The 72,089-nt window shown below is 45.7% G+C and overlaps 2 protein-coding genes and 1 pseudogene across 2 annotated transcripts; 1 reads left to right on the top strand and 2 right to left on the bottom strand.

Annotated features, from left to right (window-relative positions):
• The first annotated feature begins 18,745 nt into the window (after window positions 1–18,745).
• Window positions 18,746–22,104, top strand: LOC143998136 (uncharacterized). Its single transcript, XM_077493877.1, has 2 exons — window positions 18,746–18,764; window positions 20,510–22,104. Exons 1-2 carry the CDS (start codon window positions 18,746–18,748, stop codon window positions 22,102–22,104), a joined length of 1,614 nt encoding a protein of 537 aa, XP_077350003.1.
• Window positions 19,987–20,092, bottom strand: LOC143999767 (U2 spliceosomal RNA; annotated as a pseudogene).
• Window positions 22,105–58,009: 35,905 nt separating the features above from the next.
• Window positions 58,010–60,253, bottom strand: LOC143998420 (uncharacterized). Its single transcript, XM_077493972.1, has one exon. The coding sequence runs from the start codon at window positions 59,522–59,524 to the stop codon at window positions 58,283–58,285; it is 1,242 nt and encodes a 413-aa protein (XP_077350098.1). The 5' UTR covers window positions 59,525–60,253; the 3' UTR covers window positions 58,010–58,282.
• Window positions 60,254–72,089: the final 11,836 nt, after the last annotated feature.

Here is a 72,089-nt window from a genome sequence, read left to right as displayed (position 1 = left end):
CTATGCAGCTGCTGCAGCATTGCCAACATGAGTTCCACCTGGTGTGCATGTCACATATAAGGCGGTTCTTGGGCAGGTTAAATCTTTTTGGAGGTCAGCCAGCCAAGCACTGGCATTATATGACCGGTGGAAATGCAGACAGACTTTTCTGGCCTGCCTCAGGACATCCTGTAAGCCCGGGTACCTGGCCAAGAACAACTGCACCACCAAGTTAAGGACGTGAGCCAAACAGGGGACATGGGTCAGTTGTCCCTGTCAGAGGGCAGGGTTAGGTTGGTGCCATTGTTGCAAACCACCACCTCTCAGCCTGCACTTGCAGAGCTAACAGAATCTCAGCCCCAGTGTGGCTCCTGTACCCCAAACACACCAGCGCAAGCACCACATGGCATCTTTTTGTCTGTGTACTTGCGTAGCCCCTTGAACACCTACAGAGCACCGCTGGTTCCAAGGACAAAGCACAGGAAGAGGCCATGGAGTAAGAAAAAGAGGAGGAGGGGGGGAGAGAGGAATGTCAGAATCACCAGTAGTAGCATTTTGGAGGCGTGGTGGCAGAACAACCTCCAACACTACTGCACCTTGTCCTGCATCCTTCCAAGCTGCCAGCAGAGTCACCAATGCACCATGAAAGATAGGTAATTTCCCTGTCCAAGGCTGCTGGACCATGAGTCAGTGGTAATATACTGACTGCCCTGAATCGTGTTTGGGAACCTGCCACTGAGGAACCGCACATTCCACAAACTCACGGAAGGGAGCAGAATCTACCAATTGAAAAGGCAGCAGTTAAAGTGCTAAAAATTTAGCCAAGCTAGCATTCAACTGCTGGGCATGTGGATGGCTGGGGGTGAACTTCTTTTGGCGGTGCAGCAGCTGGGGCAGGGAAATTTGCCTAGTACAATCTGACTTTGGTGTACCGATAGCAGATTGCCCGCAAAAACTTGGCTGTGACACACCTAATTCTATACCTTCATTCCTCTCAGAGCAGGTTTCAGAGAGGACTGAAGGTCTAGTGGGGTTGGAGATCCCAGCTGATGAGGAGCAAGAAGAGGTCCGCTTTGTTCTTTGGTGTGGGTCTTTTAGGTAAGCTTGCCAATGAACTACATGGCAAGTCGACATATGTCTGGTCAAGCATGTGGTGCCCAAGCAGGTGATGTTTTGGCCATGTGAGATACGCTTGAGACATATGTTGCAAATAGCAGTGGTGCGATCTGATGCACTCATCTCAAAAAAGGGCCACACCAAAGAACTTTTGGAATAATGCACAGAGGCAGTGCCCTGCACAGGCGGAGCTCTGCGGTGTGATTCAGTCGGTGTGCTGCCCTTAAGCTGGCCCCCGGAGGGCAATCTGTCTCATTGGAGATGTGCCTCCTCCTCCTCTCTCATATCAGGCACCCACGTAGAGTCAGTGACCTCATCATCCCCTCCCTCCTCATCACTGTAGAAAATCTGGCAGTATACTGCAGCTGGGGGAACATGACTGCCAGATTGCTGTCCTTCTTGGGCACCTCCTCTCTCTGGGCTCACGTTAATGCCTTCCTCTAGCTGGGTACCATCATCAGAGCCTTCAAAACGCTGGGCATCCTCCTGGAGCATGTACCCAACACTGTGGTCAAACAACTCAGGAGGACATGGTGGGTCTAGGGAAGGAGTGACTGATGCCATTGAGCCGAGGGAAGAGGCCACGTTGGCAGCTGCTTTGCCAGACAAAATACCCTGAGCCTGGGTGAAAGAGAATAAGGACGGCTTGGTCATCCACTCTACCAAGTCTCCGGCATCTTGCGGCTCAACATGGCCAGCTGGCGAAAAAAAGGACAAGTGTGTCCCATGGCCACGTGCTGATGAGGATGCACCGTGTCCACGACCAGCACTGTTGCCTCTAGACACAAAGCCTGTTTGCCCTCTTTTATTGGCCCGTGACTGTCTGCCTCTCCTTGTTGGCCTTCCAGACATACTAATGGCCTGCAGGGAGATGTAGTTGCACAAATCTGGGACGTATATACTGATTATACTGCAGCTAGCAGAATCAACTGTCTCCCTGCAGTATTATTAGTATGAGAACACCAGCAATTGTCTTCAGGTAGCTTTATGTGCACACTGTGCAGAAGACACAGTACACCAACTGTAAATACTACAGCTGCCTGCCTGTGGTATAGGATCAGAAGAACACCAGCAATTGGGGTAGATTTAAGTGCAGAGTACACAGTACACCAAATGTAATTACTGCAGCTGCCTGCCTGTGTTGTAGGATCAGAAGAACACCAGCAATTGGGGCAGCTTTAAGTGCACACTGTGCAGTGTACACAGTACACCAACTGTTAAATACTGCAGCTGCCTGCGGTATAGGATCGGTAGAACATCAGCAATTGGGGTAGCTTTAAGTGCACACTGTCAAGTACACAGTACACCAACTGTAATTACTGCAGCTGCCTACGGTATAGGATCAGAAGAACACCAGCAATTGGAATAGCTTTACGTGCACACTGTTCAGAATACACAATACACCAACTGTAATTACAGCAGCTGCCTGCCTGTGGTATAGGATCAGAAGAACACCAGCAATTGGGGTACCTTTAAGTGCAAAGGACACAGTACACAGGAACAAATCCAGCTAAACTGAATACACATATTATATATATATATATATATATATATATATATATATATATATATATATATACACACACACAACACCTAGGATGCATATGTATATATATATATACACAATACACTCACTGCAGCTAACTGACTCGCCTCCTACCTTCTCTAACTCAACTGAAATTAAATGACACTATCTCTCTCTCTCTCTCTCTCTCTCTATCAGCACGATGGAACACACTACACAAGGCCAACTTCCAGGCGGCCTTATATAGTGTGGGGCGTGTACTCAACCCCCTGAGCCATAATTGGCCAGACGGCGCTGTGATTGGCCAAGCATGCGGGTCATAGTGCATGCTTGGCCAATCATCAGCCAGCCATGCACTACGATGCTGTAGTCAATTATGGGCTGTGACGTGCCACTCAAATTTGGCACGAACAGCCCATAACGTTTGCAATTCGAGGAACGAACGAACAGCCTGTGTTCGAGTCGAACATGGGTTTGACTCGAAACTTGAAGCTCATCCCTACTGTTGGATTACAATTTTTACAACATCAATAGCTAGCAGAAGAAAGAAGACTAATAGACTGTGTCTTTCATCACAAGGCCTTGCATCCTATTAAAGTAGGGGGAGCTCCTTAGTGATTGTGTTGTATTTCGTTATTTACCCTGCATTTCGGTAATAACCAGAGTGTGCTGGAAGTACGAAGGTGGCCAGAGTAAGGCATAGTCTCTCTGAGCACTAGTCCCAATTGGAGACACGCTCTCAGGGATAATCTGAGACAAATTGATATGTACAAATTGTTGTGTATTCCTATCATGCTGTTAAATTATGTTGATGTGACAGTGCAAATGTTGTAATTACTATTTTACACTAACCCTAGTAAAAATAAGTTTCTGGTTAAGTACTATTGGTGTGGGGTGTTGTTCCTTTTCCAGCAGGTGGAACATCGGATACCCAGGTAATAACAAAGGTATATTGTTGTTATATTGCATATTGTGGGGTTATCTTTCACTATTAGCTCCACACCAACTTTGCACCACAGCTGTGTCAAGGGGGATGAGTCAAGTCAGTGGGGGTTTACTAGCCGAGTACAGGCCCAATCAAATTCAGCAGCTCCTTCGGGGGTCAGTGCTACACATATTTGTATACACCTGTCTATGGAAAGTGTGTTTTTTAGAACAACTTGCGGTTTTTAAGAAAATCTCCTCGGTGACACGTTTTCCACTAGTCCAAGTTTTTTATTATGTTATACATGCATTACCGTAAAAGATTTTTAGTCTTTCATGTATTCTTTTAGGTTTGTTTTACATATCCCTTTTATAAGGGTTCATTGTTTTGCGTTCATGGGAAGGTGCTGGTGTGGTGTCAGTGCTCTCTATCTCGGTGCTGGTGTCAGTGCTCTCTATCACGGTGGTGGTGGGGTGTCAGTGCTCTCTATCTCGGTGCTGGTTTAGTCTCAGTGCTCTCTATCACGGTGGTGGTGTGGTGTCAGTGCTCTCTATCACAGTGCTGGTGTCAGTGCTCTCTATCACGGTGCTGGTGTCAGTGCTCTCTATCACGGTGCTGGTGTGGTGTCAGTGCTCTCTATCTCGGTGCTGGTGTGGTCTCAGTGCTCTCTATCACAGTGGTGGTGTGGTGTCAGTGCTCTCTATCTCAGTGCTGGTGTCAGTGCTCTCTCTCTCTATCTCGGTGCTGGCGTCAGTGCTCTCTCTCTCTCTCTATCTCGGTGCTGGTGTTTTGTCAGTGCTCTCTATCACAGTGCTGGTGATCATCTCCTGCACCCTCTTCATAGCCTACCCTGACCTTTCCTCTCCTCCATTGCCTTCATGCGCTCCCGAATTGTCAAAGTTTCACAGATAAAAAAAGAATGCTTGTCGTTGTCGATCCCAGATTCACTTAATACTTTAGTTATGTCAGTGTCCATGTGGTGGGACTATGTGTGCACAGCTAGTAAGTATTTTGTGGCTGAAAATATGACCTGTAGGTTTTTAAGGTTCGCCTGCCATTAAAGTCAATGGGGCCCGCCACAAACTTTGCGGTTCGCAAACTTTTGGCCTCGTTCGCGTTCGCGAAACATCCCGTCGGAAGTTCGTCCATCTCTAAGAAGAGTTTCATTTTTTAAAAGTGATTATGCTGAGGTTTGTGCATGTCTGTTGTAAGTGTGTATATATAAAATCTAATATACATCAATTAACAAATAATAAAAAATGAATGAGTGGATTAGATCTTTATATAATAATTGAGTTGAATATATATATTTATATCTTTTAGGTATGGAAAAAGTGACATTATATAGATTCTTATACTTGTAAAGTTATACATATTGTTATAATTTTCATACACATTCCTATAGAGAATCAAACATATGTCAGTAATTAGTGATCTTGCGTTGATTTCCCTCACCTCCCCATATCATAGATGGAGAAGAAAGGTTTCACATTTCTTAACCACTTCAGCCCCGGAAGGATTTACCCCCTTCCTGACACTGTGTAATTTTAACTGACAATTGCTCGGTCATGCGACATCACACCCAAACAAAATTGGCATCCTTTTTTTCCGACAAATTTTTTTTTTGCGCTATAAACAAAAAAGAGCGTCAATTTTGAAAAAAACGCAATATTTTGTACTTTTTGCTATAATAAATATCCCCAGTTTTTTAAACAAAGCTATTTTTTTCTCAGTTTAGGCCGCGATATATTCTTCTACATATTTTTTGGTAAAAAAAATAGAATAAGCGTACATTAATTAGTTTGTGCAAAAGTTATAGTATCTACAAAATAGGGGATAGATTTAGTACTAGTAATGGCAGCGATCTGCGTTTTTTATCAAGACTGCAACATTATAGCGGACACATCGGACAATTTTGACACATTTTGGGTATCAGCCTTCTCGGAACCAATCAGGGGGTGTGCCGGGCCCCGCTGGGGAGTCTGGGAAGGGATACTTAAGATGTTTAGGTCACGAGTTCAACAGAGGAGTTTGTGAGGCCCGTGTGGTCTGTTCTTGTTTCCAGGACCAGGGCAGCCTTCCGAGGGGTCCTGGTCACGGGGTGTTCGACATCCTGCAACATGCTTCTGTTGGTTACCCCCAATAGGCCCGTCTGGTCTGGGTAGGGATCCATCTGTTCCTGAGTCTCGAACCGGCTAGTCCAAGGCGCAGTAACTGAGGGAGGATTCAAGGTGTCCGGGTGTGCTCTCGGCTTGGAGGGGCACCGTAGCTCGTGAAAGTGACCGGAGGAGGACTCTTCAGAGGAGGGCCGACAAGTGGCATCCTGAGAAGTGCCTGGTTACTGGTTTGGGAAGGACATTGACGAATCCACGCTTTTTCCAGTACTATCAAGGAGACCGAGAACGTTCCGGGTACTGAGGAAAAAGGTTCCTGTTCACTATCAGTTATAACTTGTACACGTTCAGAGAATTTGGCAAGTTCTGAATCAACATGCTAGTTGCTATGATCTCTGGCTAGAGATCTGTTCAGCCTTGAAGTGCCCAGCTGGGTGGTATTAGAGACTTTGTTATGTCTGCAGTTCAAGGTGCCTGAGTTCTTCGCCCTTGCCCTCTGTTCCTATACAAGACTGTGTTATTGGATGTTACCCCTACAAAAAAAAAAACTTTCAAAAGGACTTTATTGGTGTCAGTGTCCAAGTTGTTGGTTATCAACCCTGGGAACCCCTAGACGTGGAAGAACAAGCCAAGCGGTGGTAACCAGTAAGCCCAATAAGTCAAGGCCCCCCTACAAAGGGTTATGGCCGCTACATAAGTATCACAGGCTCCTCCCCTGTACATAAGTATCACAGAATCCTCCCATGTACGCAAGTATCACAGGCTCCTCCCATGTACATAAGTATCACAGCATTTGCCATGACACTCAGAATTGATCTCAGGTTCCTCCCGTTTACACTGATCATCCTTGAGATGTTTCTACAACTTGATTGGATTCCACCTGTGGTAAATTCAGTTAATTGGACATGATTTGGAAAGGCACACACCTGTCTATAGAAGGTCTCACAGATAACAGTGCATGTCAGAGCACAAACCAAGAAGTCCAAGGAATTCTCTGTAGACATCCAAGACAGGATTGTATAGAGGGGCAGATCTGGGGAAGGGAATGGAAACATTTCTGCAGCATTGAAGGTCCCAATGAGCACAGTGGCCTCCATCATCCTTAAATGGAGGAAGTTTGGAACCATCAGAACTCTACCTACAGCGGGTCACACGCCCAAAAATACTGAGATCGGTGGAGAAGAGCCTTAGTCAGGGAGGTGACCAAGAACCTGATGGTCACTCTGACAGAGCTCCAGCATTTCTCTGTGGAGAGAGGAGAACCTTCCAGAAGAACAACATCTCTGCAGCACTCCACCAATCAGGCCTGTATGGTAAAGTGGCCAGACAGAAGCCACTCCTCAGTAAAAGGATCATGAGGGCCCACCTGGAGTTTGCCGAAAAGGCACCTGAAGGACTTTCAGACCACGAGAAACAAAATTCTCTGGTCTGATGAAACAAAGACTCTTTGGCCTGAATGGCAAGTTTCATGTCTGGAGGAAACCAGGCACCGCTCATCACCTGGCCAATACCATCCCTACAGTGAAGAATGGTGGTGGCAGCATCATGCTGCAGGGTTGTTTTTCAGTGACAGGAATTGGGAGACTAGTCAGGATCGGGAAAAATTAATTCAGCAACGTACAGCGAGATCCTTGATGAAAACCTGCTCCAGAGCACTCTGGACCACAGCCTGGGCAAAAGTTCATCTTCCAACAGGACAACGACCCTAAGCACACAACCAAGATAACAAAGAAGTGGCTACGGGACAACTCTGCGAATGTCCTTGAGTGGCCCAGCCAGAGACCAGACTTGAACCTGACTGAACATCTCTGGAGAGATCTGAAAATGGCTGTGCACCGATGCTCCCCATCCAACCTGATGGAGCTTGAGAGGTCCTACAAAGAAGAATGGGAGAAACTGCCCAAAAATAGGTGTGCCGAGCTTGTAGCATTATACTCCAAAAGACTGGAGGATGTAATTGGTGCCAAAGGAGCTTCATCAAAGTATTGAGCAAAGGCTGTGATACTTATGTACATGGGAGGAGCCTGGGATACTTATGTACATGGGAGGAGCCTGTGATACTTGTGTACATGGGAGGAGCCTGTGATACTTGTGTACATGGGAGGAGTCTGTGATACTTGTGTACATGGGAGGAGCCTGTGATACTTGTGTGCATGGGAGGTGCCTGTGATACTTATGTGCATGGGAGGAGCCTGTGATACTTTTGTGCATGGGAGGAGCCTGTGATACTTATGCACATGGGAGGAGCCTGTGATACTTATGTGCATGGGAGGAGCCTGTGATTCTTATGTGCATGGGAGGAGCCTGTGATACTTATGTACATGGGAGGAGCCTGGGATGCTTATGTACATGGGAGGAGCCTGTGATACTTGTGTACATGGGAGGAGCCTGTGATACTTGTGTACATGGGAGGAGTCTGTGATACTTGTGTGCACGGGAGGAGCCTGTGATATTTGTGTGCATGGGAGGTGCCTGTGATACTTATGTGCATGGGAGGAGCCTGTGATACTTATGTGCATGGGAGGAGCCTGTGATACTTATGTGCATGGGAGGAGCCTGTGATACTTATGTGCATGGGAGGAGCCTGTGATACTTATGTACATGGGAGGAGCCTGGGATACTTATGTACATGGGAGGAGCCTGGGATACTTCTGTACATGGGATTCTTTTTGTTTTGTTTTTTTGTTTTAATGAATGTGTAAAGATTTCAAGCAAACTTCTCTCACGTTGTCATTATGGGGGATGGTTTGTAGAATTTTGAGCAAAATAATGAATTGAATCCATTTTGGAATAAGGCTGTGTAGCACTGACCCCCGAAGGAGCGGCTGAATTTATTGGGCTTACCGTTACCTTCTTCACCTCGTATTCATCTAGGGGTTTCCTGAGGTAGATGGGCCAAGAACTGCAGAGACTGACGCCAGATCCACTTAAAGGGATTTGTATTTGCGAAGAGTAGTTAAAACACAGTCTCTCAGCATAGGATTAGAGGGTTTAGGTGGAAAGGTACTCTTATGCCACGTGCACATGACCGGACTTTTCGAGGGACTAGGTGCGACCTTCTTTCTGACGGATTTTCGGCGGAGTTCCGGCTGACTTTCCGAATGAACGGATTTGGCCACACACAATCACACCACAGTCCGATGGATTTGACCGTGATGACATACGACTGGACTAGAATAAGGAAGTTCATAGCCAGTAGCCAATAACTGCCCTAGCGTTGGTTTTTGTCCGTCGGACTAGCATACACACAAACGGATTTCTCGGTCCGGCGGAGTTCCAGTGGAAAAATTTAAAATATGTTCTATTTCTAAAGTCTGCCGGATTTTTGGCAAGCAAAGGTCCGATGGAGCCCACACACGATCGAATTGTCCGACGGACTCGTTCCGTCGGACTTTTGCTGTCAAAAAGTCTGGTCGTGTGTACGCGGCATTAGTGTTAATTTCAGTATGGAAAAAGTCTCTCACTTCAGTAAATCCAGAGAATAGCCAACTGGATCCTCACCCTAGTTGGATTGTCCTTCTCTCACCAGGCCTAGCAGCCAATGGGGTGTTTGAGTCAGGAACAAATCTCTGTCACAGACTTTGCTATAAAACAAGGGACACCGCAGAGGAGAGTATAATACCTCTTCTATTACAGAGAATAGAGGGGAGGTAGGAGACAAGGGACACGGGAGAGGGGGGTATAATACCTCTTCTATTACAGAGAATGGAGGGGAGGTAGGAGACACAGGACACCGGAGAGGGGGGTATAATACCTCTTCTATTACAGGGAATGGAGGGGAGGTAGGAGACATAGGACAATGTAGAGGAAGGTATAATACCTCTTCTATTACAGGGAATGGAGGGGAGGTAGAAGACACAAGACATCAGAGAGGGGGTATAATACCTCTTCTATTACAGAGAATGGAGGAGCGGTAGGAGACACAGGACACTCGTGTGGTACCAGTATCTTGCAGCCAGTCCGGTGATACCACACAAGATTGGATTTGCTTAGGTCCTTCAACTTGTCCAGGCTCTTGTTGAGAAGTCAACCTTTGCGTGGCCTTCTCCCGAAGAGTCCTCCCCTGGATACCTTCACAGTTGCTGGGCCTCTCCACTAACCGAGACGGCACCGGACCACCTCCGAATCCTCCCTTTCAGTTTCCTCGCCTCGGGCTAGTCAGCCCCGAGACGTAAAGTCGGGTGGATTCCGCACCCCAGGCCATGGAAGTCCTGGGGGCTGGTCAGGAGCACCAGGACCATGCAGTCAGAACATGCTTCTGGACCGGAACCTTGAAACACGTGACCTCCGCACCTTAAGTACCCTCTCCCAGAAAGCACAGCAAGAGCGACACTCCCACTGGGCTGGTTCTGAGAGAGTGTAACATTAATGCACCCAACTATGCTGTGTTTCAATGCCTGCCAAAAGTGACAGCGCCCCCTATGGCCAGGCAGAACATCCTGCAGTCCAGTCAGACTGGTGCTGAGGTCAAAATTGAGAACAATTAAACCCAAACCAAACTGTGGTGAAATTAAATTGAAAAAAAAAACATATAGCGCGTGCTCTTCAGGAGCCGGCGCTACAGCTGTAACATAAAATGTGGAAAAAGTGAAGTGCTGTGAATATCTTCTGGTTGCACTGTATATATATATATATATATGTTAGCAGGGCATTTTTCAGCTGGCAGTTGGTGGAACTTATTTCCACCGCCTCTGGCTCAGGCGCTCTGCTCACCACCATCAGTTGTACACACAGACATCAGACATACGGCTTCTGTGTGACAGCTTGTCTCCCATTGGCTCTCACAGATCTGATCTCCTGAGCTGCTCCCACTGAGTGCTGGGTGGGGAAAAGGGAGATGCCCCCCGGATGATCTCCCTGCAAGATGGAGCAATCTACGGTATGCGTAGGGTTGCCACCTTTTCTTCAAGTCAATCCTGGGCACTTTAGCCGCACACAGCGAAATATTTTTTGCTAGTGGGGAACGCTGTGGTCTCTGGTATAAATGGGAACTCTGATGTAAAGGGGTTTCTGCTCACCAAAACCCCCCCTTACATCTGAGTCCCCTTTACCTTAGTGTACTCACTCGCTTGGAGGCAGGAGAGAGAGAGAGAGGGAGGACTTCAGACACAGACTTTGGATGGTGAGCTCACTCATCCAAGGATGGAGGCTTAGGCATCGACACCTTTTATCCACGATGTATCTGCCAGTTGCAGAGCTTCAAACTTCCAGCGCAAACATCCCTGTCCTAAAGGAACAGAATGCCAGGGATTGAAGTGTGGGCAGACAGAGGGATAGGGGTGGGAGGAGGAGGAGGAGATTAAGCCCTCTCTCCTCTCCTGTCTGTGTATGGGGGTGGGGCCCATGTGCACCTATGCACTCTGCGGTTCTGGTACTTGGTTACTTGGGGAGCCACAGTCCATTCTGAATATCGTGTCCGGGTTTCAGATGGTCTGAAACCCGGACACACGATTCAAAACCCGGACTGTCCGGGTGAATCCTGGAGGGGTGGCAACCCTAGGTATGCGGGAAGGTACTAGAGACAGCTGGATTCTTCAGCTTAAAGGGGTTGTAGACATATGTGGGGTTTTTTTTCACCTTAATGCATCCTATGTGTTAGGGTGAACAAGAGGGTGGGACAGGGCTGAGGAGACCGAGTGTCTAAAGAAGGGGACACTTAAAGCTGGAAAACTAATAAAACAGGAGTTATCAACCTTTCTTATCAAGGAATTCTTGGCAAAAAGTTTGATATCTCAGGGAACCCCTGAAATAATGTTCAGTTCTGTAGCTCACCAAACACTGGTATGATCAGCGAGCTGCTGATATAACAATTGTTTTTAGAAATTGGATAAAAAAATTGAATAAATATTAAAACGTTCCGATTTAATGTGAAACTTGTGCTTGCATCATTCTGTGCAGATGCTCAACCCTGGGACCAACCTGAGATAATTAAATACATAGTAGTGCAGCGCTGAAAAAAAAAACCCCACTGACACTTAAAAGTCTCTCAGAAGGTAAAACTGCAAACGACATCAGTGATCCCACCACCAGCCAACCAAACCGCTCACCTCAAAATATAGACCCCTGAATTAACACATAGGTCAAATGCGTATTTCACCACTGACAGTGGTCATACACTGGGGTCTCGGTAAACCAGATGGAAGAACTACGACTTCTTATTATTTGACGCTGCCATCAATAGTCACTCTTGTGTTTTTTGTGAGATACTGTATGATGACGGTCCAAAATGGTGGCACAATCTAAAAGTGGTGGAAAGTTGTGGGCGGTGCTTCCGACGTCACTCAAGGAAGTGACGTTGGCACGGCACTGCTCTGTTCTCTGTGAGAGGATCAGGTAAGGGGCTGCCGCATGGCTACTTACCACTTCTTCATTATTTATTCAGCGCCGCCGCCGGTACCCCCTCCACATCCACAGGGTTACTATTGGTGGTCGGCACTCGCAGCATACCCCAACCCCCCCACCACCCCCCTGCTAATCAAGATTTAAAAAAAAAGTGTTATTATCGGTGGTCGGCAGCATACCGACCACTGATTGTTGGGGTATGCTGCCCACCACCGATGATAACACTTTTTTTAGTGGAATTTACAGGTTGTAGATATGTGGGTTGGAGATACATGCGGTTTGCAGAATGCAGATATGTGCGATTTACAGAATGTGATTAACAGAATGCAGATATGTGCGATTTACATGTGGCAGAATGCAGATATGTGCGATTTACAGAATGCAGATATGTGCGATTTACAGAATGCAGATATGTGCGATTTACAAAATGCAGATATGTGCGATTTACATGTTGCAGATATGTGCGATTTACAGAATGCAGTTATGTGCGATATGCAGAATGCAAATATGTGCAATTTACAGGTTGCAGAATGCAGATATGTGCGATTTACAGGTTATAGATATGTGCGATTTACAGGTTGCAGATATGTGTGATTTACAGAATGCAGATATGTGCAATTTACAGAATGCGATTTACAGAATGCAGACATGTGCTAATTACAGAATACAGATATGTGCGATTCAGAGAATGCAATTTACAGAATGCAGATATGTGCAATTTACAGGTTGCAGAATGCAGATATGTGCGATTTTCAGAATGCAGATATGTGCGATTTACAGAATGCAGTTATGTGCAATTTAAAGGCTGCTGTATGCAGTTATGTGAAATTTACAGTTTCCAGAATGCGATTTACAGGTTGTAGATATGTGTGATTTAAGGGTTGTAGATATGTGCTATTTACAGAATGCGATTTACAGAATTCAGATATGTGCGATTTACAGAATGCGATTTACAGAATGCAGATATGTGGGATTTACAGGCTGCTGTATGCAGTTATGTGCAATTTACAGTTTGCAGAATGCAGTTATGTGCGATTTACAGAATGCAGATATGTGCAATTTACAGGTTGCAGAATGCAGATATGTGCGATTTTCAGAATGCAGATATGTGCAATTTACAGAATGCAGATATGTGCAATTTACAGGCTTCTGTATGCAGTTATGTTTAATTTACAGTTTGCAGAATGCAGATGTGTGCGATTTTCAGAATGCAGATATGTGCAATTTACAGGCTTCTGTATGCAGTTATGTTTAATTTACAGTTTGCAGAATGCAGATATCTGCGATTTACAGAATGCGAGTTACAGGTTGTAGATATGTGCGATTTACAGGTTGTAGATGTGCTATTTACAGAATGCAGATATGTGCGATTTACAGAATGCAGATATGTGCAATTTACAGAATGCGATTTACAGAATGCAGATATGTGCGATTTACAGGCTGCTGTATGCAGTTATGTGCAATTTACAGTTTGCAGAATGCAGTTATGTGCGATTTACAGAATGCAGATATGTGCAATTTACAGGTTGCAGAATGCAGATATGTGTGATTTAAAGGTTGCAGAAAAGGTGCCTGATGTGGTTATACACAAGATAGCCATGATTCATCTGCTTTAGTAAAAGCCCTGTGTATAATGTGCAGCCTGGTATATGATGTGCAGAGCCCCGTGTATAATGTGCATCCTGGTATATGATGTGTAGAGCCCGTGTATAATGTGCAGCCTGGTATATGATGTGCAGAGCCCCGTGTATAATGTGCAGCCTGGTATATGATGTGTAGAGCCCTGTGTATTATGTGCAGCCTGGTATATGATGTGTAGAGCCCAGTGTATAATGTGCAGCCTGGTATATGATGTGTAGAGCCCAGTGTATAATGTGCAGCCTGGTATATGATGTGTAGAGCCCGTGTATAATGTACAGCCTGGTATATGATGTGCAGAGCCCTGTGTATAATGTGCAGCCTGGTATATGATGTGTAGAGCCCAGTGTATAATGTGCAGCCTGGTATATGATGTGTAGAGCCCGGTGTATAATGTACAGCCTGGTATATGATGTGCAGAGCCCGGTGTATAATGTGCAGCCTGGTATATGATGTGCAGAGCCCGGTGCATAATGTGCAGCCTGGTATATGATGTGCAGAGCCCGGTGCATAATGTGCAGCCTGGTATATGATGTGCAGAGCCTGGTGTATAATTTGCAGCCTGGTATATGATGTGCAGAGCCCAGTGTATAATGTGCAGCCTGGTATATGATGTGCAGAGCCCTGTGTATATTATATAGCCTGGTATATGATGTGCAGAGCCCGGTGTATAATGTGCAGCCTGGTATATGATGTGCAGAGCCCGGTGTATAATGCACAGCCTGGTATATGATGTGTAGAGCCCAGTGTATAATGTGCAGCCTGGTATATGATGTGCAGAGCCCTGTGTATAATGTGTAGCCTTGTATATGATGTGTAGAGCCCTGTGTATAATGTGCAGCCTGGTATATGATGTGTAGAGCCCTGTGTATTATGTGCAGCCTGGTATATGATGTATAGAGCCCAGTGTATAATGTGCAGCCTGGTATATGATGTGTAGAGCCCAGTGTATAATGTGCAGCCTGGTATATGATGTGTAGAGCCCGTGTATAATGTGCAGCCTGGTATACGATATGTAGAGCCCGTGTATAATGTACAGCCTGGTATATGATGTGTAGAGCCCGTGTATAATGTACAGCCTGGTATATGATGTGTAGAGCCCAGTGTATAATGTGCAGCCTGGTATATGATGTGTCGAGCCCAGTGTATAATGTGCAGCCTGGTATACGATGTGTAGAGCCCGTGTATAATGTACAGCCTGGTATATGATGTGCAGAGCCCTGTGTATAATGTGCAGCCTGGTATATGATGTGTAGAGCCCAGTGTATAATGTGCAGCCTGGTATATGATGTGTAGAGCCCGGTGTGTAATGTGCAGCCTGGTATATGATGTGCAGAGCCCGGTGTATAATGTGCAGCCTGGTATATGCTGTGCAGAGCCCGGTGCATAATGTGCAGCCTGGTATATGATGTGCAGAGCCTGGTGTATAATGTGCAGCCTGGTATATGATGTGCAGAGCCCAGTGTATAATGTGCAGCCTGGTATATGATGTGCAGAGCCCGGTGTATAATATACAGCCTGGTATATGATGTGCAGAGCCCGGTGTATATTGTGCAGCCTGGTATATGATGTGTAGAGCCCAGTGTATAATGCGCAGCCTGGTATATGATGTGTAGAGCCTGGTGTATAATGTGCAGCGTGGTATATGATGTGCAGAGCCCAGTGTATAATGTGCAGCCTGGTATATGATGTGCAGAGCCCTGTGTATAATATACAGCCTGGTATATGATGTGCAGAGCTCGGTGTATAATGTGCAGCCTGGTATATGATGTGCAGAGCCCGGTGTATAATGCGCAGCCTGGTAAATGATGTGTAGAGCCCAGTGTATAATGTGCAGCCTGGTATATGATGTGTAGAGCCCGTGTATAATGTGCAGCCTGGTATATGATGTGTAGAGCCCTGTGTATAATGTGCAGCCTGGTATATGATGTGTAGAGCCCAGTGTATAATGTGCAGCCTGGTATATGATGTGTCGAGCCCGTGTATAATGTACAGCCTGGTATATGATGTGCAGAGCCCTGTGTATAATGTGCAGCCTGGTATATGATGTGCAGAGCCCGGTGTATAATGTGCAGCCTGGTATATGATGTGTAGAGCCCGGTGTATAATGTGCAGCCTGGTATATGATGTGCAGAGCCCGGTGTATAATGTGCAGCCTGGTATATGATGTGCAGAGCCCGGTGTATAATGTGCAGCCTGGTATATGATGTGCAGAGCCCGGTGTATAATGTGCAGCCTGGTATATGATGTGCAGAGCCCGGTGTATAATGTGCAGCCTGGTATATGATGTGCAGAGCCCGGTGTATAATGTGCAGCCTGGTATATGATGTGTAGAGCCCGGTGTATAATGTGCAACCTGGTATATGATGTGCACAGCCCGGTGTATAATGTACAGCCTAGTATATGATGTGCACAGCCCTGTGCATAATATGCAGCCTGGTATATGATGTGCAGAGCCCGGTGTATAATGTGCAGCCTGGTATATGATGTGCAGAGCCCGGTGTATGATGTGCAGAGCCCGGTTGTGAGAAGTGGGAGGGCCCAAATCTGAAGGGGTGGGGTCTTGCGCCCCCCCATCCTAAAATTTCACCAGCCGCCACTGACTATCAACTATCACTGATGTCATTTGCAGTTTTACCTTCTGAGAGACTTTTAAGTGTCCGTGGTTTTTTTTCAGTGCTGCACTACTATGTATTTAATGTCTGTTTGAGGTTTTTTGTTATAGTTACCTTTAGTGATCAGCTGCTGTGTTACATTTTTAAAGTTATTATTATTTTGCGCTGACTGACTCCATATTTTCTATTCGAACCTGAGATAAGCAGTGCACAGGGGGCAGTAGGTCAGTGGGTGTGTGTGGGGGGGGGGGGCATGGTAGAGTATAGGAGTCAGCAGGTCGGAGCACATGGGGTCAGGAGGGCACGATATGTGTGTGTGTGGGGGGGGGGCAGGAGGACACATTACACAGGGAGAAGCAGGGCACATTATGGGGCACATAGGGCACATTACAGGCTGGGGGGGGGCACAGTAGGACACATTACATGGGGTGGAGCAGGGAACATTATAGAGTACATTACATGGGGGTGGCAGAGGGGCACATTATGGGGCACAGCAGGGCACATTATGGGGGCTATCAGGGCACATTATGAGGCACAGCAGAGAACATTATATGGGGCAGGAGGGCACATTATGGTGTACAGCAGAGCATATTATGGGGAATTTTACATGGGGGCAAGAGGACACATAATGGGACACAGCAGGACAAATTACATGGGGATGAGAGGGCAGATTATGGGTCACAGCAGGGGATATTGCATGGTGCAAGAGGGCACATTTTAGGGCACAGTTTGGTGCTCACAGCAGGGTACATTATGGGGCACAGAATGATGTATCATTCACACAGGGCACATCATGGGGCATACAGTAGGACTCAGGGCACATCACAGGGCACACAGGATGGAACTTGGCGCACAGTGGGGCACATAGTAGGGTATGGGGCACACAGTAGGACACATCATAGGGCACACCGCAGGGAACACAGTAGGGCATAGCACAGGGCAAACAGTGCCCCTCATATGTGTAAATCACCCTGCGTCTATTAGGGGCACAGGGTGACTGAGAACCTCACTATGATCTGTGCTATTTAGACACACTGCACAGCCACACTGGAATGTTGTATATATGTATATATTGTGTGTTTTCTCGTGCTGTTGTGGACTCTTTGCTGTGATTGTTTGGGGTGGGATTGTATTCCAAAGTTCTATTGTATCTATCTGCCTTGGATATTATGGGATGTGTATGTAGATTAGCTGTGAGATTGGTGGGGTGAATTCCTCCAACAGCTCTCACTGCTGATAAGACTGTTTATTGATGATAAATTTGAATACACCTGACCTGTGTGCCTATTGTGATTGGACAGTTTACCCCACCCCGAATCCAAGGGGGGGGGGGGTGTCTCTGAGTTATATATCTGTTGTAACATGTGCTTGAATAAAGGAGTTTGATGTTGTTGTTCACCCTACAGTGAGTTATGGCTGGTGACTGGGTGAGCTAAGGGGTCTTGGATAGTGCTGGTTCTGGACAGAGGAAGCATTTACGGCAGACATAGACCTGTTGAGGACAGGGATTTGTCACAGGGACAAAGGGTACGACTTGGTCCACCTAGCTAGAAGGCCTGGCGGACCCCTCTCCTCATGGCCAGCCCAAAGAGAGACCCCCCCCAGGTTCAGGGGAAGAAGTAACCTAAGGGCCACACATCCTCCCTGTAGACTTCAGAGCAAGACCATGGACTCACACCGTCCCTCCATCCAGTGAGAAAAAAAAAAACACACATACAGAAGGATAAATAAAATAAATAAATACAAAGTGCACCGGTTAGGTCCTGAGGCCTGATAACAAAAATTGCCCCAGACTTAGTCAGAAGGCCTATCTCTATAAGGCACAGTGCAGAAAAAGTTTTTAGTGCTGTGGTGTGACCATGGGCCTTTTCACACTGTGGGGTCCCACACCAAAATGTTACTAAGAGCACCCCTAGGGTGACCACTCCTCAAGAGGCACAGACATGGCAGACTCTCTTCCTTCCCAGCCCATGGCTAGACAAGGTAGAGCCACTCAAACCAGAAGGAACTGAGCCTCTCAAGTCTTGAATTACTACCGTGCCCCAACTGCCAGTTGGCACCCCAGTTTATGTTCCAGTCGGTACTAGCCTTCAGAGCCCCCATCATAGAAGCAGGGATACTATATTTCCAGTGATCCCAGCCCCTCAGGAATGACGGCATAGCACCCCTACTGGAAACGGAAAAGAACAGATACTAAGCAAAACCAAAGAAATCCCCAGCTCAAATTACCAACCAGCCTGCAACCTACCAAATCATCCCATCTAACAGTATGAGTTAAAAATAGGGAGTTAGTTTGCACACATTTACAAATACATGCGTTAGTTACAGAGCCTCGTCAAGGTACTGCAGTATTTTTTGTAGTCCTAACTAAATTTTGAGAGCCTCCATAGTAGACGCACATAATGGATAGGCAGGGGGCAGGTAAACCTGGATGCAGACCACCCCCCCTTAAAAGGTATAGGGGTGCACTGGACACCCAACACATAGCACCATGGCAGCAAAGGTGTCCAGTACTTCAACAGTACACACAATTCGCCAGTTCTCCCACCTATAATTGGCCATCACAGCAAGGGCAAGGCATGCAAGACAAAACCAAAGAACTACAGAAAATTTTGGGGTGCCTTGACGGGGCTTTGTAGCTTACGCATGTATTTGCAAATGTGTGCAAACTAAACCCCTGTATCATACTTGCCAACAGTGCCAATTTTCCCAGGACAACCCCGATTTTTGGACCCTCTTCCCGATCAGAGTCCATCCCGATGAAAATCCCGGGATTTTCCTTTAGTCCTGGGAATTAAGACTGTTTTTGGCAAAGACCGCAGCGAGCTGCCACCGCCACGAGATCTCTTTCTGGCTTTCTCTGTGTATACAATGGAGAGGGTAGGGGACTCCGATCCATGCTGCCAATCAGCTTCTCGCATCAGTGTACATGTAGACAATTCTCTTGTACACTGAAGTCGATTGACTGCACGGATCGGAGGCCCCTCCCCTCTCCACTGAACAAACGGGGAAAGACGGGAAATGGAGCTGCCACCAACCCTCCACCCCGTGTGTCCGACGAGAGGGGGGCACTGATGTAAAGGTGGGCTCCACTGGGGACACCAGATGTAAGGAGGGGCTCTGCTGGGGACACCTGATGACATCTGGTGGCAGGCGATGGTGGCAAGTGACACGCTCAGGGCTCCCATTGATTCCGCATTATGGTGAGTTGAATGACTTAATTTTATATTACAATGTAATAATAGAAATAATGTGCTTCCATCATCCTGACACCATAACAACCATGGTCCCGGGATGATAGAAGCGCCAACACCAGGTGTTTGGAGTATCTTTATCTGCTGATTGTTAAACTTTCTGAAATTTTCTATTGTGTTGTAGGATCTGGGCCTGCTGTCCCTCCACCCACCGTTCTTTCCTTCCTCTTCTCTCCTTCCCTCCCTATTCCTTTCTTTCTCCCTTGTTTATCTCAGACTCAAACCATACCCCTTTGAGCCACGCCCCATTCAAACCACACCCATGTTCCTTTAAACCATGCCCATTTTTCACACTCTGCGTTTCCGTCCTCCTAATTATAATAAGACTCTGCCTACAGACAAAAAAGTGTCCTCATAAATTTTTTGAGAATGTTGGCAACTATGCTGTATTTAGACAGGATAATTTGGTTGGTTAGCAGGCTGGTCGGTAAGTTGAGCTGGGATTTCTTTGGTTTTGTTTTGCATGTGTTGACCTTCCATGTGCTACTTGCTGCAAAAGCCAGTTTTAGGTGAGGGCAGTGGCCATTTGTTGTATTGAAGAACAGATACTACACTTGATCTTAGCCAAAAGGCCGAGAAGTAGCTTGGAAATGTAAGTGCCCTAATATTAAATGTCAGAAGCTACAGTATTTATAGCTGCTGACCTTTAATTAAAGCTCCTCTTTAATTCATAGAGTTCCCTGGGTACCCCCATTGCAACAATACATTTAACAGCAGCCCGGAGTGGGGATACAGTAATGTATTCATTGTTTTTTTTTTTTTAAAGAACATTAAAAAATATGTTGCAACTTTGTTGCTTCTGCTGTCCCGTTGACCTATAGATATTTGTGACAGGAGCTGTTTTTTGCTTATTCGGTAAAACAGTGCATAGAACGTGATAGGGCTTTGCCCACCTCGCCATAACTTGTCTGCTTGTGCCCTTGTATGATATTCAGTGTTTGGTGACTTGTTGTAGTGATCATATAAATATATTAATAACTGTGTGTATGTGGATTTTGTAGGTACTGAACGCGGCCTTTCTACGGTAGAAGATTGTAAAAGGTCTCTACTGGAGAATCTGAAAAAATACATGAGCTGCACAGAGAAGGTTGGATCTCTGACCATTTACAAGAGGAAAATGGAGGATGTAAAGCAGCAGAGTAAAGGGGAATTTAAAACAGTGAAGCTCAATAAGAAAAACAAAGTGATCATGATGGTTGGTGAAACCGGATCCGGTAAAACAACCCTGATTAATGCTATGATCAACTACATCTTTGGTGTGGAGTGGAAGGATGATCAACGGATTCAGATAATTGAAGAGAAAAGTGGGAAGAGTCAAGCCCACAGCCAAACATCGAGTATCACCACGTACCAGATCCACCATGAAGATGGCTTCCGAATCCCGTACTCCATAACCATTATTGACACTCCGGGGTTTGGAGACACCAGAGGGAAACATCATGATGAGCAAATCATGCAGAAGATACAAGAATTTTTTTCTAAATGCGAATTCACGGAAATTGATGCGATTTGTTTTGTGGTTCAGTCATCTTTGGCTCAGTTAACTCCAACAAAGGCGTACATCTATGATAAAATTATATCAATTTTTGGGAAAGACATCAAGGATAATATACTCTTCTTCACCACCTTCTCTGATCTCCAGGAACCGAGCGTTCTCTCTGCAATTACTGAGGCTGACGTTCCCTGTGCAAAATCTAAAGATGGAAAACCTGTGTATTTTATGGTCAATAACGGCATGCTGTACGCTGATAACCATCCTGATCAAGTTGGTAAACATGTCTACAAGACTTGGGAAATGCAGTGGGAAATGGGAATGGAAAGCATTGAGGAATTTTTTTTACAATATTTGCCTGGATTAGCCAGTAAAGATTTAACTTTAACAAAGGAAGTTCTAGTAAAAAGAAATGCTTTGGAGATAACTTTGGATGGACTTGGCCGAAACATTGAGGTGGTGACCGGGAAACAGCATGAATTGGAGCAAACCGAGAGAGCTCTGACTAAAAACAGGGCGGAGGTTAAAAAGAATGAAAATTTTGAGTATGAAGTGACGGAAACTGTAATAAGAAAGGTAGACTCATCCAAATACTCAACCAACTGCAAGGAGTGCAGCTCTACATGTCATCAAGACTGCCCCGTGGCTGCTGACTACCTGGTTTATTTATGTGAAGTTTTTAATTACAGGGGAATTTGTCGTGTGTGTAATCATCGCACCAGAACACACCTTTTAGAAAAGTCTTACTGGGAAACTTTTGTTGAAACCAAAAAGAAGACGTATTTTGATATTAAAGGAAAATATGAAAAAGCTGAGAAGTTCATGGCTCTAGTAGATGTTTTCTTAAAATTGAAGGAAGACATTAAGAAGGCAGAGGATGAGGTACGGGAACTTACTGGGGAGATTGCTGAGATCCTCAAACGTCTCCAGGAGATCGCCTTAAAACCAAACCCGATGTTTGCTGTGGATTACATAAAGCTGCTCATCGAAAAAGAGAAGCGGGAAGGAGAGACTGGATTTTTGGAGAGAATTAAAATAATGGAACAAAACATAAAAAAATTTGAATGTTTTGGTAAAATTCCATCCGACAAATGGCAAAACTGAAAAAAAAACAAGGTGCCATTGTAAATTTGATTGGTCCCAGTTATTTTTTTTTGATTAAGCAGTTCTCCAATGCCTCCCATCTCACTGATTTTTATAAATATTAGAGAACAAAATACCCGTGTGTGCCTCAGGCTATACTCGCCGTTTTCCCTTTTTACCCATCCATACCATATAGAGCATGTGATGATTAGTGAATACATAGACAGACCCATTTGGAATTTCAGTACTTATAGTACTTCCAGCATGTTTTCTGCCATCACAGTGTTGGAGCCAATGAAATTATATCTGATGTTCTTCAAGCACTAATAAACGGTTTTATCCAAGTTTTAAAGTAAGCATTGTTGCGTCTATAAGAGAACTTATCATCATTTGGATAATCCAAGCATTTAGTCTATCATGAATGCTGCTGCCAGACTCATCCACCTTACCAATGACTCAGTGTCCTCCATTCCTCTCCCCCAATCCCTCCACTGGTCTCCGTTCAGTATCTTCCACCGCTCTCCGCCAATTCCTCCACTAATCTCCATTCAGTATCTTCCACCCCTCTCCGCCAATCCCTCCACTGGTCTCCATTCAGTGTCCTCCATTCCTCTCCCCCAATCCCTCCACTGGTCTCTATTCAGTATCTTCCACCCCTCTCCTCCAATCCCTCCACTGGTCTCCATTCAGTATCTTCCACCCCTCTCCTCCAATCCCTCCACTAATCTCCATTCAGTATCTTCCACCCCTCTCCTCCAATCCCTCCACTGGTCTCCATTCAGTGTCCTCCATTCCTCTCCCCCAATCCCTCCACTGGTCTCCATTCAGTATCCTCCACCCCTCTCCTCCAATCCCTCCACTGGTCTCCATTCAGTATCTTCCACCCCTCTCCTCCAATCCCTCCACTGGTCTCCATTCAGTATCCTCCACCCCTCTCCTCCAATCCCTCCACTGGTCTCCATTCAGTACCTTCCACCCCTCTCCTCCAATCCCTCCACTGGTCTCCATTCAGTATCTTCCACCCCTCTCCTCCAATCCCTCCACTGGTCTCCATTCATTTTTTTTTTTTTTCACAATAAAAGGAAGTTTATTGTAGATGATGAACAATAACAAAGAATGGTAAGGACAAGCCAATGTATACAACTTATGAGCTTTCAAATGGTGAGACATAGTTCCAAGTAATTGCATTGTACATAAATATTAAAGTATATGGAGTTCACAATTTGATCAACTCAAAGTATGCAAATAGTATTTCTTATTGTTAAGTAATGAAAGGGGAAAAGGGAAAGAGGGAAAGAGACCACGTCATGGACTACCAGATACCCAAAATTGAAGGTCTATACATTTATTTAAGTTAAAGTTTAGTGAGTCAAGGGGATTTATCCATCCCGAATGTATCATGCCTTCTACGAGACCCAGAATTAATCATTTAGATAGAGTTCTAAAGGGGTCTGAGGTAATAAAAGTATGCCAAGGTTTCCACATCAAATGGAATTGTTCGGTGTTTTCTTGTTTGGTAGCAATAATTTCTTCCATATTGTTAATTAAGCTAATTTTTGAAAGCCAATCTTTAATCGAGGGGATGTTTGGTGAGTTCCAATGTAGGGGAATCAGGCTCTTTGCTGCATTGAGCAGATCCCGAATCAGAAACTTCTTACAGGATTTGTATGAGAGGTGTGTTATGTGGAGAAGACACCAAGCAGCATTTATATCCATTGTGTAGCCTGTAATGTGTTTGATCCAGTGTTTCACCTGGATCCAGAAAGGCTGAATGTTGGGGCAGCTCCACCATAAATGAAAAAATGAATCTGTATCATCTCTGCATCTCCAGCAAATGTCGGACCCCCCGGGAGACCAATGTTTTTTTTTGTTGGTGTGATATACCACTGTGATCGTATTTTATAAGAGGTTTTTTGTAAACGAGAGCTCAAAGAGCATTTGTGTGTGAAGACATTTGCCTTTTCCCATTGAGAGTCCGAGATCTGCATTTGGAGATCCCTTTCCCATAAAGCTTTATACCTGTCAGGGGAATCCGACATTGGCTTGATGAGCCAACTGTACAATAGGGAGGTAGTTTTTTTGATCGGTTCCTTCTTGGCGCAGATTTTTTCGAAATTGGTAAGAGGTCTAAAAAAGGCCTCTTTGTTTTTATTGTTTAAGATGAAATCTTGGATTTGTGTATAGTTCCAAAGGGTCAAGGGATACGATCCAAACTCACATCTCAAATCAACAAACCCCTTCATGTGGTTATTAGAGAGGCAGTGAGAGACCACCATAGGTTCCTTAGGGTAGTTTCTAAACAATTTTTTGTTATTCAGACCTGGAGGAAAATCTGGATTATTAGCTAGTGAGGTAAGAGGGCTTGGTGTTGATGAGATTCCGTGTTTTTTAGCAATTTTGTGGAAAATTTTTAATGTGGTATTGACCAAGGGGTGACCTTTGATGTTAAGTGGGGTTGTGGAATAGTTGGACCATGGTAAAAATGGAATAGACAGATTCGAACTCGCCTTCTCCAGACAGACCCAATCTTTACAGTGCTCATGGCAATGCCAATCTATGATTCTGGCGAGGTGCGATGCATAATAGTACTTCCTGAAATCAGGCAGACCTATGCCCCCTTTTGGTTTGGGTTTCTGCAACAAGTTAAGTCGTACATGAGGTCTCTTGTTTGCCCAGAGAAATTTACTCTGCAAACTTGTTAGTTGCCTGAAAAAGGAGTTTGGGATGTCTATAGGGAGCGTATGAAACAAATAAAGCAATCTTGGCAATACAGCCATCTTTAATATGGCCGCCCTGCCAAACCATGAGAACTTCCCACTATTCCATCTTTTGAGATCTGCTTCTATTTTCTTAATCAGGGGATGAAAATTGCAGGCGAATAGGGAGTCAAAATTTGGAGTGATGTGGACACCTAGATATTGTAAACATGTGGATTCCCATTTGAATGGGCAGTTGGCTCTAGTCTGACGTTCAGTATCTTGCGAGAGGTTAAGACCTAATGTTTAACATTTCTTATGGTTAATTTTGAAATTTGATAATGTGCGGAATTCTTGGAAGACCTTCAAAAGGTTTGGAATTGAGATGTGAGGTTGGGTTATATAGAAAAGTAAATCATCGGCGTATGCTGCAACCTTGAATTCCCTTCCGTCCATCACAAAACCATGTATGTCTGTTTGGAGATTGATGGTTCTAATCAGTGGTTCAATGGATAAAATAAAGAGAAGGGGTGACAAGGTGCAGCCTTGTCTTGTTCCGTTATTAATTTTTACAGGTTTGGAAAGGATCCCATTTACTTTAATTTTAGCGCTTGGGTTGGAATAAAATGCCCTGACCCATTTCATCAGACCAGAGCCAAAGCCCACATGTTCACACACTCGGAACATGTAGTCCCAGTCGACTCGGTCAAAGGCCTTCTCTGCATCAGTAGACAAGAGAAGGCCCTCGACTTTGTCCCTTGCAGCTCTGTGGATTAGGTTTAGTGTCTTGGTGGTATTATCTTTTGCCTCTCGATTTGGCATAAAGCCCACTTGCTCTGGGCCTATAAGTTTCCCTAACAGGGGTCTAATTCTGTTTGCTATGATCTTCGCTAGGATGTCGATAGTGTCATCTTTATTGGGTTTAAGGAGAACGGTTATATGTGCCATTAGAAACTCAGGGGAGGCTTGGTGACCTAATCTGATAGCATTCAGTGCCTTGGATAAAGGTTCTGTGAGGATATCAGAAAAGACTCTATAATATTGAGATGTAAGCCCATCAGGACCCAGGTTTTTACCGGTGGCTAGGTCTTTTATGGCTTTTGTGACTTCGAAAGAAGAAATAGGGTGATCTAGGATATCAGCCTCATCTTTAGATAACGTTGGCATATTGCAATTGGAGAGATAGTTGGAGAAGGCCTGGTTCCTGATTCCTGATTCTGCCAGGGGATTATTTTGAGAATGTATATTGTACAATGACGAGTAGAAAGAATGGAATATGTCTGCAATTTTAGAGGGATCATGTGTCATTGTACCATCTTTGGATCATATGAATGTTGTTGGATAGGATGGATTCTTTTAAAGCCCTGGCTAGAATCCTGCCACTTTTATCGCCTTGATCGTAATAGATGGCTTTTTTGAAGAATAGAAATCTCCTTGTATTGTTGTCCAACATTTCCTGCAGTTCTTTTCTCGCTTTCGTAAGTTCAGGTAGGTTTATTTGGGCCAAAGATTGTTTGTGAATCAGTTCTAATTTTGTGATTTTTTGTAATAATTCAGTGATATATTTTTCTTTTTTTCTTTTCTTTCTGGCGCCCCACTTAATCAATTCTCCTCTGACCACACTTTTGTGTGCCTCCCAGATTATCAGGGGAGATACATCTGGCGTGTCGTTCAGGGAGAAGTAACTCGTGAGCGTTTCTTGAATCTGAGCAAAGATATTAGGGTCTGTGAGGAGGGAGGCATTTAGCCTCCAACAAAAGGTCCGTTTCTGGCTATTTTTAATATGTAATTTAATGGAAATGGGTGCATGGTCAGATAAGGTGATAGAACCTATCTCTGCTCTCATGAGATCATGTAGATCCCTTTGGGTAATAAAAAGAAGATCTATTCGGGAGTAGCGTTTGTGTGCATTCGAATAAAAGGTGAAGTCCCTGTCTGTGGGGTGTAGTATGCACCAGGTGTCTAGAAGGGTCAAGGATTTGAGAAGAGTCTTTATTTTTTTAAGTATATTATATGCCATACAGGATTTGCCCGAGGAATCATCTTGTTTGGGTTCCAGGGGGATATTGAAATCTCCTCCCAAGATGATGCATCCCTCTGCAAAGCTCTTTAGTTCGTCGATTATCAATTGGCAGAAGGAAACATGTGCCCTGTTTGGGAAATAGACATTAGCCAGTGTGACTGGTTTGCCATTCATGGACCCTTTTAAGAAAATGTATCTGCCATCCGGATCTGATAATTGGTGTTGTGTAGTAAAGAGCGATTCCTTACTAAGGAGAATTGCGACTCCTTTTGTTTTCGCATGTGTATTTGTGGCATGGAAGGCTTCTGTAAAGAAATTATTTGTTAATCTGGGTATTTGGTGTCCTTTGAAGTGAGTTTCTTGTAAGAAAACAATTTGTGGTCTACTTTTTTTAAGTTCATTAAGGAGTTTGTTTCTTTTTTCAGGTGTATTTAAGCCATTTACATTAGGGGATACGACTTTAGGTGCGTGACCCACACCCAAATATGCCATACTGCAAAAGTCTAGAGGGGTCCTTAAGTGAATAAAGAATAGTAGAAGAGAGATAAAGAATATAGGAAATTGAGGGGAATGAGGGGGAAGAGCAGAGAGGAAAAGAGATAAAAAAAAAAAGGGGAGAAGGGGGGAAGAAAAGAAGACAAAAACAAAAACAAAAGGGGGAAGTAGGTTATATATTTATATCTTGTCACGTTGGTCTCCATTCAGTGTCTTCCACCCCTCTCCTCCAATCCCTCCACTGGTCTCCATTCAGTATCTTCCACCCCTCTCCACCAATCCCTCCACTGGTCTCCATTCAGTATTTTCCACCCCTCTCCACCAATCCCTCCACTGGTCTCCATTCAGTATCTTCCACCCCTCTCCTCCAATCCCCCCACTGGTCTCCATTCAGTATCTTCCACCCCTCTCCGCCAATCCCTCCACTGGTCTCCATTCAGTATCTTCCACCCCTCTCCACCAATCCCTCCACTGGTCTCCATCCAGTATCTTCCACCCCTCTCCGCCAATCCCTCCACTGGTCTCCATTCAGTATCTTCCACCCCTCTCCACCAATCCCTCCACTGGTCTCCATTCAGTATCTTCCACCCCTCTCCTCCAATCCCCCCACTGGTCTCCATTCAGTATCTTCCACCCCTCTCCGCCAATCCCTCCACTGGTCTCCATCCAGTATCTTCCACCCCTCTCCGCCAATCCCTCCACTGGTCTCCATTCAGTATCTTCCACCCCTCTCCACCAATCCCTGCACTGGCTTCCAACAAATTCAATTCAAAATACGAACAATAACTTACAAAGCCATCAACAACTCAGCCCCCAGCTACATCACTAGCCTAGTCTCAAAGTACCAACCTAATCATTCTCTTCATTCCTCTGAAGACCTTCTCATCGTCTGCTTCAATGCTCGCCTCCAGGACTTTTCCAGAGCCTCTCCCATCCTATGGAACTCCCTACCCCATCTATTCACCTATCTCCTTCTCTATCCACTTCTAGACGATCCCTAAAAACCCTTCTCTTCAGAGAGGCCTATCCTTCCCTCACCTATCAACCGGACTTTCACTTTCTCCATAAAGGGGAATGCATAGATAATTTATTTAAACTGTCCTGGAAATATACAATGTATACACTTTGCTCTGTGTTTCCATTAATTAAAGTTTAGACCTAGAGCTACCAAGGAGATGTTTACTGATCAGTAATGATTGATTAGGAATAGCAATGGATGGAACACATGGCTCCCTATGGAGTAAGATACACAAGTTCCATGCAGAGGCGATCAATGTCACATGATCATAAATTGCTCCAATCACACACCACCAACCTCGGCAATATTCTTCTGCATGCTGCATCTGTAGAACTTATTCCACATTTCATTTGTTTAGCAATCAGTTGCTTCTTCTGGTGATTTTAGCGGCACAGTTGAGGTGTTCCATCGGCCAGGTCACGGCCTTCCATCTGCTGGGTGACAGCCTGACAGAGTTCACAGTGTAAAGATCTGATGGGGATCACTTTCCCCCTGCAGAGCCGCAGGGTGACAGTAACAGCGGGCACAGTCTCTGCAGAGTGCTGCTACTGTACAGTGATCACCCCAATAGATGGGCACAGAGTCTGTAGATAAAGAGTGCAGGAACACAGGCACCGACAGCAGGGGAAAGTGATCCCCGCCAGCTACTGTCACACCGCAGAAAAGTGCGGGAAAACAATCGGTGTGGGGGGCAGGAGAGACAAGCTGCAGGTCTGCACACCTCCCAACTTTTTGAGATGGGAATGAGGAACATTTTAGCAAAAGTAGGTAGGCATAGGACACACCCCCTGCCACGCCCTCTAAAGAGAATTATACATAAAAAATGATTATTTAAACCCACAAGTGCTTTTTTACCTCTATTATTCCTTAATATTGGCTTTTGAAATTTACAAATGCAGCAATTTAGAAATTGGATGAAATTTATTGCGCTGGGAAACACTTTTTGAAAGATAAAACGTTCATATTATATAAAACCATATGGATCAGACCAAAATGAGGGACAAATGAGGAGGAAAGAGGGACAGAGGGACATTGTTCTAAATCAGGGACAGTCCCTTTGAAATAAGGGACAGTTGGGACGGGAGCTGTGGGTATGGAGAAACGCTGGGTACTGCAACCTCTATGCCACAAGTATAATTGGGCACAGTGAGCAACAGGGTAAGGAAAGCATACCGACCATCAGCATAAAGGGGTACCCTGACCACCAAAGAAAGGGGTACCCTGACCACCAAAATAAGGGGGAACACTGACCACCAGGATAAGGGACACACTGACCACCAGTATGTTACACACACCAGGGTATGGGAGCGTACTAACCACCAGGGTATGGAAAGCATACCAACCACCAGTGTAAAAGGATACACTGACCACCAAAGTAAGCAGGCACACTGGCCACCAAGGTAATGAGGCACACTGACTACCAGGGTATAGGAGCACACTGACCACCAAAGTAAGTGAGCACACTGATCACCAGGGTATGGGGGCACACTAACCACCAGGGTATGGGGCACACGGACCACCAGAGTATGAGGCACACGGACCACCAGGGTATGGGAGCACACTGACCACCAGGGTATGGGAGCACACTGACCACCAGGGTATGGGAGCACACTGACCACCAGGGTATGGGGGCACACTGACCACCAGGCTATGGGGGCACACTGACCACCAGGGTATGGGGAACATGGACTACCAGGGTAAGGGAGCACACTGACCACAAAAGTAAGTGAGCACACTGATCACTAGGGTATGGGGCACACTGACCACCATGGTAAGGGGGCACACTGACCACCATGGTAAGGGGGCACACTGATCACCAGGGTAAGGGAGCACACTGACCACCAAAGTAAGTGAGCACACTGACTACCAGGGTATGGGGCACACTGACCACCATGGTAAGGGGGCACACTGACCACCATGGTAAAGGGGCACATTGACCATCAGGGTAAGGGGGCACACTGACCACCAGGGTAAGGGGGCACACTGACCACCAGGGTAAGGGGGCACACTGACCATCAGGGTAAGGGGCACACCAACCATCAGGGTATGCGGGCACACTGACCACCAGGGTATGAGGGAACACTGATCATTAGGGTAAGGGGGCACACCAACCACCAGGGTAAGGGGCACACCGACCATCAGGGTAAGGGACACACCGACCATCAGGGTAAGGGGGCACACCGACCACCAGGGTATGAGGGCACACTGACCACCAGGGTATGAGGGCACACTGACCACCGGGGTATAAGGACACACTGACCACCAGGGTATGAGGGCACACTGACCACCAGGGTAAGGGGGCACACTGACCATCAGGGTAAGGGGCACACCAACCATCAGGGTATGCGGGCACACTGACCACCAGGGTATGAGGGAACACTGATCATTAGGGTAAGGGGGCACACCAACCACCAGGGTAAGGGGCACACCGACCATCAGGGTAAGGGACACACCGACCATCAGGGTAAGGGGGCACACCGACCACCAGGGTATGAGGGCACACTGACCACCAGGGTATGAGGGCACACTGACCACCGGGGTATAAGGACACACTGACCACCAGGGTATGAGGGCACACTGACCACGGGGTATGAGGGTACACTGACCACGGGGTATGAGGGCACACTGACCACCAGGGTAAGGGGGCACACGAGGGTAAGGGGCAAACTAACCACCAGGGTATGGGGGCACACTGACCACCAGGGTATGGGGGCACACTGACCACCAGGGTATGGAGGCACACTGACCACCAGGGTAAGGGGGCACACCGACCACCAGGGTAAGGGGGCACACTGACCACGAGGGTATGGGACACACTGACCACGAGGGTAAGGGGGCACACTGACCACCAGGGTAAGGGGGCACACTGAACACCAGGGTATGGGGGCACACTGACCACCAGGGTAAGGGGGCACACTGACCACCAGGGTAAGGGGGCACACTGACCACCAGGGTATGGGGGCACACTGACCACCAGGGTATGGGGGCACACTGACCACCAGGGTAAGGGGGCACACTGACCACCAGGGTAAGGGGGCACACTGACCACCAGGGTAAGAGGCACACTGACCACCAGGGTATTGGGGCACACTGACCACCAGGGTAAGGGGGCACACTGACCACCAGCATTAGAGCAGCATATTGAGCTAGAATTTGTAACTTGCAAAGCTTCTACCCTCAAGCACATGTAAAACTTGAGAGGCAATACAATATATTATATAAAAGCAACTATTTAGTTTTATGTTAGACATTTTAGAAAGGAATTTTTGCTTCTTTGTATCAGAAAGATAAATGATATATTTACAATTTGTTTTTATATTTCTACGCTGAGCTACTTACATATCCTGCTTAGAGATAACCCAGCTTCCCGCCTATTATAGAGAATAAGAGAGAAGAGTATTGTGGTATAGACACCTAGAGATATTGTACAGTACATGGTCATATCCAACATTCACAGCTCAGTTATGTTATAAATAATGTTTTCATTGATGTGATATAATGAAAAACATCTTGAACTGCGGTATAAACATCATATAAAATCTATAATTCTATCTTAAGCTGTAAAATGGGTGATAACTTGTGGAAATTGTTGTATTTTTGTTTAGCATTTGTCATTTTCCTACTAGGTATCCAATGATAGAATAATAGGATTTTTATATACAGCTTACCTGTAAAATTCTTTTCTTGAGAGTACATCACGGGACACAGGAGCTTCATTACATAGTGGGTTATATAGGCACCTCTGGTGATTGGACACTGGTTGACCCAATTAAAGAGAATTCCTCCCCTATATAACCCCTCCCATCAGGGAGGCACCTCAGTTTTGTAGCAAAGCAATAAGAAACCACGTAAAACCCAAGAGGGGCGGGAGCCCTGTGTCCCGTGATGTACTCTCAAGAAAAGGATTTTACAGGTAAGCTGTATATAAAAATCCTATTTTCTTGATCATACATCACGGGACACAGGAGCTTCATTACATAGTGGGATGTCCCATAGCAATGCTCAGGTTGAGGGGAGGGAGACACAGATCATGAATCTAGACCGCCAGGGACCTGAGGACCTAAACTGCAGCCTGCAGTACACTGCGCCCAAAGGCGATATCCTCCTGCCCTCTGACATCCACCTGATAGAATCTGGTGAATGTGTGGACTGATGACCAAGTCGCAGCCTTACAGATCTGAGCCAGGGAGGCCTGGTGATGCACTGCCCAAGAAGCACTTACAGCCCTAGTAGAGTGCGCTCTCACCTGAAAAGGAGGAATCTTCCCCTTTAAGTCATAGGCCTGAGAAATAACTTGTCTGATCCACCTCGAGAGAGTGGACTTTGACGCTGCCTGACCCCTTTTAGGGCCTTCTGGCAGAATAAATAAACAGTCAGTCTTTCTTATCTGAGCAGTTGCCTGAAGATAAAGACTGATTGCTCTAACCACATCTAAAGTGTGTAAGGATTCTTCCTCTGTGGACTGAGGGTTTGGAAAAAGGATGGTAGGATTACATCCTGATTCAGGTGAAAACCTGAAACTACCTTAGGTAGAAAGGACCTGTTGGGACGCATGACCACTCGGTCCTTATGGATAATTAAATAGGGCTCTTTACAGGAAAGAGCTGCCAATTCTGATACCCTTCTAGCCGTGGATATGGCTACTAGGAACACCAGCTTCTTTGTCAGGAGAGTTAAAGAAGCCAGATGCAGAGGTTCAAATGGTTGGGCTTCTAAGGCCGAGAGAACCAAATTCAGATCCCAAGGGCATACCGGAGGTTTGACTGGCGGTCTCATCCGCATAGCCCCCTGGATAAAAGCCCGTACTAGGGAATGTGATGCAAGCGATCTTTGAAAAAAGACCGATAGGGCCGAAATCTGCACCTTGATGGTGCTTATGGCCAAATTCATTTCAAGGCCTGATTGGAGAAAGGCCAAGATTCTGCTAATGACATACCTTCTAGGATGCCATCTCCTGGGTTCACACCAGGAAACATATGTCCTCCAGATCTTGTAATAGATACGCCTGGAGGCCGGCTTTCTGGCATTGACCAGAGTGGAGAGGACTGGCCCCGAAAGACCACGGCCTCTCAAAATGTGGGTCTCAGCAGCCAGACCGTCAAATTCAGACTGCGTAAAGCAGGGTGGTAAATTGGACCCTGTGAGAGCAGATCTGGCCGGAGAGGGAGGGTCCATGACCTGCCCACTGCCAACTTCATGATTTCTGCGAACCATGGTCGCCTGGGCCAAGCCGAGGCCACTAGAAGGACCGGCTTCGTCTCCCTCTTGACCCTTCCCAAGAACCTCGATAACAGCGGGTTCGGGGGGAAGGCATAGATCAGATTGTACTGATCCCAGGGAACTGTCAGAGCATCTGACCCCTGAGCAAGTGCATCTCTTGTCCTTGACACAAAGTTGTCCAGTTTCCTGTTGAATCTGGACGCAAACAAATCCACGTCTGGAGTGCCCCACTTGTGACATATGTCTTGAAACACATCGGGGTGCAGAGCCCATTCTCCTGGGCACAACTGCTGGCGGCTGAGATAATCTGCCTGCCAATTCTCCACTCCTGGAATGAAGACTGCAGAGAGGCACGGAACATGCTCTTCTGCCCAGACAAGTATGCGATTCACCTCCTTTTGGGCCACCAGACTTCTGGTACCGCCCTGGTGATTGATGTAAGCCACTGCGGTGGCATTGTCGGACTGAATCCGAACTGGGAAACCTCGCAGTCTGTGAGACCACTCTCTGAGTGCCATGTAAATTGCCCGAATCTCCAAGACATTTATGGGCAGCAGACTTTCGGTCGCAGACCATTTTCCCTGCGAGCATGTTTCCTGCAACACGGCTCCCCAACCTGTCAGGCTGGCATCCGTGGTGACAATCTTCCATGAGAGGGGAAGAAAGGTTTTGCCTTTCAGCAAATTTTTGGTCTGTAACCACCAGACAAGACTTTTGCGTGCCCGAGGGGATAAACGCATAGGAAGATCCAGGGATTGGGGCTTCCTGTTCCAAATCGCAAGGATGCATCTTTGCAGGGGCCTTGAGTGGAACTGGGCAAATGGAACGGCCTCGAAAGAGGCGACCATCTTTCCCAACAGTCTCATGTACAACCGAATGGAGGAGAATCTTCTGCCCAGAATCAGGCGCACTAGATCTCCAATGGCCAAGGCCTTTGGCTTTGGAAGGAACACCCTGCCCTGAGCGGTGTCGATAATCAGACCCAGGTAATCCAACCTGGTGGTCGGTTGTAAAGACGACTTTTCTAGGTTTATAATCCAACCTAGGCGGCCCAGATGTTCTAGCGTTTTGGTGACGCTGCGACTTAGGCATGTTGCAGTTCTCTCTACGAGAAGCAAGTCGTCTAGGTAAGCCATGACGGCTATGCCCTGAACTCTTAAGATTGCTAAGAGAGGGTCTAGAATCTTCGTGAAGACTCGAGGGGCCGTGGCTAAGCCGAACGGCAGGGCCACAAATTGGAAATGGCGCTGCTCTACCGCGAACCTCAGAAACTTCTGGTGTGCGGGAAATATTGGCACATGGAGATATGCGTCTTTGATATCTATTGATGCCATGAATTCTCCTCCTTGCAGGGAGGAGACCACAGTGCGTATTGACTGCATCCGGAAGGTCTGGATGTGTAGAAACCGGTTTAAGTCTCTCAGATCCAAGATAGGTCTGACACTTCCGTTTGGTTTTGGAACGGTGAAGAGATTCGAATAGAAACCTGAACCCTGATCTTTGGGGCTCACCTCTACTATCACACCCTGGGATAGTAATTGATCTAAGGCCAGAAATAGCGGTTTCTGCTTTATCGGATCCCTGGGGATCCTTGACCTTAGAAAACGGGAAGGTGGAATCTCCTGAAACTCTAGCCTGTAGCCCAGAGATACTGAAGAGATCACCCATTTGTCCTGAATCTCTACCCGCCAGGCGCCTGCAAACTGCAGGAGCCTTCCCCCCACTCGGCCGAGCGGGGGCGCCCCTTCACAAGGATGTCTTGGAGGTCTGCTTGGCAGGCTTCCGCCCCCAAGTCTTTTTCTGTCCCTGGGCTCGGCCCTGAGGCTTTGCAGCCGAGGAGGGCTGAGAAGGCCGTCGCCACTGTTTAGAGCTCGACGCTTCGGGAGAGAGAGTACGCCTGAATGAAGGACGTTTACTCTTCTTGACTGGAAGGAGTGTAGATTTACCTCCCGAAATATTTTGGACGAATTTATCTAATTCCTCTCCAAACAACCGTTCCCCTTTAAACGGGAACCCAGTCAAATGCTTTTTGCATGACATTTCAGCAGCCCAATTTTTTAGCCATAGAGCCCTACGCATGTGTACCAACATGAGGGACAAACGTGATGCTTGTTGGACAGAATCCAAAATCGCATCAATTATGAAACATAAGATGTGAGGCATCTCTGCATATTTCTCTACTTCCTCATTAGGAAGGAGTTCAAACATCTGTTTAACCTGTTCCTTAAGGAACTGACACAACCCCACGGCTGCGACTGTAGGTTGCACCACAGCGCCGGCCATGGAAAAGGAGGCTTTTAACAAGGTTTCCAGCCTTTTGTCAGCTGGGTCCTTAAATACCTGCGCATTATCCAAAGGACAAGTTAGGTTTTTATTCACACAAGAGATAGCCGCATCCACAGATGGGGCCCCCCATTTCTTGGTGAAGCTTTCCTCCACGGGATAATACATAGAAAACCTCTTGGGAGGAGTAAACAGTTTATCGGGATGTCCCCAGTCCTTATACATCAAGTCAGCCATTAAAGGATGAATTGGGAAGGAACAAGCAGTCTGTGGAGCTTTCCTGACTCCCAGGGAAGAGACAGAGGATGTAGCGACTTCAGCAGCTGGCATTCTGAACGTGGTACGCACCAATTCAGTGTAATACTGCACCTGCTTTCTGAGTGCCTGGGAGGAGGGGACTGACTCCTCATCCTCTGACTGATCCGACTGCTCATGATCCCTTTCCAAAGATAGGGATCTCTCCTCATTTTCAGAGCAGCTGTCTGAGAGAGGGATTTCAGCAGAGGGAGGGGATCTACCCCCTTTTCTTGCTATCTTTTAGGGAAGCAGAAATAAAATTCATTATCCTCCCTTCAAAACTCTCCAATGAAGCCCTAAGGGAGTCCTCAGTGACATAGACCGGGGCTGCGACATTAGGAGAGGCTGCAAAGCCTGAAAGGGGCACTGACTCGTCTTGAGATGCAGGCTCCACTCTTGCAGAGGGGGATGGTAATCTGCATGCACCTTTAGAACCCCTGGACCCAGGCGGTGACCTGCCAGTGCTTTTGTTACCTGCCCCTGAAACCCTCTTACGAGGAGACATAGTACTGAGCTACAAAGCAGAGTTACTAGTGTAAAATGCAATCACTTTGTTGTGCTTAAAGTCTCACAATAAATCAATATAAGCTTAACTGCACAATATGATGCCGAGTAGGTGTCTTAAGGTTCGCCTGGATTCAATCCCACGGATGCTTACAGCCCACAGCTCCTGTGTCTCACCTTACAGTCCCCTGACGCTCTGGGCTTTTAAAACGGCCGTTTTGGCGCCTGCATTGCAGTCTGGAGCACTTGATTGTGCACAGCTGGCAACCACACCCCCCCCCCCTTTCCCTATTAGGCCGGGAGCGCGCCCGGCGCGCGTGCACGCGCCCGCGCGCGTGCACGAGGACCGCGGGATCCGGGGGGGGGGAAGGGGAACCCAAAAGGAGTGACCTGGGACCCCCCGATCTGCGTGGGACCCCTTTTTTACTTATATTGTGGCAGGGACTGCAAGGAAACGTGAATAGCTGGGAGAACCAGGCATTTCACTGAGCGTGTTTGTTTGAAAGGCATGTAAGTATGCATCAGGCTTGCTCTTACTCCCTCAAGTGGTGGAAACCAGGTAAGACATACAACTACTCAAAATGAAGAAATCCATTCATATATTAAATATATAGGATGACTTCCCATACCTGTTCCCTGCCGCAGGAATTGCTGATCTCAGACCAATTCCAGCCTTCACCCATCACGGCGGGTATTGTTAGCCAACCTTCAGGCGTATCTGGGAATCTTACGAAAAGATTCTCCTACCTGGGCCTTGTAAAAAACTCTGCCAGAAACTTACGGGCGCCCTGAGTAAACAGTACCCCAAGTCTGGTTGTCCCAGAGTCCAGTCTTCCAATGGAGAGGACTTACAGGCAAAACCTCGTGTCTTCGGCAGACGAGGCCCGGGTACCATACCATCTTGGGAGTCAATTATCGGCCCGAGGTATGGATCCGGTTTGTTGTAGCCCTTCGGCCCTCGCCGGGACCCGCATAGAGCTAAGTTTTACGTGACCATCGACCAGACACTGGCGAAAAAACGGAGGTGCCTCCCTGATGGGAGGGGTTATATAGGGGAGGAATTCTCTTTAATTGGGTCAACCAGTGTCCAATCACCAGAGGTGCCTATATAACCCACTATGTAATGAAGCTCCTGTGTCCCGTGATGTATCATCAAGAAATTATATTTTCATATTTTGTAACCACCCAAATCAGCAGCCAATGGAAATGTACCAACCATAAAACTTCTGTGCAATGGCTGAAAGAACTCCGAGCCTCCATATTGTCTGTACTCTTCTCCATATCTGTGAAAATAAAACCTTCTTATCTCATGAAGAGAAGAATCCGGTCTTTGTAATTTGTAATTTGACAAAATCCTCTCTTCAGCTCAGATATTTTTTGCCTCCCTTGGTGGTCAGACCGGCTACTTACTTCACCCCCATTTCTGATGTAAGAAAGAAGGGTCAACCTGGACAACTCACACCCAACGGTAAGACTTATGTACCTATTCTCTGCTCACCCAGGGCCATAAGCGTGTGCAGGGGGTGTGCCAGATGTGCCTGGGCACACCCTAACCACCCCCGTGCTCCAGGGTTGATAAGGCAGTACAGCCTGCCCTCCTGTACCAGGCCCATGTCCTATGAGTTCAAAAGGGGGACCCGTCACCTGCTGATTAGGAGGACTGGCCACACTGCCTTATTGCAGGTTAGACATGTGCAGAACAGAAAAATATGTTTAGTTTCATTTCGGAAGATTCCTTATGTTACTAATTTCGTTTTGTTTGGTTTCAGAATTCCTTTAGTTTCGTTTTCATTTTAGTTTTTTTTTTTCGATTCATTACATTTATTCATTTTCTAATGAATTCCAACTTTTCAGACCGATTTGAATTCTGTGTGAAGGAATAGCTGGTTGTTAAGCAGCAGCCTGGGAAGCCGCCCGCCTGTCCTTAACAACCATGAGAGTCATCAGCTGTCAGCGGGCTTCCCCATTGACAGATACATGTAAAGAGAAGAATGCCGGCAATAGAAAAATGTTTAACAAAAAATGGCGTAGGGTCCCCCCCAGTCCATACCAGGCCCTTTGATTTGGGTCATCATTCTCTTCATTGTATAATACACCCATCATCATCATCCTCATCATTGTATAATACACCCATCATCATCATCATCCTCATCATTTTATAATCCACCCATCATCATCATCCTCATCCTCATCATTGTATAATACACCCATCATCATCCTCATAATTGTATACCCATCATCATCATCATCCTCCTCTTCATTGTATAATACACCCATCATCATCATCATCATCATCATCATTGTATAATACACCCATCATCATCATCCTCATCATTGTATAATACACCCATCATCATCATCATCATTGTATAATACACCCATCATCATCATCCTCATCATTGTATAATACACCCATCATCATCATCATCATCATCTTCATCATTGGATAATACACCCATCATTATCATCATCATCATCCTCATCATTGTATAATACACCCATCATTATCATCATCCTCATCATTGGATAATACACCCATCATCATCATCATCATCATCGTCATCCTCATCATTGTATAATACACCCATCATCATCATCATCCTCATCATCATTGTATAATGCACCCATCATCATCATCCTCATCCTCATCATTGTATAATACACCCATCATCATCATCATCATCCTCATCATCATTGTATAATGCACCCATCATCATCATCATCATCCTCATCATTGTATAATACACCCATCATCATCATCATCATCCTCATCATTGGATAATACACCCATCATCATAATCATCATACTCATCATTGTATAATACACCCATCATCATCATCCTCGTCATTGTATAATACACCCATCATCATCATCATCATCATTGTATAATACACCCATCATCATCATCATCATCATTGCATAATACACCCATCATCCTCATCATTGTATAATACACCCATCATCATCATCATCCTCATCATCATTGTATAATGCACCCATCATCATCATCATCATCCTCATCATTGTATAATACACCCATCATCATCATCATCATCCTCATCATTGGATAATACACCCATCATCATAATCATCATGCTCATCATTGTATAATACACCCATCATCATCATCCTCGTCATTGTATAATACACCCATCATCATCATCCTCATCATTGTATAATACACCCATCATCATCATCATCATCATCATTGTGTAATACACCCATCATCATCATCCTCATCATCATTGTATAGTACACCCATCATCATCATCCTCATCATTGAATAATACACCCATCATCATCATCATCATCCTCATCATTGTATAATACACCCATCATCATCATCCTCCTCATCATTGTATAGTACACCCATCATCATCATCCTCATCATTGTATAATGCACCCATCATCATCATCCTAATCCTCATCATTGTATAATACACCCATCATCATCATCATCATCCTCATCATTGTATAATACACCCATCATCATCATCCTCATCATTGTATAATACACCCATCATCATCATCCTCATCATTGTATAATACACCCATCATCATCATCCTCATCATTGTATAATACACCCATCATCATCATCATCATCATTGCATAATACACCCATCATCATCATCCTCATCATTGTATAATACACCCATCATCATCATCATCATTGTGTAATACACCCATCATCATCATCCTCATCATTGTATAATACACCCATCATCATCATCATTATCATCATCATCCTCATCATTGTATAATACACCCATCATCATCATCCTCATCATTGTATAATACACCCTTCATCATCATCATCTTCATAATTGTATAATACACCCATCATCTTCATCATCATCATCATTGTGTAATACACCCATCATCATCATCCTCATCATTGTATAATACACCCATCATCATCATCATTATCATCCTCATCATTGTATAATACACCCATCATCATCATCATCATCATTGTATAATACACCCATCATCATCTTTATCATCCTCATCATTGTATAATACACCCTTAATCATCATCATCATCCTCATCATTGTATAATACACCCATCATCATCATCTTCATAATTGTATAATACACCCATCATCTTCATCATCCTCATCATTGTTTAATACACCCATCATCATCCTCCTCATCATTGTTTAATACACCCATCATCATCCTCATCATTGTATAATACACCCTTCATCATCATCCTCATCATTGTATAATACACCCTTCATCATCATCATCTTCATAATTGTATAATACACCCATCATCTTCATCATCCTCATCATTGTTTAATACACCCATCATCATCCTCCTCATCATTGTTTAATACCCTTCATCATCATCCTCATCATTGTATAATACACCCTTCATCATCATCATCTTCATAATTGTATAATACACCCATCATCTTCATCATCCTCATCATTGTTTAATACACCCATCATCATCCTCCTCATCATTGTTTAATACACCCATCATCATCCTCATCATTGTATAATACACCCATCATCATCATCCTCATCATTGTATAATACACCCTTCATCATCATCATCTTCATAATTGTATAATACACCCATCATCTTCATCATCCTCATCATTGTTTAATACACCCATCATCATCCTCCTCATCATTGTTTAATACACCCATCATCATCCTCATCATTGTATAATACACCCATCATCATCATCATCATCATTGTATAATACACCCTTCATCATCATCATCTTCATAATTGTATAATACACCCATCATCTTCATCATCCTCATCATTGTATAATACACCCATCATCATCATCCTCATCATTGTATAATACACCCATCATCATCATCCTCATCATTGTATAATACACCCATCATCATCATCATCATCATTGCATAATACACCCATCATCATCATCCTCATCATTGTATAATACACCCATCATCATCATCATCATCATCATTGTGTAATACACCCATCATCATCATCCTCATCATTGTATAATACACCCATCATCATCATCATTATCATCATCATCCTCATCATTGTATAATACACCCATCATCATCATCCTCATCATTGTATAATACACCCTTCATCATCATCATCTTCATAATTGTATAATACACCCATCATCTTCATCATCATCATCATTGTGTAATACACCCATCATCATCATCCTCATCATTGTATAATACACCCATCATCATCATCATTATCATCCTCATCATTGTATAATACACCCATCATCATCATCATCATCATCATTGTATAATACACCCATCATCATCTTTATCATCCTCATCATTGTATAATACACCCATCATCATCATCTTCATAATTGTATAATACACCCATCATCTTCATCATCCTCATCATTGTTTAATACACCCATCATCATCCTCCTCATCATTGTTTAATACACCCATCATCATCCTCATCATTGTATAATACACCCTTCATCATCATCCTCATCATTGTATAATACACCCTTCATCATCATCATCTTCATAATTGTATAATACACCCATCATCTTCATCATCCTCATCATTGTTTAATACACCCATCATCATCCTCCTCATCATTGTTTAATACCCTTCATCATCATCCTCATCATTGTATAATACACCCTTCATCATCATCATCTTCATAATTGTATAATACACCCATCATCTTCATCATCCTCATCATTGTTTAATACACCCATCATCATCCTCCTCATCATTGTTTAATACACCCATCATCATCCTCATCATTGTATAATACACCCATCATCATCCTCCTCATCATTGTTTAATACACCCATCATCATCCTCATCATTGTATAATACACCCTTCATCATCATCCTCATCATTGTATAATACACCCTTCATCATCATCATCTTCATAATTGTATAATACACCCATCATCTTCATCATCCTCATCATTGTTTAATACACCCATCATCCTCCTCCTCATCATTGTATAATACACCCATCATCATCCTCATCATCATCATTGTGTAATACACCCATCATCATCCTCCTCATCATTGTATAATACACCCATCATCATCCTCATCATTGTATAATACACCCATCATTATTGTATAATACACCCATCATCATCATCCTCATCATTGTATAATACACCCTTCATCATCCTAATTAGGAATGGGCCGAACACCCCCCGGTTCGGTTCGCACCAGAACTTTCGAACGGACCGCAAATTTGTATGAACGTTAGAACCCCATTGAAGTCTATGGGATTCGAACATTTGAAATTAAAAGTGCTAATTTTAATGGCTAATATGCAAGATACTGTCCTAAAAAGGGTTTGGGGACCTGGCTCCTGCCCCAGGGGACATGGGTCAATGCCTAAAATGTTTTTAAAAACGGCAATTTTTTCGAGAGCACTGATTTTAATGACGATTAAAGTGAAAAAAAAGTGAAATATTCCTGTAAATATGGTGCCTGGGGGGTGTCTGTAGTATGCCTGTGAAGTGCCACGTGTTTCCCGTGTTTAGAACAGTCCCTGCACAAAATGACATAAAACGGAAATAAAGTCGTTTAAAACTGCTTGCGGTTTTAATGTAATGTCTGGTCCCGGCAATACGGATGAAAATCATTGAGAAAAATGGCATGGGTAGCCCTCCCTGCCCATTACCAGCCCCTTTAGGTCTTGTACGCATATTAAGGGGAACCCCGTACCCATATTAAAAAAAGGAAATGGGTGTGGCCCCCAGGCCCTATATACTCAGAACAGCAGTATACAGGCGGTGCAAACAAGACAGGGACTGTGTAGGTTTGTTGTGTTAAGTTGAATCTGTTTGTAATTTTCAACTGGTACATTTTTAAAGTGTAGCTCCAGTCAAAAAAACTATTTTGAAGCTTTTTGGAAAACATAGGGAAGGGTTATCACCCCTGTATAATTTGTTTTGTCGTCCATCTTTTTTCATCTCACTTGCTGTTGTCTCCTTGCGTTTGCAAGTAGGAGATGTTTGTAAGTTGGATGTTTGAAAGTAGGGGCCTGCCCTATATGCTCTGCAGAAATGGCGGAACAAGGTGTTGGTTTTGCCACAACATTGTAAGCCCTCAAAGTGACTCTTGGTGGGCGCTGGAGCGCCCTGCTGTGAACGATTATATCAAGAATTGTAATTACATGCCATTGTTGAACAGTGGTAGAAAAATTGACCTTTGGTGGTTGTGGTGCTGGTGCCACAACACTATAAGTCCTCACAGTTACTCTGGGTGGGCACAGGAAGGGGCCCTCCTGTGAAATATTATATCAAGAATTGTAATTACATGTCCCTGTTAAGCAGGGGCTGAAAAATTGGGCCTTAGGCACTGGTGCTGGTGCCACGACACTGCAACCTCTCCCATATACTCTAGTTGTAGTGCAGGAATGAGCCCTGCTGCAAAGCATTGCATCACAAAATAGGATTTTTATATGCAGCTTACCTGTAAAATCCTTTTCTTGAGTACATCACGGGACACAGGAGCTTCATTACATAGTGGGTTATATAGGCACCTCTGGTGATTAGACACTGGTTAACCCCCAATTAAGGAGAATTCCTCCCCTATATAACCCCTCCCATATGGGAGGCACCTCAGTTTTGTAGCAAACAATAGGAAACCACGTAAAACCCAAGAGGGGCGGGAGCCCTGTGTCCCGTGATGTACTCTCAAGAAAGGATTTTACAGGTAAGCTGTATATAAAAATCCCATTTTCTTGATCATACATCACAGGACACAGGAGTTTCATTACATAGTGGGATGTCCCATAGCAATGCTCAGATTGAGGGGAGGGAGATACAGATCATAATTATAGACCGCCAGGGACCGGAGGACCTAAACTGCAGCCTGCAGTACACTGCGCCCGAAGGCGATATCCTCTTGCCCTCTGACATCCACCTGATAGAATCTGGTGAATGTGTGGACTGATGACCAAGTCGCAGCCTTACAGATCTGAGCCAGGGAGGCCTGGTGATGCACTGCCCAAGAAGCACTTACAGCCCTAGTAGAGTGCGCTTTCACCTGAAAAGGAGGGATCTTCCCCTTTACACTATAGGCCTGAGAAATAATCTGTCTAATCCACCTTGAGAGAGTGGATTTTGATGCCGCCTGGCCCTTCCTAGGGCCTTTCGGCAAAATAGACAAGCTATGAGTTTTCCTTATCTGAGCCGTTGCTTGAAGATAAATACTGATTGCTCTAACCACATCCAAAGTGTGCAAAGATTCTTCTTCTGCGGACTGTGGATCCGGAAAAAAGGATGGTAGGATTACATCTTGGTTCAAATGGAATCCTGAAACCACCTTGGGTAGAAAGGACCTGTTGGGAAGCATGACCAACCGGTCCTTATGAATAATTAGATACGGCTCCTTGCTGGAGAGAGCTGCTAGCTCTGACACTCTCCTAGCCGAGGAAATGGCTACCAAGAAAACCAATTTTTTAGTCAAAAGAACCAATGAAGCCAGATGCAAAGGTTCAAATGGTTGCCCCTGCAAAGCTGAGAGAACCAAATTCAGATCCCATGGGCATACCGGAGGTTTGACTGGCAGTCTTATCTGCATGGCCCCCTGGATGAAAGCCGCACCAGGGAATGTGATGCAAGTGGCTTCTGAAAAAACACTGACAAGGCCGAAATCTGCACTTTGATAGTGCTTACGGCCAAATTCATTTCTAGGCCTGACTGGAGGAAGGCCAAGATCCTGCTAATGACATACTTTCTAGGATGCCATTTCCTGAGTTCACACCAGGAAACATATGCCTTCCAGATTTTGTAATAAATAAGCCTGGAGGCCGGCTTTCTGGCATTAACCAGAGTAGAAAGGACCGGCCCCGAAAGACCACGGTCTCTCAGAATGTGGGTCTCAGCAGCCAAACCGTCAAATTCAGACTGTGTAAAGCAGGATGGTATATTGGACCCTGTGAGAGCAGATCTGGCCGGAGAGGGAGGATCCATGGCCTGCATACTGCCAACTTCATGATCCCTGTGTACCACGGTCGCCTGGGCCAAGCCGGGGCTACCAAAAGGACCGATTTTGTTTCCCTCCTGACTCTTCCCAGGAACCGTGACAGAAGCGGGCTCAGGGGGAAGGCATAAATCAGATTGTACTGATCCCAGGGAACTGTCAGAGCATCCGACCGCTGAGCAAGTGCATCTCTTGTCCTTGACACAAATTTGTCCAGTTTTCTGTTGAAACTGGACGCAAACAGATGTACGGAGTACCCCACCTGTGACATATGTTCCGAAACACGTCGGGGTGCAGAGCCCATTCTCCTGGGCACAATTGCTGGCGGCTCAGAAAATCCGCCTGCCAATTTTCCACTCCTGGAATGAAGACTGCAGAAAGGCACGGAACATGCTTTTCTGCCCAGACAAGTATGCGATTCACCTCTTTTTGTGCAACCAGACTCCTGGTACAACCCTGGTGATTGATATAGCCAACTGCTGTGGCATTGTCGGACTGAACCCGAACAGGGAGACCCCGTAGTCTGGAAGACCACTTTATGAGAGCCATATAAACTGCCCGGATCTCCAAGACATTTGTGGGCAATAGCTTCTCGATCGCAGACCATTTCCCCTGCGAGCACGTCTCCTCCAACATTGCTCCCCAGCCTGTCAGGCTGGCATCTGTCGTGATAATCTTCCATGGAAGAGGAAGAAAAGTTTTGCCTTTCAGCAAATTTTCTAGATAAGCCATGACGGCTATACCCTGAGCTCTTAGGTTTGCCAAGAGAGGGTCTAGAATCTTTGTGAAGACTCGAGGGGCTGTAGCGAGCCCGAACGGCAAAGCCACAAATTGAAAATGGCGCCGCTCTACCGCGAACCTTAGATACTTTTGGTGTGCGGAAAAACATTGGCACATGAAGATATGCATCCTTGATATCTATTGATGCCATAAACTCTCCCCCTTGCAGGGAGGAGACCACAGCGAGTAATGACTGCATTCGGAAGGACCGGATGCGTAAAAAACGGTTCAGATCCTTCAGATCCAGGATAGGTCTGACACCTCCATTTGGCTTCAGAATGGTGAAGAGATTCGAGTAAAAGCCTGAACCCTGTTCTTTTTGGTCCACTTCCACTATCACCCCCTGGGATAGTAAGTGATATAAGGCCAGGAATAGCGGTCTTTGCTTTACTGGATCCCTGGGGATCCTTGACCTTAGAAAGCGAGAAGGTGGAATCTCCTGAAACTCTAGCTTGTAGCCCAGAGATATCGAGGAGATCACCCACTTGTCCCGGATCTCTTCCCGCCAGGCTTCTGCAAACTGCTGAAGCCTTCCCCCCACGAGGCCGAGTGGGGGCGCCCCTTCACAAGGAAGCTTTTGGGCTCTGCTTGGCAGGCTTCCGCCCCCAAGACTTCTTCTGCCCCTGGGCCCGACCTTGAGCCTTTCCTGTAGAGGGAGGTTGGGAAGGCCGTCGCCACTGCTTAGAGCTTGCTGCTCCGGGAGAGAGAGCACGCCTGAATGAAGGACGTTTGCTCCTTTTAATTGGAAGGAGAGTAGATTTACCCCCTGAAATTCTTTGGACGAACTCATCTAATTCTTCTCCGAATAAACGTTCCCCCTTAAACGGGAACCCAATCAAATGCTTCTTGCACGATAGCTCAGCTGCCCAATTTTTTAGCCATAGGGCCCTTCGCATGTGTACTAACAGGAGAGACAAACGAGATGCTTGTTGGACAGAATCCAAAATCGCATCAATCATGAAACACAGAATATGAGGCATTTCTGCATAATTCTCCACTTCCTCACTGGGAAGGAGCCCAAGCATCTGCTTAACCTGTTCCTTGAGGAACTGACACAACCCCACGGCTGCGACTGTAGGTTGCACCACAGCGCCAGTCATGGAAAAGGAGGCTTTTAATAAGGTTTCCAGCTTTTTATCAGTTGGATCTTTAAATACCTGCGCATTATCCAAGGGACAAGTCAGGTTTTTATTCACACAAGAAACAGCCGCATCAACAGATGTGACCCCCCACTTCTTGGTGAAACTTTCCTCCACAGGATAATGCATAGAAAACCTTTTAGGAGGAGCAAACAGTTTATCAGGATGTCCCCAATCCTCATACAACAATGCATCCATTAAGGGATGAATTGGAAAGGAAAAGTCAGTCTGTGGGATTTTCCTGACTCCCAGGGAAGAAACAGAGGACGTAGCGACTTCAGCAGCAGGCATTCTGAATGTGGTACGCACCAATTCAGTATAATACTGCACCTGCTTCCTGGGAGGAGGGGACTATCTCCTCTTCCTCTGATTCATCCGACTGCTCATGATCCCTGTCCCAAGATAGGGATCTCTACTCATTGTCAGAGCTGTCATCTGAAAGAGGAATCTCAGCAGAGGGAGGGGATCTAGCCCTTTTCCTGCTATCTTTCAGGGAAGCAGAAATAAAATTCATGATTATTCCTTCAAAACCCTCCAATGTAGCCCTAAGGGAGTCGGGGGCACTGACTCATCCTGTGAGGCTGGCTCCAGTCTTGTGCGGGGGGGGGGGGGGGTGGTAATCTACAGGCATTTTTAGAACCCCTAGACCTAGGCGGTGAATTACTAGTGCCCTTGTTACCTCCCCCTGAGACCCTCTTACGAGGAGACATAGTCCTAAGCTACAAAGCAGAGGTACTAGTACAAGTGCAATCACTGTTGTGCTCAAAGTCTCACAATAAATATATATGCTTAAACTGCACAACCTGATACTGAGTAGGTGTCTTAGGTTTGCCTGGATCCAATCCCTTGGGATGCTTACTGCCCACAGCTCCTGTGTCTCCATTTACAGCCCCCTGACGCTCTGGGCTTTTTAAAACTGCCGCCTGGCGCCTGCGCAGTACAGCGCCGTGCACACCGACGTGCACAGCTCGCAACCACACTCCCCCCCCTCCATTAGCACGGGAGCATGCTCGGCGCGTATGCACGAGGACCGCCGGTCATCCGGGGGTGAAAAGGGATCGCCTTTGGAGCTGCGTGGGACCCCCAGACTACGTGGGACCCCTGTATTACCTTCATTGTGGCAGAGATTGCAGTGGAGACGTGAGTCATCTGGGAGAACCAGGCTTCACATAGCGTATGTATTTGAAAGGCATGTAAGTATGCATCAGGCTGCTCTTACTCCCTCTAGTGGTGGAAACCAGGTAAGACATACAACTACTCACATGAAGAAATCCATAATATATGATTTATATAGGATTAACTTCCCTTACCTGTCCTCGCCGCAGGAATTGTTGAAAACAGACAGATTCCAGCCTTCACCCATCATGGCGGGCAGAGTTGTGCCAACCTTCAGGATTTTTTTTCTTACCTGGACCTTGTAAAAGACTCTGCCAGAAACTTTCGTGCCACTAAGTAAATAGTACACCAAGTCTGGTTTTCCCAGAGCTCAGTCTTCCAATAGGAGAGGACTTACAGGCAAAACCTCGTTTCTTCGGATGACGAGACCGGGTACCATACGATCTTGGGAGTCAAAATATCGGCCCGAGATATGGATCCGGTTATTGTAGCCCTTAGGCCCCCACAGGGACCTGCACAGGGCTTTCTTCATAGCACATGTTTTACGTGACCAACCACCATAGACACTGGCGAAAAAACTGAGGTGCCTCCCATATGGGAGGGGTTATATAGGGGAGGAATTCTCCTTAATTCGGGGTTAACCAGTGTCCAATCACCAGAGGTGCCTATATAACCCACTATGTAATGAAGCTTCTGTGTCCCGTGATGTATGATTAAGAAAAATATATTTTAACGGCTCAATCAATGATCAACAATATCAGTAGTGCTCAAATTGTTACGGATAATATAAAAAAACTCACCATTTGCATAATTATTTAAAGAGAAAAAACACATTAAAACTAAAAAGCGTCAGAGCAACCAACCTCCCATTTACAGTGCATATTAATATTTAAAATTCTAAACGATTTCACACAAGTATCACAGGCTCCTCCCATGTACATAAGTTTCACTGGCTCCTCCCATGTACATAAGTATCACAGGCTCCTCCCATGTACATAAGTTTCACAGGCTCCTCCCATGTACATAAGTATGACAGGCTCCTCCCATGTACATAAGTATCACAGACTCTTCCCATGTACATAAGTATGACAGGCTCCTCCCATGTACATAAGTATCACAGGCTCCTCCCATGTACATAAGTATGACAGGCTCCTCCCATGTACATAAGTATCACAGGCTCCTCCCATGTACATAAGTATCACAGGCTCCTCCCAGGTACATAAGCATCACAGGCTCCTCCCATGTACATAAGTTTCACAGGCTCCTCCCATGTACATAAGCATCACAGGCTCCTCCCATGTCCATAAGTATCACACCCTCCTCCCATGTACATAAGTATCACAGGCTCCTCCCAGGTACATAAGTATCACAGGCTCCTCCCAGGTGCATAAGTATCACAGGCTCCTCCCAGGTGCATTAGTATCACAGGCTCCTCCCATGTACATAAGTATCACAGGCTCCTCCCAGGTGCATAAGTATCACAGGCTCCTCCCAGGTGCATAAGTATCACAGGCTCCTCCCAGGTGCATTAGTATCACAGGCTCCTCCCATGTACATAAGTATCACAGGCTCCTCCCAGGTGCATAAGTATCACAGGCTCCTCCCAGGTGCATTAGTATCACAGGCTCCTCCCATGTACATAAGTATTACAGGCTCCTCCCATGTCCATAAGTATCACAGGCCCCTCCCCGGTACATAAGTATCACAGGCTCCTCCCATGTAGATAAGAATCACAGGCTCCTCCCATGTACATAAGTATCACAGGCTCCTCCCATGTACATAAGTATCACAGGCTCCTCCCATGTACATAAGTATCACAGGCTTTGCCATGACACTCAGACTTGATCTCAGGTTCCACCCGTTTCCACTGATCATCCTTGAGATGTTTCTACAATTTGTTTGGAGTCCACCTGTGGTAAATTTAATTGATTGGACATGATTTGGAAAGGCACACACCTGTCTATAGAAGGTCCCACAGGTAACAGTGCATGTCAGAGCACAACCCAAGCCATGAAGTCCAAGGAATTGTCTGTAGACCTCCGAGACAGGATTGTATGGAGGCACAGATCGGGGGAAGGGTACAGAAACATTTCTGCAGCATTGAATGTCCCAATGAGCACAGTGGCCTCCATCATCTGTAGATGGACGTTTGGAACCACCAGGACTCTACCTAGAGCAGACCGCCTGGCTAAACTGAACAATCGGGGGGAGAAGGGTCTTAGCCCTTGTATACATGATCCGACATTCCGACAACCAAATCCATCGGATAAATTCCAATGGATTTAGTCTGGAAGTGGTCCGGGAGCTGTGTTGCATACACACGGTCAGACTAAGTTGTTGGAATTTCCGGTTGCCAAGAACGCGGTGACATAAGCCGCATATGATGGCACTAGAAAAGGGAAATTCAGCACCATGTCCAGCACCCTTTGGGCTCCTTCTGCTGATCTCGTGTTTATCGCGTGTTAGTAGAAGTTTGGTTAGAGACGATTCGCGCTTTTCAGATTTGTGCTTCAGATCGTTACTGCTCTTCAGTTTGTGCTTGTCGGTGCGTATCTGCTTATCAGTTTGTGTAGTCAATTAGCATTTGTTGCTCATTGTGGACTATATCTTGGTATAGTACGCTTTGATTTTCATTGCTTATTGTCTGCTCGTTTCTGGTTTTCAGGTCGTTCTTTCAGTCCTTGCTGTTTATCGTTGCTTTCTGTTGTCCGTTCTGACCAGCCGACCACTTTGAAGCCATGTTTTGCGCATTTACTCATCGTAGAGTTCTTGCTGTGCAGGGGCTTGGTGTTGGGCTTTTAGCTTTGACACAAGCCCGGTCCATGAACAGGGAGGGAAGGAGTTTGTGGACCAAGAATTGGTTTCTCCACCGTGACCAATTCTCGCACATGCCTTTGCTTCGTGAGATCCGGGAGAATAATTCTGATGATTTCAGGAATTATCTCCGGATGACGGACCCCGTTTTTCACCGTCTGCTGGCTTTACTGACCCCTTATATCAGCAGGCAGGATACCTGCATGCGGCAAGCCATCACTCCGGAGCAGAGGCTCATCGCCACGTTGCGCTACTTGGCGACAGGGAGACGCCTTCAGGACCTCAAGTTCTCTACAGACATCTCCCCCCAGGCTCTGGGGATCATTATTCCAGAGACCTGTTCTGCCATCGTTCAGGTCCTGCAGAAGGACTATATGAAGGTAAGTTTTCTCCTTTAACATCACATTCTATGTATTTAATGTTTGCTAATGTCTTGTATTTCTTTCCTTATTCCCTAATTACCATGATTGCAACATGCTGTAATTGAAATCCTGTCCCCCTTTGTCCTCCTGCATGCTGGAAGCTTTTCAAGTTCCTTTTTTTTCCCTTCATGCATATTTGCCTTCACTAACTTCCCCAGCATGCTCTTCTGGGGCCATAAACCTAAAGCCTAGTCACTTAGCAATGTATTTTGTCAGTTCCATAGTATTGCTTTCCCCTAAACACCCCCTAAAATGTGTACAAATGTTATGTGTGTGCTTAAATTCATGCAGAGGTCCAGAATTTTTTTTTTGGTTGGGCCAAACTCATTAAGAACCCCCCTCCCCCCTAAATGCTAGGTCAGCTGATAGCAATTCTCTATCTGTTGACTTTTCCAAACCCAATACACACTTGACTAGTGTAGTTCAGAGGTACCCAACCTGCCTCTTACTGCTATACCATTTGTGCTCCAACATGCCCAATTTCTTACCCTTCTAAAATGATGAGACTGTTAGGTGCTCGTCTTCTCAGTAATATCAGTCACCCCTGGTTGCCTAGGCTAGGATGGAGGAGCGGAGGTCCCGATCACCGGTGGACAGACACCACACATACACGATTGTACGTGAATAATGACTGCGGGTTTATTGGAGCACACACAGTAGTTTTATGCAGTTTGAGCTAAAGCACAGCCCTGTGGTTGGGCCAATCAGGGACTGCCACATAAAATATGCAAGATAGTATATTTTACTACGTCATCATGGTTCTTTGCACAAGCAATATCTCTGCCTAGCAGAATGTTCCTAGACGTGATGCAAGATAGGCCTGTGGTCTAATGCCATAAAGTTACTTCTGCTCTTAGAGAGGGAAGTAGCTTAACCACATCCAACTGTTCTGTACAAACAACTGACCTCGTGACCATTCTAAATACCTTGTACAAGCAAAAACACATATGACCTTAAGCAATAATCGTTGTTTAGAAATATAGACCAAAAGTTAGTAAATTTGTCCTAGCTCGTTATGCTTACACATCAGTAGTTTGTCACGTAGACATGGCTCAGGCTTTGTTACTTATAAAATTAAAGTAAAGCATAAATGTAAAGGTACCCTATACCTTATAATCCTCCCTTTGACCATTCTGTACTAATACAGAATGGTCAAAACCTAATCAGGGTTCATGTTCCTGATTCTCATACCAAATATTTGAACTATTGGGAATGGCGGTTAACTTTAGGGTCTCCTGATTTGATACAACCCCCTTAGCAGAACAAAGACATCTTACAATTCTATAGCAAGCGTATAAAAATAAAATAAAAAGCAATATGATTACAATAGTCATGGCTGTGTTTTTTAACCAAGAGGTTATATTTCCAAGACTAAAATTGGCTAGAGGGTCCCATGTTCTTGCTATATTCCTAGCCTCATCTTGGAGTTTATTTACTTCTTTTCTGTGTTGTGCAATTATATCATAGTAATCGGGTATTTCAATGCTAGTATTATGAATCCAGGTACAGCACTCATAGTCTTCCGTAATTTCACAAAGCCCTGTGAGTGCTGCACTCATACTTTCTATGGCCAGTTCATGCAGTTCTAGCTGTTTCCTTATTGCCCTAGTTTCTATGTTTAATTTAGTGATATCGTCGGAATTCTTTTCCAAGATCTCATCAATAATTCCAGTATAATTATTCAATCTCTTCATTAAATCTATCCCCCATCCTGTCCAGGATGGGAACCAGGCCCATGCCATATATTTTTCTAGGAATATCTTTCTCTTATTACGATGTTTAAGGGGATATCTGGGATGAACACTGGCTTCAAGAAGGTGACTCCCTTCCTTATCTCCCAGCACACCCATAATGGGGGCTAGTGCTGCAAGATAACACCATCCCTGGGGTTTTGTGGGGATCCAAGGGTGACAAAGCTTCCCACAACAGATATAAGTATTATTCCCCAAGGCTATGGGGCGCTTGAGGAACACTTTATACAAGTTGTCGGAATAGCCAGAAAATGTAAGAGTTGATAAGAGTTGAGCCATAGGGGAAGTGGTGCTGGTATTTAAGAATTGGTACAATGTGGTGTTTAAGGTAGAGTCCTGAGTTCTATAAAAGGTCTCGTTTAATGCTGTCATTGAAATATTAAGCTTTGATTGCTTACAAATTTCGGCTCCCTTGGTAGTATTTCCCAACCTAAAACACCAATTTGGATAATGGCTTCTACCTATGATCTGAAAAGTGAGGGTTTTGTTAGAAGCTTTTCTTGTAACATTGGTAAGAACTATTGGGGGTGTGCCATTAAGGAGAAGGGTGAAATTTAAAGGTATGGCCATCAAAGGAATCCTAGCAGTACTAGGGTGAAGCTTACTACATATCCAGCATTTATCAAAACCTGATTTTTGGGTATAACTGTATTTAAATTTTAATAACAACATTTTATCAGTAAACTCTTGGGGAGGTTCACTTCTTTTGTGTCTAACAGCGGGTGTGTTATTTGTCTTGGGGGAGGGAGTCCCACAAATCCCTTTTAATGGTCCCAAATCTTCTGGGTGGTATATACAGTTAGCTATCAACCAAGTTGGTAGGAACACCACTAGGGCAGTACAGCATAAGAGGCACAAGGCCTTCATGGACATTGACAGGGGAATCATTGAGTTCGGCTATCTAAGGTCTTGTCCTTCTTCGTCGTTTCCTGTCGGGGTGTCCAGCTCCGTTTTGTCTTTTTGGAAGGGATCAGAGTCTGTCAGAGATATTTGTTCTATCCCTTTTTGGGCTTCTCGCAACTTCTGATCCAAGGTAAGTTGGAGCTGTTCTTGGGTTTGAGGGAGTAAGGATGCCCTTTCTTCGAACAAGCTGTCTTCCTCCCGGGCTGATGAGATAGGGACAAGGCGGTTGGGTGTTGATGTCTCGGTTGGAGGGTCCGGAGTCGGGGGAGGCTGCGGGCACCTTTTAAGACGACTGGCATGGATCCAGGTGTTCCCCATATCCGTCAGTACTGCTGTTCTCGATACCTTTTCCACCTTCCATGGTCCTGAGAAAGCCGGTCCGATACTCTTTCTTTGTGCTAATTGTTTGATCAGCACTTTATCTCCAGGGATAAAGGGGTGTGTTGGTTCTGTGGAAAGAGGGAAAAAGGTGACAGAAACTTGCTCGTTTATTTCGTGGAGCATACTTACCAGATTTTTCACGTACATTTCCTGTTGGGAATAAACATCAATGTCAGAATTTGGGTCTAATGGGGGTAGTTCTATGTTTGCAGGGATTCCCATTAGAATCTCAAAGGGTGACAGGTTTGTTCTAGCATGTGGTGTGGTTCTGATCTGGAATAGAACTGCGGGAAGATGGTCGAGCCATCCTTTCAATGTGCCTCCTGTAGCCTTCTTTAGTTTATCTTTGATATTCCTATTCATTCTTTCCACTACTCCTGCACTTTGTGGGTGATAAGGGATGTGCAATTTCCATTGCAACCCCAAAAGCTTGGCTACAGTTTGGGTTACAGAGGAGCTGAATGCGGGTCCTCTGTCTGACCAAATGGATGTAGGTATGCCAAACCTACAAATCCAGTGATTGAGCAAACATTTTGCTGCTATGTTGGCCATCTCACCTGTACAGGGGATCGCCTCAACCCATCCTGACCATTTATCCACGATAACGCAGAGGCATTTCAGATTGCCTTTCTGCTTGGGCATGTGAGTGAAATCTATTTGCAAATCCGTCAGGGGGCCCAAGGGTGGGGGTAGGTGACCATGCAAACCATGTCTCTTCCCCTGGACATTGTTTTGGGCACAGGTTAGACAACTCCTAGTCAGGAGCTTGACCTGTTTGTTCAGATTATTTGTACAAAAGGATTTCATATATATATTGATCAAAGGGGCAGCCCCTATGTGTCCTGGACCATGGAGATATGAAAGTATGAGAACACAGTTTGCTTCGGGTATGCCCAGGACCTTCCCCTCTTTTGACCAAAGACCTTCAGGGTCTTTGGTCAATCCTTCCTCGGTCCAAAAATGGACATCGTCCTCTGTGGCCATTGATTGCATCTGTGCTACAACAGTTTTAAAATTAGGTGATGTAAAGTGTTCTTTAAAGAACATTGTTGTGGGGGCAGGTGGGTTAGGGGATGAAGCAGTGGCTCTTTTGGCTTCTCTGTCCGCAAGAGCATTCCCTTTTGAAACATTACTGTTGTCAGAGGAGTGTGCTTTTACTTTAATGATGGCCACTTTCTTTGGAAGGAGAATGGCCTGGAGGAGAGCACTGATTTGTGTGGAATTGGCAATTTGTTTGTTGTCCGCTGTTTTAAAACCTCTATTGGCCCATATCTACACACATGTCTGTGTAGATGTTTACCCTTTTATCAGAAAAGAGTATGCAAGCTCGGGTAAGAGCCTCTAATTCTGCTACTTGTGCAGAAGAGGGAGGCAACGGTTTTGCCTCCAATACAATGTCGGGCAGCTGAACGATTGCATAACCGGTCAAAAAGGTAGAGTCAGAGGGGCGAGAGCAGCTGCCGTCAACAAAAACGTCCTCTGCACCTGGGATAGGAGTGTCGGTGAGATCTGGTCTGGGACTGGTAATGGAAGCAACTTTCTCCGAACAGTCATGTATGGTATCTGGGTCATGTGGTAAACGCAACATAGAATGCAGGAGGCGCACAACCGGATTGCTGGCAGGTACATATTTGAGCGAGAGGTTGTCCGTGTTCATCAGTGTTATCTCATAACCACTAAGCCTTTGTGAGGTCATATGTTGGGTGTTCACGTTCTGGATAAGATGTGTGACTGAATGAGTGGTGTAGAGGGTCAACGGATGTCCTAATACTAATTTGTTTGCATCTTGTACTGCCATGGCACAGGCAGCAAGATTTTGGAGACAGGATGGCATTCCCTGAACCTGAATAGGGAGTTTTTTGGAAAGGTAGGATACCGGGCGGTATCCTGATCCATGCTGTTGTGTTAATACTGCTGCAAAAGAATTTCCTGAGACTACACAGTATAGCTGAAAAGGTTTACCGTAGTCTACCAACCCTAGGGCGGGAGCATTTGACAGGCTGTGTAGTAAGGCTTTAAAAGCTTTTAGTCTGTCCTCTGTCCAGTCTATCAATTTAGGGGCGGTTGACCCAGTAGCCTCTCGTAGAATACCATCATAGTGAGAACAGTCAGGGATCCATTGGCGGCAATATACAATTGCACCCAAAAATGAGAGTAGAGCGGCTTTGTCCTTTGGCGGACTGAGAGCTTGTAGGGCTGCGGCACGTTTAGGGGACACTAGCCTTGTTCCTTCTTTTAGGATACATCCCAAGTATTCTACTTGGGACTGACACCATTGTATTTTCTTCCTGGAGGCTAGGTGTCCTGCTTGGGCTAAGTGTTGCAACAGTGATGTTGAATCGACCGCACATTCTTCAGCAGTTCGACTGCACAGGAGCAAGTCGTCCACATACTGTATTAGTACCGACCCATGCTCTGATACCCAAGACTTGACAGTCTCATTTAGTACCATTGAGAAGGCGGCTGGGCTATCTACATACCCTTGCGGTAAACGCGTCCAAGTTAGCTGGCCCCTGGCCGCCCAGGAGAAGGCAAACATAGGTTGGGCCTCTTCAGCAATTGGGATGCTAAAAAATGCATTTGCCAGGTCAATTACTGAGTAGCAGAGGGAATCTGCCGGTATTCTGGAAAAAATGAAGGAAATGTCTGAAACCAATGGAGGAAGGGGTATAACTTGTTTATTTACTGCCCTTAGATCTTGGACTAATCTCCATTCGCCACTTGCTTTCTTTACTGGATAAATGGGGGTGTTCCAGGGGCTTATGATTGGTTTCAGTATGCCTTTCGAAACATAATCATTGATTAACGGGGCAATGCCGTGTGTCTTCTCGGGAGGTAAAGGGTATTGCTTATGATATTGGGTTTCTGCATCCATGCGCATTTGTGGTGTGTAAGGCGTGCAGTTGATAAATCCCACGCTCCCTTTATTTTCTGCCCAAATGGCATGTGTTTCCAGGGAGGCAGGTAATATCATGAAGAACCCTCTGTGCGTGTGTCGTTTAGGGGCGTGTAAGTCACATAATGGGGAACTAGCTGTGAGAGAACCTCCTTTGTCAAACTTTATAGTGATGTTTAGTTTAGACAGTAAGTCTCTGCCCATAGGGGACACGGGACATGAGGACAAAACCGCAAAACTTTGGGTACATAGCTCCTGTCCCTCGGGAGTGGCTACAGACAACGGTGGGGTGATGGGGTGGGTGACGGATGTCCCATTTATACCAATAGAGTTTCCCTCAGTACATTGTGGTGTGTCAAAAGTCACATCGTTCACTGAACTAAATGTGGCCCCAGAATCAAGTAGAAAACACACTGGGTGATTGTCTACCCATAGTACAACTTGAGGAAGGCTTTTCCAGGAGGGGTTGTAACACACTAAACTGAGGGAAGGGACGTACTCTAGGCATCCCTATTGGGGTAGTTGCTGTCGGCTAGATGGCCATTGCATGGGGATTCTTGGTGTATTTTGAGAAGGAGGGGGATTTGGAGGTCTGGCAGATGCTTCATGTTGCACAGCTGGTTGTTGGGGGTAGTAGGGTGGTATCTGGCGGTGGCCCTGATTAGGTGGGTAATGGGGACGGGTGGAACGATTTTGGGGGTAAAATCCCCTTCCTCTACCTCTTCTCTGTCCCGTCCTGTAGGGACATTGGGACTTCCAATGACCCTGTTCCCCGCAGTTAAAACATCCCTGATCAGGTGGATAAGGCTGCATGACCATTAGCTGTGAGGGTGTAGTTTGATCAGGTACCAGTGTCTGAGCTTGGGCCAGAGAAGGGAAAATGCCTCCCTTTTGTTCGAACACCCCTGATGTTTCCCTTGACCTAGTATCTTTCATAAACTCATCAGGTGACTGGTCGGTCCATTTAGGATTAGTGAATTTAAGTAACTGGGTAACTTTGGCATCGCCACCGGACATGACAGTGGTGGTAAAGAGTTGGGGTGTGGCATTATCGACAGCCTTCCAAAGACTATATACTCTGGTACAGAAGTCAAAGAATTTTTCTTTGGGTCCCTGTTTGGCTAAGATTAGCTCCTGTAGAGCCGATGATCCCTTGTACAGAGTGGACCAATGATTCCCCATGCCTTTCCAAAAGGACACCCAATCTTGTCGAGTTTGGACATGATCTGTCCACAAAGTATCTATGGGGGCGTCTTCGGGACTCTCAGGGTCTACAATACTTAATATTCCTTTTATATCTTCTTTATCCAAACTGGTACCCGCACTATATTTAGCAAGAAAAGCGCCTGCTTCTCTGGGGTTTTTTCTGGGATTGGGGCAAAGCTCTTTGATTTTTGAAAGTGTTCCCAAAGGTAAGGGAATATGTACCTGGGTGTTACCTATGTGCATTAAGGGCGCTTTAAGTGAAGCACTCTGTGCACCATCTTCCGAGTTCTCATCCTCATCCGAGGATGCGGTTCTTTCCTCTGGGTCTGTATCAACTTGGGGGATGGGGGCTGGGTCTGTTTTCTCTTCTTTTGGGGTTTTAATTTTTGATTTTGTTTGACTTCGGGTGGTGGTGGAGGGTTTGTTAATTATTTTTGCCTTTGTTTCTTTTAATTCTTTCTCTTTTTTCTCTAAGTCCTTTTGATATGTTTCCAATTCCATCCTCTGCTTTTCCCATCTATCCTCTGCCTCTCTCTGCTTCATCATAAAATCCTCTACTTTCTGTTCGAAGTCCCTTTCTTTAGGGCTTAACTTTCTAATCCTTTCTTCCTCTTTTATCCGTTCAGCTACTTTCCTTTGTTCCTCTGCCTTGTCTCTACTTTCCTGTTCCCATTGAGTGACTTGTCCTCTGTCTGCTGTCCCGTATACTATGGCAGCAAGAACAGATGGATCTACGAGGGATATAATTGGAGACAGGGATCTGGTTGGCCATCTTGGGTTTTCACAGTGACATAGGGTGGAGGTTGTTCGTACATGGGGGACGGCTTAGATATGGGGGTGGGTGCGCTTGGGCTTGGTTTCTTTTTTCCAGCTCCAGGGGTCCTATTTGCATATTTCTTTTTATACTTAGAAAGGCATTTGCTCCAGATACGGTAGCAATCTTTCATGTATTGAGGGTCAACCCACTTCCCGGGGGGATATGAGTGCTTATGGGTCTGGCAGACTTTGCTTACTTCCTGCCAGTCCTCCTCCGAGCAGGGTCCTTGTGGTCCCGGATCGTGGATCCCTAGCTGTTGACATCTTTCCCGGACCTGTGTCCAAAAAGGCTCTACTTGTGGACCCGGTAAACGGTTCTTAACATAATCATACGGGGATGGAATTACCATGTCCTGGTTCTGGACTCCTACAGAATTCCCCATCTAATAGCTTACCTAATGTATGTTTAGTATGTGGACAGAGGTGAAAACAGCCTGTTCGGGCAATTATTTGGTCCCTAATACGGTGATAATCCCCCTGATCTTCCAGATCGGAGGGACTGATATAATTGTGAATGTTCAGCCTTAATATACGATGTAATCCTCCCTTTTTAGTGGCAGGATATACCCCCCGTACACCAAGTCTACAAGAAAAACCTCCGGGTCTGGTAGTTAGTAGAATCCACTTTCCTTCTATATTAAGGAAGAGTAAACCTAGTGTGCAATGTGGGCAGGCAGATGCTATATCACTACAATAGGGCTCCTCATACTCCGCACTCATTTAAACAACAACAATTATTTTCCTTATACTCTATATTAAAACTTATACTCTATATACTTACACACGTACCTAGAGAGAAACAGACATATTCTTAATATACTTTAAGACATGAAATAACCGTATTGCAATACATTTATCAATTTATAGTGCACTTTTTAAAAAAAAAAAATTATTATTTTTTTTTTTCAAATGGGCGTCCACTCCACCAATCCCTTCGTCACGGGCGTAATCTACTACTTCCCGTGTTAAAAATACTATCACCAATAGTTTATAGTCAGACCAACCTAGTCGGACTTTTTCCTAAACCTATAAATTCCTTGCGAGCCCTTTTAACCTTCCGAGGGACCAGCCTAGTCCGCCGCGAAGGCACAGTTACTTCTTTTAAATTAAACTAAGTTCGTGGCTGCCATCTGGACAGAGTAAGCATTCACACCATTCACCATTTAGGTAGAAAGGAGTAAAATGACTTACCTGTTACAAGATGCCACACCCCACTCCTGGTACCAAAACTGTTAGGTGCTCGTCTTCTCAGTAATATCAGTCACCCCTGGTTGCCTAGGCTAGGATGGAGGAGCGGAGGTCCCGATCACCGGTGGACAGACACCACACATACACGATTGTACGTGAATAATGACTGCGGGTTTATTGGAGCACACACAGTAGTTTTATGCAGTTTGAGCTAAAGCACAGCCCTGTGGTTGGGCCAATCAGGGACTGCCACATAAAATATGCAAGATAGTATATTTTACTACGTCATCATGGTTCTTTGCACAAGCAATATCTCTGCCTAGCAGAATGTTCCTAGACGTGATGCAAGATAGGCCTGTGGTCTAATGCCATAAAGTTACTTCTGCTCTTAGAGAGGGAAGTAGCTTAACCACATCCAACTGTTCTGTACAAACAACTGACCTCGTGACCATTCTAAATACCTTGTACAAGCAAAAACACATATGACCTTAAGCAATAATCGTTGTTTAGAAATATAGACCAAAAGTTAGTAAATTTGTCCTAGCTCGTTATGCTTACACATCAGTAGTTTGTCACGTAGACATGGCTCAGGCTTTGTTACTTATAAAATTAAAGTAAAGCATAAATGTAAAGGTACCCTATACCTTATAGAGACCACACCATAATTTTGGAGCATGAATGGCAATAGCGGCCTATTTATTATTCACACCATATAAATAATTCCAATATCAAATATATACCAAAATATCACCTCCGTAACAACTTGTTTAACTCCAGTCTGTTGGTCTTTGAAGGCACCCCCGAACTCCAACACATATTTCACCAATACACTGCGGGACCTTTTTCCACACGATAGGTCTCCAGCGGATAATCAACTCAGAGACAACCCCCTTCCCGCAGTGCAACCATTACAGTATTCCAGCTAACCTTTCGCTGGAATACACCGGAGGGGCACATACTACCAATGAGCCCCCCATCCCTTTCCATCACATATGTTTACTGCCACCGTCAAAGAACAACAAAACACTGCCTATCCACAGCTGCCATGATGACCATCTGCCATGCTCCTGAAAGAAAGAAAAACACATAAACCAACAAACACAGACAACATATAGGGAGGGCGGGTGGGAAAAACTGCTTCTTCCTTACTTTCTCCACAACTTTCTGTTCCCCAGCCCAGTCCCACCTCCTCCTTATATATTACCACTCCCCCTTGGACTTTACTCACTGTCCCCTCCCCTCTTATCTCTTCATATTAACCCATGCATTGTCTCCCCTAAACACACTGTCATGCCCGGCCCTGCACTACTTTTTCTTTTCTGTCTTTTCTGTTCTGGGCCTCACTATACCTACCTTTTTTCTGGTCAGATTTATGGATGAATTCACCAAAGCATGTAGTGCAAGGGCCTGCCTCAATACTTTCAAATGCTACAGTTTAAAGTTTTTTTTTGCTCCTATTATTATCTTGATAGGTAATAGCAGAATGTCAAAATGTGCTTCCATTTGTTCCTTTTTTTTGTATTATGACACTTCTTACCTGTCCAGTGGGCTGTCAATAGTGTAAGTAAGGAGGGGCTGGCCAAAGTATCACACAGTATTTATGCATTCAGCTCTCAATGAAGTGGAGAGGGTTACCTGTCCAAAACATCTCCCCCCTCATTTTTTGCAATGGGACTTTCCCTAATTGTGGAGGTGCAATTGATGGGAAACACGTTGGCATTGTCCCACCGCCCAACTCGGGGTCCTACTATTATAATTACAAGGAGTATAATAGTATCGTGATGTTGGCGGTGGTGTCAGCGACCTATGACTTCCTGTATGTGGACGTGGGGAAAAATGGCCGGATGTCAGATGGTGGAGTGTTGCACGGATGGAATTCTACTGGCGTCTCCAGAGTGGCAGTCTGGGCTTGCCACCTCCAGAGGAGAATGTAGAAGGACTCCCGTGTGTTTTCGTTGTGGATGAGGCATTTGCTCTGGCAAGCCATCTGATGCGGCCATTCCCAATGAGGACCCTCACCCCGGTTTAGAGGATCTTTAATGTGCGGCTGGCCTGAGCCAGAAGAGTCGTGGAGGCCACTTTTGGGATAATCGCCAGCCGTTTCCGCCTATTTTTGATGCCAATACACATGGCGGATTATATAAACGAAACCACATTGTGCTTGCCTGCTGCGTTCTGCACGATTTTTTGAAAAAACATTCAGCAAACTATGTGGTCTCAGTTGGCCCTGATGCAGACTTGATGGAAAATGTGAACCTCATGGCCCTTGAAGCTGCTCGTCCTGGCTTTCCCCTCCAAAGCACCCACGAGGTCAGAAACCAATACATGGAGTACTTTGTGGGTAGGGGGCCATTGATATGCCAGACAATGTCTGAGAGGCATTTTTTTAATACATTTTTCTTTGAAACTCCAATAATCTTTGTTTTCATTTACTGCTTGGCTTTGTTTTAGGTGTCTCCTATTTTTTTTTGCTGTTTTATGGCCCTTTTTCTACAACAGTGCAAACCCAAGTTCTGAGCAAGATGAGGTGACAGTCTCTTCTTCAGATAATCTTATTATGTTGTGGGTCTGCTACACACACACCTTGTTTTTGTTGATAATGTATGTAGTGCATTACTGACAAAAATATTGCTAATTTTAAGCACCATGGCAGAAATATGTGGGGTCCTGAAAATGGTGTGATTGGGGAAATGTTAACATCACTGTGGGTGTTATTTACTAAAGGCAAATCCACTATGCACTACAAGTGCACTGCAAAAGTGCACCTGAAACTGCACTTGAAGTGCAAAGTGGATTTGCCTTTAGTAATCAACACCCATTGCCACAGAAAACAACAACTTTACTACAAATACTGCTTTTGAACATTGGAAAAGCAAGCCACACATTGTTGATAATTTAACTTTTTACTCAAAGCACATTCACATGTGCGTTAAGAAAAGAGTTTTACAACACACCAACATATTTGGTGTATATAAACCATTATTTTGGTTAACATTTTTATAACTTGGCGTTTTTGTGTAAACAGGCATGTATCAAAAGCATAACATACAGAACACAGGAACTTACAAAGTTCAACTTTGAAAAGTGAAGACAATATCAGAGTATGTAAAAACTGTGCTGATATTGCCTCCATCGAATGAGGTGTCACCCCTGGAAAAGCCAAATTTGGAAGATGCACACAAATTGAGAATCATAACGTGGCCAGTTTCCTCCTGATCTCATGCCTAATGTCAATATGTGCTATCTCCCATCATGGAGTATCAATGTACTTGTTTTGTGGGGGTGCAACCCCTTTATCTCAGCCACTTTAGTAGCAAGGAAGGGGTTGCACTCACAAAACACGTACATTGATCCCCCATGATGGGAGATAGCACATGTTGACACACTGTGTGCATCTTCCAAATTTGTCTTTTCTAAAAATATAAAAGTGCTTTTTAAAATTTGAAATGGATGCTAGCTAGTTTTGGGTGTTTCAGGCCGCGTACACACGCGGGGACTGTTCGCTCAACCTTGTCCGCTGAACAGTGTTTCAGCGGACAGTCCGCTCGTGTGTGGGGCTTCAGCGGACAGTTTCAGCGGACAGTCTCCTGAACAAGGTTTTTCGGAAATTCCGAAAAACTGTCCGCTGAAACTTTGTTTGAGCGAACAGTTGCCGCGTGTGTAGGCTTGTTCGCTCAACTTTTGAAATGAGCAGACTTTTCCCGCACGGAGAAAAGTCTGCCCATTTCGAGCGTGTGTACAGGTAGGCGGGGCCCGCGAAGGAGACGTCGCGGGCACCGCCGCCTGGAATTAACTTAAAGGGACACCCAACGCCGAAAAAAATCGGCGTGGGGGTTCCCCCAAAGTCCACAACAGACCCTTGTCCGAGCACGCTACCCGGCCGGCCAGGAAAGGGGGGGCGAGCGAGCGCCCCCCCCCCCCCTCCTGAGCCGTACCAGGCCGCGTGCCCTCAACATGGGGGGTGCCTTGGGGAAGGGCCCCCCCACCCCAAAGCACCTTGTCCCCATGTTGATGAGGACAAGGGCCTCTTCCCGACAACCCTGGCCGTTGGTTGTCGGGGTCTGCGGGCGGGGGGCTTATCGGAATCCGGGAGCCCCCTTTAAGAAGGGGGCCCCCGGATACCGGCCCCCCACCCTATGTGAATGAGTATGGGGTACAATGTACCCCTACCCATTCACCTGTGAAAAAAAGTACAAAAAAAAACACAACACAGGGTTAAAATATTTTATTGCACAGCTCCGGGGGTCTTCCGTCTTCGGGGGTCTTCTCCGGACTCCTCCGCTATCTTCTTGTAGCTCTTTTGCTAGCGGAGGAGTCCGGCTTTCTTCCTCCCCGCCGCCGGCCTCTTCTTCCGACTTCGGGGGTCTTGTCCCCCTCTTCGGTTCTTCTGCCGGGCCACCGCGCCTTCTTCTAGCTCTTTTACAGGCGGTGGCCCGGTCTTCTGTCGCCGCCTTCCGTTCTTCTTCTTCTTCTTCTTCTTCTTCTCCAGGAGATGTTGACACGTCGCTCTCTCCGGCCGGAATGCCAGAGCCGCGCTGTGCTTATATAGTGCCAATGGGGCGGTGTCACATGGTATATGTCACATGGGTTGGTCACATGGGTTGATGTCACATGGGGACTATGACATCGTAAGGGGGCGGGGTCACCATGTGACATCAACCCATGTGACCAACCCATGTGACATATACCATGTGACACCGCCCCATTGGCACTATATAAGTGGCAGCACAGCGCGGCTCTGGCATTCCGGCCGGAGAGAGCGACGTGTCAACATCTCCTGGAGAAGAAGAAGAAGAAGAAGAAGAAGAAGAAGAAGAAGAACGGAAGGCGGCGACAGCGGCGACAGAAGACCGGGCCACCGCCTGTAAAAGAGCTAGAAGAAGGCGCGGTGGCCCGGCAGAAGAACCGAAGAGGGGGACAAGACCCCCGAAGTCGGAAGAAGAGGCCGGCGGCGGGGAGGAAGAAAGCCGGACTCCTCCGCTAGCAAAAGAGCTACAAGAAGATAGCGGAGGAGTCCGGAGAAGACCCCCGAAGACGGAAGACCCCCGGAGCTGTGCAATAAAATATTTTAACCCTGTGTTGTGTTTTTTTTTTACTTTTTTTCACAGGTGAATGGGTAGGGGTACATTGTACCCCATACTCATTCACATAGGGTGGGGGGCCGGTATCCGGGGGCCCCCTTATTAAAGGGGGCTCCCGGATTCCGATAAGCCCCCCGCCCGCAGACCCCGACAACCAACGGCCAGGGTTGTCGGGAAGAGGCCCTTGTCCTCATCAACATGGGGACAAGGTGCTTTGGGGTGGGGGGGCCGCGCGGCCCCCCCTTTCCCAAGGCACCCCCCATGTTGAGGGCACGCGGCCTGGTACGGCTCAGGGGGGGGCGCGCTCGCTCGCCCCCCCTTTCCTGGCCGGCCGGGTAGCGTGCTCGGACAAGGGTCTGTTGTGAACTTTGGGGGAACCCCCACGCCGATTTTTTTCGGCGTTGGGTGTCCCTTTAAGTCCATTCCAGGCGGCGGTGCCCGCGACGTCTCCTTCGCGGACCCCGCCTACCTGTACACGCGCTCGAAATGGGCGGACTTGCCTCCGCCTTACGTGGGCGAGTCCGTTCATTTCAAAAGTTGAGCGAACTGTTTGGCAAACAGTTCGCTGAAACAGTCCGCTCAAAAAGTGCCGTGTGTGGGCAAGTCCGCTCATGCAAATTTTGAGCGGACTGTTGCGGCAACTGTTTGACGAACAAAGTTTCAGCGAACAGTCCCCGCGTGTGTACGCGGCCTCACACTCTCCCTAAAACATCAGTGATGTTCATTTTTTGTTGAACATCATTGATGTTTTTCTGTATAGTCTTTAAATCGCGATTGCACCCCATTATCTCCCCAATGAGGATTTGGGCACTTTCACTGGTAAAATGCGATTCTTCTTCCACAACATTCACATCACCTAAAAGGAAACCAAAAAAAATACACCATGTATTATAAATATGCAGGCATGCATACATTGATTAGCTTACCAGAAGCTGTGGTCTCCGACACTCATCTGTGTTGGTGCCAATTTCGCCAATCTCTCCTTCCTCCTCCTCCTCTGCTTGTGCTTTTGGTATTTCCCCTTCTTTGGGAGGGGTGTGGTCCCTGGTGTCCTCAGACGTCCCGAGTCTTCTCTCCCCTATGAGAATGTAAAAAAGGAATACTTAGCACACAGAATTTTGAGGGCAGAAATAGGAATACGAAACATTGCTTGGAAGTGTCATACAATTGTATTTTTTGGCAGAGTTCAAAGGTGAAAACATTATTTTTGGCACTTTCTAAAGCTGGAATACTTACCTGTTGTGTGAACAAATGTAGTCAAGTTCAAGTTGGCAAAACATTGTTTTTGGAGTGGGATAACGAACGATGTTTATTACGAATGATTGAACCCATGAACATGAAAGTCGCCATTTTAAACTGTACAACATTAAATCAAAGCACATGGGGCAGTATGCAAGCAATAATAATAATATGAACACACGACAACTACTTACTTTTTTGAAGAACTTACTTGATCCTTCTGTACTGATCGTGCTCCCTCAGGTCTGACCAGTGTTTTCTCAGTTGATCCACGGATCGTCGAACCCCAAAATTCTTCTGAAGACTTTTCACAACTTTAGTCATGATCTTGGCCTTTCTGATATTTGGGTTTGGGTGAGGTCCATACTTCCCATCATAGTCGTTCCTCTTCAATATGTCCACCATCTCTAACATCTCAACAAAAGTCATATTTGAGGCCTTAAATCTTCTCCTCTGGGATCGGGACGTTTCTGGCTCCGGGCTTTCCTCTTCCTCCTCCTCATTAGTGGAATCATTAGTGCGCACCTGCTGTGTCTCCGCCATGTGTTCTCCCCACTGCGCCAAAAGAGAAGGGGCGGGCAATAGTCTAGAAAGAATGTCAGGTGCGGGCGAAGTTTCACACATGTGCACTGTATATAAAACGCAACACGCGTGTGTCTTACGCACGATCTGTGAGCAGAGTGAGGAGCTGACATGCTGATCATTCACACAAAGGTACAATTTTAACTTGGTACATCACTAGCCTATACTTCTTCTATATAGGCCTATGTTGGGACAAGATTAGGAGAGTTTAGCATGACATTATTATTCGGGTTTGTCTTGTGTTGTGTCTTGCAGAGAAGATGAATCCCTTCAAGGAATCACATTTTATGGGGCTATTCATTGATCTGCTCAGGGAGCTGCCCTGCCTGTGGCAGATGAACAACCCCTTTTATAAGGACCTAAGAAAGAGGAAGGCAGCGCTGGAGAAATTGCTTGGTTTGGTAAAGATCATGGTCCCCACAACAGACCTGACCTATGAGAAGGCCAAAATTGGTGCCCTGAGGAGTATATATCTCAGGGAGCACAAGAAGTTCCAGGATTCCCTGAGATCAGGAGATCCAGGTGCCATTTATGTCCCCAGGATGGTGTACTACGAGATGCTGCATTTTCTGGCAGACCAGGGGGATCCCAGGCCACCACTCTACCGTCTTCCTTCAAGGCTTCCTTCACCCCCAGTTGAGGCTTCCAACGTCCAACCTGGGCCTTCCAGGCAGCAACATGTGGAGGGGCCCAGCTTGAGACAGGTATAGCATTGTTGAACATATTTCTTGTCATACATTTAATGATGTTAACTAGATGTTATTATTGATCAGTAAGTTGTGATTTAACAAAGAGGTTTACATATCAATAGACAGTAGTGACCAAAAATGATTGGGACAAGAATGAAAAATGCTGGGCTCAGAATGGTACTCTGTTCTATTTGTTAACATTCAGTTTGCAACAGTCATAAGCATAAAATTGTATGATTGATGACCAAAAAAATAAAACTATGTCCCATTGTCATACACAGGAAGACCTCAGCCGGGAGGAGGCTGTGGCAAGCGGCAGCCGGGAGGTCGACCATCGCCCTCCTCCTCCTGCCACAACTACAGGAGCCGAGCCACAGCCTGGAGGGAAGTCTGAAGGGAAGTGCCTAAGGAAGACCAGAGAGTGATGGCCTGGGTTCAGTCTGGTCTGACAGAACATGCAGCCTCTTGTATGACCACAGCCTGGGGACATAGATGGCATCTGCTCTTCCTGTTCTCTTGGACTTCTGGACCAGACAGCTCTCCCTGAGATGTACTCCTCAGGCCACCAATTTTGCATTTTGAAATTATTTCATGTCTGCCCTGGGGGCCAAAGGCTTCACCAAATTGACAAGTTTCTTCCTGTTTATTTGTTTGACACCTAAATAAAGGTTTTTTTGGTTCAAGAAATACTTGCGTATGTGTTTTACTTCAAAAAGGACAGTTTATTTGTGAGTAGGCAGGTACATTTCAAAAATACAAAGTCAAATTAATAACAAGGGGCACCAACCTCTTAGAGATTAAAAAATAAAACAATAAAATAAAAAGATAATAATGGTGCTGTGGTAAGTTGACACACAAAATACAACAAAAAAATTGCAAAGATGAGCAAACTGTCAAAAAAGGAGATCTTGATAAAAAAAACCAACCACAAAATTTAAAAAACAAAAAAATGATTGGGGAGATGTGACAAATTAAAATATTGTATTCATGAAATGAGGAAAAAGAATAAAGAAATACTTTTTGGAGAAGTGTGTGTGAATATGAGCAGCAAAACAACATCATTCTTGTAGCATTGTAAAAAAAAAGAGAATGTGCTGCATTAAAGAATTTTTAGCATTGCAGCGTGACGAATGTGCTATATCGATTACAAGCGGTAGTTTTACCTGACCGAGCGCTTCCGTCTTAAAATTTATTGTGAGCATGCGTGGCACCTTGTCTGTCGGACTAGGCTACACACGATCGGAACTGACACGCATCGGATCATGTTGTCGGAATTTATTTTATTTTATAGCCAGCTATCAAACTTTGGTCAGATATTCCGACGGAAACAGTCCGATGGAGCCCACACACTGTCAGATTATCCGACAACACGGTCCGATCCGACATTTTCCGTCGGAATGTCCGACCGTGTGTACAAGAGCTTACTCTGAGCACAAACGGAACAGGCAGCTATGAAGGCGGTTACATCAGCGCATAGACTAGGCCACCAGAATTGTTGGGAAATGGCCCATAAGAGTTTATTCTTCCCAGGGTGGCCAGCTGCCTTGGGAGAATGGTAAGTCTGGACCACTGCAGTACGGAGACTCTCTGGGACAAAGCAGCGGTCACAAGGTTTATCAGGAGGAGCATGGACCCGAGCAGCAAGAATTTTGTCACCCAAAGGAGAAGTGAGACTGGTGCGAACCGTAGTCAGAATACGATCAGGAGGAATCACAGGAACTGGAACCGACTCCGACTTGGAAGTGGAAGAAAAATTGACGTGACAAGGCATCAGCCCTGACATTCTTAGTACCGGGTAAGAATGACACAATGTAATTGAAAGTTGGCAAGAAAAGAGCCCATCAGGCCCTTCTGGGAGAGAGGGGTTTAGCCTCAGACAAGAATGTAAGATTCTTATGGTCAGTAAGAATAAGAACCGGCACAGTGGTACCTTCAAGGAGATGTTTCCATTCTTTCAGGGCTAAAATTCATCGCCAACAGCTCTCTGTCGCCAATTCTGTAGTTGCACTCTGCAGGTGACAATTTCTTGGAAAAGTAGCCACAGAGATGCAAAGCGCTCTCAGAGGTAGGACGTTGAGACAGAAGGGCGTAAACTCCAGTCTCAGAAGCATCAACCTCAAGGATAAAAGGTAACGTAGGATCAGGATGTGCCAACACAGGAGCAGAAACAAAGGCACAATCTCTCCCTCATCCTAAAGGTTCTCTCATCCGCAGAGAGACGTGTGAAGCCCAGGTGCATGGGTTCATCTTCACAGACCGACTCGGTACCAGGAGGCATGGAAGGTGAGGGAGGCACGGGTGGGACTGCAAAGCTCAGAGGCAAACATACAGGAGGCTTCCGTAATAGCTCCTTACAGAGAGTCTTTCTCTGAGTCTGAAGTCAATGAGGATGGCAAACGCAGCCCTCAAAATTTGCACTCGCCTACTCGCATTTGTTGAGTATACAAATGAGGAGGGCGAGTATGGATAGGGCTGTGCTGCTCCAGGAATGTATAGCCCCCCTGCCACGCTCAGGCTCGCAGCGCGGCAATTGCAATACATACAGTCAGCTTCCTGTGACCAGCCCTCTCCACCTCCTGCTGCACATCCCGCCCAGACCGTGCATTTCAATAGGCATAAAGAGCCACCTGAGACCACCCCTGTCCACCTCCCTCCTACTGCACATCCCCGCCCAGACACACGGGCCGTGCACTTCAATGGGCATAAAGAGCCACCTGAGACCACCCCTGTCCACCTCCCTCCTACTGCACATCCCCGCCCAGACACACGGGCCGTGCACTTCAATGGGCATAAAGAGCCACCTGAGACCATCCCTGTCCACCTCCCTCCTACTGCACATCTCCGCCCAGACACACGGGTCATGCACTTCAATAGGTATAAAGAGCCACCTGAGACCACCCCTGTCCACCTCCCTCCTACTGCACATCCCCGCCCAGACACACGGGTCATGCACTTCAATAGGTATAAAGAGCCACCTGGGACTACCCCTGTCCACCTCCCTCCTACTGCACTTCCCCGCCCAGACATACGGGTCGTGCACTTCAATGGGCATAAAGAGGATCCCTCCTGCTGCACATCTCTGCCCGCCCTCAGTGTGCACCGATGACTGACCCCGTGGCTGCAGAATGCTAAATATGACAGTGTGCTGGAGGCATTGGTACAATGGTGGATTAAACAGTATGTGTGTTGGGAGGAAGGAGGGGGGGCTAACTTGGAGGCATAGATATGATGGATTGGGAAGGGGGGTGGAATTGGAGGTCTGAATCATATCTATGCCTCCATCCACCCCCCCATGATGAACATGAGGCACTTGCCAGCAGAAGCGGAGCATGTGAGAACATCAAATACCCTTTTAAAGGAGGCCACAAACTGACTGTAACTCAATACAACATGTTTTTGCATCTTCCATAGAGGGTTTGCCCTGGCCAAGGCTCTCTCAGAAAGCAAAGATATCACAAAACCTACTTTGCTTCTGTCCATGGAAAATGCATTGATGTGAACATGTTCCATAGGAAC

The sequence above is a fragment of the Lithobates pipiens genome, unplaced genomic scaffold (assembly GCF_037356315.1).
Source record: "Lithobates pipiens isolate NorthernLeopardFrog02 unplaced genomic scaffold, aLitPip1_a1.2 Scaffold_19, whole genome shotgun sequence".
NCBI classification, from domain to species: domain Eukaryota; kingdom Metazoa; phylum Chordata; class Amphibia; order Anura; family Ranidae; genus Lithobates; species Lithobates pipiens.
The sequence above is the reverse complement of the archived record's forward strand: the minus strand, read 5'-3'. Positions and strand labels throughout refer to the sequence as shown.

Bases quoted from the DNA above. Each gene is read 5' to 3' on its own strand.
- LOC143998420 (XM_077493972.1), bottom strand. From the start codon at position 59,524: ATGATGAAGCAGAGAGAGGCAGAGGATAGATGGGAAAAGCAGAGGATG.